The 70,367-nt window shown below is 47.6% G+C and overlaps 5 protein-coding genes across 6 annotated transcripts; 3 read left to right on the top strand and 2 right to left on the bottom strand.

Moving 5' to 3' along the window:
• Nucleotides 1-19,452: 19,452 nt before the first annotated feature.
• Nucleotides 19,453-24,913, bottom strand: LOC136478173 (uncharacterized). The gene is made up of 2 exons (XM_066476520.1): nt 22,466-24,913; nt 19,453-22,237 (listed from the first exon to the last, which is right to left on the bottom strand). The coding sequence occupies exon 1, from the start codon at nt 24,551-24,553 to the stop codon at nt 23,201-23,203; it is 1,353 nt and encodes a 450-aa protein (XP_066332617.1). The 5' UTR covers nt 24,554-24,913; the 3' UTR covers nt 19,453-22,237; nt 22,466-23,200.
• Nucleotides 24,914-37,464: 12,551 nt separating this feature from the next.
• LOC136478172 (probable tyrosine-protein phosphatase DSP2) lies at nt 37,465-41,877 on the top strand. Its single transcript, XM_066476519.1, has 5 exons — nt 37,465-38,083; nt 38,190-38,283; nt 41,070-41,163; nt 41,267-41,310; nt 41,416-41,877. The coding sequence occupies exons 1-5, from the start codon at nt 37,818-37,820 to the stop codon at nt 41,587-41,589; spliced, it is 672 nt and encodes a 223-aa protein (XP_066332616.1). The 5' UTR covers nt 37,465-37,817; the 3' UTR covers nt 41,590-41,877.
• Nucleotides 41,878-51,475: 9,598 nt separating this feature from the next.
• On the top strand, nt 51,476-53,372 carry LOC136478170 (probable transcription factor At4g00390). Its single transcript, XM_066476518.1, has one exon. It carries the CDS (start codon nt 51,980-51,982, stop codon nt 52,964-52,966), a length of 987 nt encoding a protein of 328 aa, XP_066332615.1. The 5' UTR covers nt 51,476-51,979; the 3' UTR covers nt 52,967-53,372.
• Nucleotides 53,373-57,763: 4,391 nt separating this feature from the next.
• LOC136478169 (phosphatidylinositol/phosphatidylcholine transfer protein SFH13-like) lies at nt 57,764-59,840 on the bottom strand. The gene is made up of 7 exons (XM_066476517.1): nt 59,812-59,840; nt 59,638-59,737; nt 59,294-59,386; nt 59,081-59,200; nt 58,703-58,865; nt 58,210-58,568; nt 57,764-57,893 (listed from the first exon to the last, which is right to left on the bottom strand). Exons 2-7 carry the CDS (start codon nt 59,641-59,643, stop codon nt 57,819-57,821), a joined length of 816 nt encoding a protein of 271 aa, XP_066332614.1. The 5' UTR covers nt 59,644-59,737; nt 59,812-59,840; the 3' UTR covers nt 57,764-57,818.
• A 1,821-nt stretch (nt 59,841-61,661) lies between these two features.
• LOC136478168 (E3 ubiquitin-protein ligase COP1-like) lies at nt 61,662-67,746 on the top strand. 2 transcript variants are annotated; one of them, XM_066476515.1, is made up of 13 exons: nt 61,665-62,220; nt 62,941-63,018; nt 63,731-63,886; nt 64,080-64,439; nt 64,645-64,799; nt 64,892-64,957; nt 65,483-65,561; nt 65,645-65,800; nt 65,892-65,990; nt 66,325-66,429; nt 66,521-66,700; nt 67,078-67,188; nt 67,297-67,746. In XM_066476515.1, exons 1-13 carry the CDS (start codon nt 61,855-61,857, stop codon nt 67,465-67,467), a joined length of 2,082 nt encoding a protein of 693 aa, XP_066332612.1. In that variant the 5' UTR covers nt 61,665-61,854; the 3' UTR covers nt 67,468-67,746. The 2 variants fall into 2 exon arrangements, with proteins under 2 accessions (XP_066332613.1, XP_066332612.1); XM_066476516.1 differs by lacking the exon at nt 64,892-64,957 and having other exon boundaries at nt 61,662-62,220.
• Nucleotides 67,747-70,367: the final 2,621 nt, after the last annotated feature.

The following is a 70,367-nucleotide window of genomic DNA, read 5'->3' as shown; positions in this document are numbered from 1 at the left end:
AAGGGATTTCCAGCATTATGTATATTTCCTGCGGCGAGTGTGTCGCTTTCGAACCCTGACGAACTTGCTGATCTCAAATCAGAAATCTGAACTCGTGTCAATAATAGCAGCCAAGCAGAGAAGAGAGACATCAGAGGGGGGCAAAAGAAAGAACGTATGTAACAGGATAGCTAATGTTATTATAAGCACCGAGGTATAGTGGAACCACCTTTTATTAGTCTGCTATAAGTCCTCCCATAAAGCTGGAGGAGACTGAACGAGAGAGCAGAGGCACTTGAAAATTAAATAGTATAGGATAATTTTTTTTTCCCAACCTCTAAGTTGCACGTCAATCTACAAAACTAAGTAAACGGATGCCCTTCAACAGTCGATACCAACAAATTTGGTCCTCTAGCAAGTTTGAAAAGCGATTTTCAATTTTTTTAAAAACAAAAATCTGGCTTGATGTCGAAACGGTAATGCTAAGAAACGGGTGCCCGTTCGTCCGAACGGACCGCTCCGTGTGCCCACGTTTTTTTAATCCACAAGCCATCGGGTTGATTTGTTTTAAGTATCTAGACGGACTGCTCCGCGCGCCGCGTCCCACTCGTGCCGTTGCTCCAGGCTACACCGACTACTCAAAGGGCCTGGTTATATTTTAATCCATGGATGCAACGTAAGACAATATGTGCATGTACACGAATGTACGGAGGCCTCATCAAAAGTTCAAAACGTAAATACATGATATGCATGCATACTAGAAGAGGACATAATCGACATGCATAGAGAGCTATGCTGAAAGATCAGGTAGAGCAAGATATGGCCACCGTCTATACTTGCATGCATGTGCACAAAAGTACTTTTGGTTCAAAAATAATTATAGACCACGAATATACTTGAGCCTGATCATATTATGAGTCAACTTAACATGGTCAACATAAATAGCAACCATTTTCGTATGGGCCCTGATATGTTAGAGCCACATATAAAATATTTGTATGGCCGGCTTAACAATTTATTTTGCCTGATTAACCATAGTCAACATTGCGTCAAAATTTTATCATGCACTGTCTTTAACGGTAATGCTACGAAGCGGACGTCCGTCCCTCCGGACGGACCGCTCCGCACGCCACGTGCCCCGCCCGCTCGCGCCGTTGCCCACTCCAGCCCGCGTGGATTTGTCTTGAGCGTTGCGCGCCTCTCCTGCTGCGGCCGTCTCGCAAGGCCACCTACACCGCACCAGTTCATCGCGCTGCCCTCCCATGTTGCACTAAAAGCATATGTTGTAAACATGTGTCAAGTATTTCAGATGTATCTTGCAAGTGTTCCATATGGATGTTGCAAAAAAAGTAGATATGGATGTTGCATATGTTGCAATGGCTATATACGTATATTGCAAGTGTCTATTTAAAATGTTTCTCAACTTCGGACATATGTTGCAACTGTTTTTATTTGAATGTTGCATATATTGCAGTGGCTATACACATATGTTGCAAGCGTGTGCTCCAAATATTTTATCTGCTTCAGACGTATGTTACAGGAAGTGCTCATGTTGCAATTATTTTCTTGAGTAGGCAAAGCCGGTCCCTGTGTGCGCAATACGGATGTTGTAAAGGTAGATCTGAATATCACATATGTTGCAATGGCTATACATGTATGTTGCATGTATCTATACAGAATGTTTCATCTACTTCGAACATATGTAGCAAGTGCTTTTGTCTGGATGTTGCATATGTTGTAGTAGCTATACGCATACGTTGCAAGCGTATGTTCCAAATGTTTCATCTGTTTCAGACGTATGTTACAAAAAGTGCTTTTATGTTGCAAGTGTTTGGTACATAGATGGTCCTGTGTGTACATGTGTTTCATTTCCATACAAGGCCCATAGTTGGATGTTGCAACGTTAGCTGAGCAACAAAATAAAATGTAATCTACAAACGTCTAACAAGAGAGGTCGATGACGCCATCCCTCGCGGAGGTAGGGAAAGTGGAACATGCGATCATATGAGTGTTCAGGATGAAGAATTAAAAAGATTAATTACAGGCACATAGAAAGGTAATTTTTGAGGATACGAATAATTAACAGGACACGTACGAAAATAAAATTTGTGAATAGATGGAGCGTTCGACGGATCAGATTTGTCCGGTCGTCCGGGCAGTAGTGGTGCCGATCTTGAAATGAGTCATAGTTGATTTATTTTTACTAAAAATATGAGATTATTGCTGTCGGTGCAGAAAATGACCAACAAGTAAATATTTGTAGTTTTGTCGTACGTTGTGATCGAAGGTGGCCTAGCACTCAATGACACAGGGTTTATACTGGTTCAGGCAACGTGCCCTACGTCCAGTTTGAGTCGGTCGGTGACTTTATTTCTGAGCCTAGGTGCTCGAAGTTTGCAGTGGGGTTACAAACGAGAAGGAGAAAGATAGGGGGGGTACAAGAGGTCCGATCAGCTCTAATCGGAAGGGCCGAGAGTGACAGGAGCTCCGCTATGAGCTAAGTGTTCAAGCGTGTGCTTGAGGTCCGAACCTGGCGGTTCTGTGGTTGTGAGCTAGTGAACTTGATCGATTTGATGAATCCGGAGGCACTTGGATCGACCTAGACTAACTTGAATGTTGGGAGAGAGCGCATCCTCTTTTATAGATGAAGGGGATGGCCTCACAAATGAGAGGGAGATAGTACGTATGCTTCTAAGTCTTGTTGCCCATGCCGGCGGGTACAGGATGATGGTAGGCGGCCACAATACTGTTGGATGTCGGATGCACGTGGGAGGTTACATCGTCTTGTTCGGGCATGGCAGACGTCGGTGCCTGCCACACTGTAGATACCTGAGGTAGGCAAGGGGTTTTTACCATGTTCATCTGGTACGGCAAAAGCCGGCGCCCACAACACTGTCGATGCCTAGAGGCATGTGGGGGGCCTTACTGTATGGGAGTTAATGGCGCCCACAATACTGTAGAGGAAAATGTCGGCGCCTACAACACTATTCATGTCAGGGAGGTTGTAGAATACTATTTCTGTAGGTGTACAGGGTACGGTCCCTAGTATCGTGGTTTGACCTGTGCGCTCTGCCTTACTTTCTCCGTTCGTTCCCTGGTCCTTTCCGAGCGGACATCCCCGGTCGGTTGGTCCTAGTCGGTTCTGATAGCGCCAGTCGGAGACGAGGAGTGAGCAGGGTTTTTGCGTACTCCGATCGGAGATGTGGGGTCGAAGTCGGAAGTAGTGTTTTTGGCCAAGCCTTCCGGTCGGAGAGGCCGTCCGGAGGCAGGCTGGACACCGAAGTGAGCCTTTCGGTCGAAGAGGTGGGCCGGAGTAAGAAAACGAACGTCGTTCCTTCTCGGCCAGACCTCCGGTCGGTGATTGGATCGCTCTTCTGGCCTGTTGTTCAGATACTTGGGCCGGCCCATGAGTCGCGCGCTGTCTGCATGGGCCGAGCCTTTGTTTGGGAAGCTGGTCCACGAGGGACCCCGGGTTTATGAACCCGACAGGAGCCCCCAGGCGATTCAGGCAGAATCATCTGAGGGATTTTTGTCTTAACAGTCGGTGCGCGTGAGCGCACCCACGGGTGTAGCCCCCGAGCCCCCGAGCGATTCAGGTAGAATCGTCTGGGTGGTTTTTTGTGCTGTCAGCGGGGGAGGTTTTTGTTTGGTCAGCGGGTGCGCGCGAGTGCACCCACGGGTGTAGCCCCTGAGCCCTGGGGCGATTCGGGCAGAATTGTCTGGGGGTGTTTGTTAGCGGTCATGCATGCGTGTTTTTAGTCGAGACGGAATTGTTAACCAAGATGTCATTGCACAGCAGTGGTGTTTAGTTTTTTAGGGATTAGGTGAGACGAAGCTCGTGGATCCTGGCGTCGATGCGTGTCATGGGATTGGGTGAGGCAGTTTAGTCAAGGGATCGGACGAGACGGAGCTCGCGGGTCCTAGCGTCGGTGCACGCCGTGGGATTGGGCGAGTCGAAGTCGTGGATCCTTGCCTTGGTGCAGCCCGCGCAGCCGAGGTAGGTAGTTAGTTAGTTTAGGGATCGGTCGAGATAGAGCTCGCTGATCCTGGCATCAGTGCACGCCGTGGGATCGGGCGAGTCGGAGTTGTGGATCTCGATGGGGCGAGTTTGGGGTCGCAAACCTAGGCGTTTTTGGAGTGCAGTCGAAGCGTAGCTAGATGGGGTTAGTTCGGGGTCGCAGACCCAGGCGTTTGGTGTGTAGTCAAAGCGTAGCCGGATGGGGCGAGTTTGGGGTCATAGACCCAGGTGTTTGGTGTGTAGTCGAAGCAAAGCCGGATGGGGCGAGTTCGGGGTCGCAGACCTAGGTAGTTTTGGGGTGCAGTCGGAGCGTAGCCGAATGGGGCGAGTTTGGGGTTGCAGACCTAGGCGTTTGGTGTCTTGAGCCCCCGAGCCCCGTTGGGCCTTAGTAGGGGTCAGTTTGAGTTGTGTGCGTTACCCCATCCTCGGTTTCTCACAATCGAAGGGCTGAGTTTTGTCGCTTGTCCCGATCGTTCGGGCTCTAGTGACGCGCTCGGTGAGTTCGCTAACAAGTATGATCGAGTGGAATCCGGGTCCGTCGTTTGTGACGGGGTCGGCATAGCCATCTTGTGACATTCTACTGCTCCTTTACCTACAACCCGTCAGATGCCTGGGTTGTTCTGAAGACCGACCAGGGTGGCCTAATGGCCTCCCCTCGATGGAGATTCTATGGGCTTGGCAGAGGCTTAGGATCGAACAAAAAGGCTGAGATGACCCTATCTACTAGACTGGGCGAGGACCGCACGGGGCTCATCTGTGTTTTTCTCCCCTGACTCTGTTGTTGCTCATGCCGAATGAGGCAACTGCCGCTTTGTGACGCAACACAGAGCGTTGTGATGCATTTCGCTGCACGTGCGATGCTTAGTTTCCGAGCCCCTGGGTGGTTCAGGGCCCAAATCGTCCAGGGGGCACGGGCATATGGAATGAATGCGCGTATGGATGTATGAAATGATTATAAAGAAATAGAAGGGGTCGGTAGTGTTACCTTGGTGACTTGAGTGACGGGGTTTGAGGAGCTCCAGTCAGAAATGTCCGACATGGACCCATGCTCGTCGCTCGTGATGGAGTTGGCATGGCCTACATAGGGCGTCCCTTCGCTCCCTATCTATCTCTCGGTGTGTTTTTCTGAGCCGTTCGATCGACTTAGGAAGCCCGATGGTCTCTTCCGGCGGAGATCCCGTTTTGGGTTTTTCCAAGTCCTGCCTAGGGATGCGGAGAGCTGCCTGCGTGTGGTGACACTTTGGCTTTCACGCCCGATCGAGCGATAGTGGTGGGCCATACCTAGGCCACGTCTTGTCTCACCAGGCAGCGTTCCGTCTGACCAGGCGTCATTCCGTCGGTCAGCGTGCGTCCCATCGGTCAGGGTGTGTCCCATCGTTTCCCATCTGCATTGAATGGGGGAAGGGAGAGAGTTTTTTGCTCTGATCTTTTGCCACTCTTTGGTTGTGGCGTTTCTTCGTTAAATAGGGGGAGGGAGAGGGCTCTCCGTTTTGGTCCTTTGCCTATTCTTCAACTATTGTCTCTCCTCCTTCTTCCTCTTCACCGAGAGTGCCTATATGCCATGGTGGTTCCTAAGTGAGAGAGGGGGTGAGCGAGGGGGAGGACTTATGGATCCTTTCATGAATCCGGAGCATGATGTCGAGCTAGAGGCTGCCTGGGGTGATGCTAGCCGTCTTTGCCTGAGAACGAATGACTTACGTCGATGGGGGTGGTGTGCTAGATTTATCTGCGAGGCCTTCTTCGGGATGGAGCCATGTATGGCCTTTCTCTAGTGGATCTTCATCGAGTGAGCCTTGTCGGAGTGGAAGTTGCTCAGGATAGTGCCAGTGGAGGGTTCCATGCCTACAACTGCTCAGGTTGGCTAGTTCATAAAGTTTGATGAGATCTCTTCTAGCCATGGCGGCCATACCTTGGTAGCAGCGTCCCTGCCCAGGAGCTGCCTCGACTGCATGAGAAGGTCAGGAGCTCCATGTTCCTCTACTGAGCATCTATGGGTGCGACACCCTTGAGGTACTCGTTGCGCTCGCCGAAGTCGAGGGGACAGAACTGGGCGGGTCCCTTGAGGTACCTGTTGCGCTCACCGAAGTCGAGGGATCAGAACCGAGCGGGGCCCCTATAGTGGTGGTTACGTCTGGCGGTGTGTGCCGTAGTCTCTCCTTTGGCGTCAGGCGATGTCGTCGAGGGACCACAATAGTATTTGGATTAGAAGTAGGTAGAAAAAATGTAATAGTTGTGGGTGAGCCCCCATGTGAACAGTTTTGTATCAATGAATGCATCAGTTCTGTTTTTGTGAAAGAACCACACTATCCGTTCCTTGTTTTTTATCCTAGCATAACTTTTGTTTTTATCCTTTTCTTTTTCGCACTTGCCTGTTAGTTCCATAGGCTGCAGCTGTTAAGAGCCTAGGCATGGCCCGCGGGCTCGACTACTTGTAACCGTAGGTCATGGCGAGGTGCCTTTGGTTGGGAGTAAGAACAGAGTCACGTAGGGCAATCAAAGGAATGGAATGTGCTTCCATTCGGGGATAAAGTTGTTTACCATGTGATAGTAAAAAAGAGAGATAATATTTAGTATTGTACCCTCATGGAGCCCCCGAGCGACCCGGGCTAAAAATATTCAGGCTGGGGTGCTTTTACAGGAGCAAGTGTTGACTAAAAAGCGGTAAGACCAAATTTAGGGGAAAACGACATAGCTGTTCAATGTTCCAAGTGTTGGTGAGAACGTTGCCATTGTTGTCCTCTAGTCGGTAGGTGCCCGGTCAGATTACTTCGGTCACCGTATAGGGCCCTTACTATGGTGGAGACAGTTTGTGTTTTTCCTTTGTTGATTGGGTCCTCCGGAGTACGAGATCGCCGACTTCAAGTATCCTCCCCCTGATCTTCCTTTTGTGGTACCTGCGCAGGGTTTGTTGGTAGCGAGCGAAACGGATGACGATCGTCTCGCGGGCCTCTTTGAGCAGGTCGACTGCGTCTTGCTGAGCCTCCGTGGCTCGGTCGTGGTCGAAAGCCTTCACTCTTGGGGCACCGTGGTCGAGGTTGGAGGGTAGCACTACCTCCGCTCCGTAGGCCAGGAAGAAGGGTGTGAACCCTATGGATCGGTTGTGGGTCATTCTCAGGCTCCAGAGGATCGCTAGGACCTCTACAACCCATCGCCCGGCGTACTTATTGAGTCGATCGAAGATGCATGACTAAAGTCCTTAGGGGACCATGCCATTAGCGCGCTCGACCTGACCGTTAGTTCGTGCATGTCCGACCAAGGCCCAGTCGATCCTGATGCCGTATCTATCACTGAAGTCTAGGAACTTCTTTCCAGTGAAGTTAGTCCCGTGGTTAGTGATGATATAGTTAGGAACACTGAACCGGTAGATGATGTCGAGGAAGAATTTGATTGTCTCTTCCAAACGGATGTTGGTGATGGGTTTGGCCTCTATCCACTTGGTGAACTTGTCGACTGCTATGAGTAGGTGAGTGAAGCCGCCTAGGCCCTTTTTGAGGGGTCCCACCATGTCGAGGCCCTAGACCACGAATGGCCAGGTGATGGGGATGGTTTGGACCTCCTATGCTAGCAAATGGGTTTGTCAAGTGTAGAACTGGCATCCTTCACACCTACGAACGACCTCCTCTGCATCTCGTAGCGCGGTGGGCTAGTAAAAACCTTGGCGAAAGGCTTTCCCGACCAGCGACCTTAGGGCCGCTTGGTGTCCGCAAATCTCAGCATGGACCTCGAGGAGGAGTTGCTTCCCCTGGTTGGTGGGGATGCACTTCATGAGCACCCCTGATGGACTCTGTTTGTAGAGCTCGTTACCAAGCACGATGAAGGTCTTGGCACATCAAGCGATCCATCGGGCTTCAGTCCTTTCAGGTGGGAGAACCTCCTCGAGGAGGTACGCGAGTAGCAACGCTCGCTAGTTGATTTGATCGAGTGCCAATATGGCGATGTTGGTGGGTGACGTCGTCATGGAGGTATTGGGATCGGAGATCCTGAGCGCTGGCTTGACGTCAGGGTCGGAGCCTCTGGGCGTTGGCTGGGTGTTGGGGTGTGTCTGGACCGGACCTTCTAGGATGTGGGCGGACGGCTCATGGACGTTGTTGATGAAGACCCCGCTTGGGGATGGATCCCGCCTAGCATCCAATTTTGCAAGAAAGTCGGTGGCATCATTGTCCTTTCGGGGGACATGATGCAGCTCGATCCCCTAGAATTTGTCCTCGAGCTTGCACACCTCTTGGACGCATGCTATCATGAGGGGGCTTTTATAGGAGGACACCTTCATGACATGATCAACGACTAGCTCCGAGTCGCCGCGCACGTAGAGTCGCGTATCACCAAGCTTGATGGAGATGCGTAGTCCATTGATGAGGGCCTTGGACTCTGCGGTGTTGTTTGAGGCTGAAAAGTGGAGGCGGATGGCATAGCGGAGCCTACTCCCATCCAAGGAGATTAGAACCACTCCAGCCCCCGAGGCGGGTGCCATTATAGACCCGTCGAAATACATTGTCCAGTACTCGTGGGTGACGTCCGGGGTCGGTAGCTGCACCTCTGTCCATTCGACAACAAAATCCACGAGAGCCTAAGATTTAATGGTGGTACAGGGGATGTACCTCATGTCGTGGCCCATGAGTTCGAGTGCCCACTTAGAGATCCGTCCCGCAACGTCGCGGTTGCGGATGATGTCCCCAAGCGGGTATGAAGTGACGACCACGACCTCGTGGTCGGTGAAGTATTGTAGGAGCTTTCGGGTCACCATCAGCATGGCGTATAGGAGTTTCTACACCTGGGGATACCGGACCTTGGGGTCGGTGAGTACTTCACCGATGAAGTAAACAGGTCGTTGGATCTTAAGTTCGTGTCCCGGCTCCTCCCTTTCGACGACTAGCGCGATGCTTACCATATGGTTGCTGGCCGCGGTGTAGAGGAGAAGGGGTTCTCCCCATTTGGCAGTGACAAGGATCAGGGCTAACGTCAGAGACATTTTGAGGCTCTCCAGGGCCTGCTGAGCTTCTTCAGTCTAGATGAAAGTGTCTGTCTTTTTGAGGAGCTTGTAAAGTGGCATCCCCCGTTCGCCGAGCCGAGAGATGAATTGACTTAGAGCAGCCAGGTAGCCAGTGAGCCTTTGTATGCCCTTGACGTTGCGTATGGGACCCATGTTAGAGATGTCCGTGATTTTTTCAGGGTTGGCCTCGATGCCACGCTCGGACATAATGTATCCTAGCAGCTTCCCCTTCGGAACCCCAAAATACATTTTTCAGGATTCAGCCTGATGTTGAATCTTTGGAGGTTCATGAATGTTGCGGCCAAGTTTATGATCAGGTCGTAAGCTTGAGTTGTTTTGACCAATATGTTATCAACATAGACAGCGATCGTTGGTCTTGGCCGCTCGGCTTGATCAGGCTGATCAAGCAGGTTGATTTGGTCGGTGAAGCATTGCTGCATGCACCTTTGGTAGGCGGTGCTAGCGTTCTTCAAGCCAAATGGCATGGTTACGTAGCAGTATGAACCATACGGGGTGATGAACAAGGTTGCGAGCTAATTAGACTCTTTCATCGTGATTTGGTGATAGCCCGAGTAGGCATCCAGAAAGGAGAGGATCTCGCAACCCGAGGTGGAGTCAACTATCTAGTCTATGCACGGTAAAGGGAAGTGATCCTTTAGGCACGCTTTGTTGAGGCTAGTATACTCAACGCACATTCTCCATTTCCTAGTCTTCTTTTTAACAAGAACGGGATTGGCAAGCCAGTCAGAGTCGAATACCTCTCTGATAAATCTGGTCGCTAGGAGTTTGGTGATCTCTTCGCCTATGGCCCTGCGCCTTTCATCGTTGAAACGGAGCAGGCGTTGCTTGGCAGGCTTCGAGCCTAGGATAAGGCATAGTGCATGCTTGGTGACCTCCCGTGGTATGCCTGGCATGTCAGAGGGCTGCCATGCGAAGGCATCGCGATTGGTACGCAGGAAGTCGACAAGCTCGCATTCCTATTTGACCGGGAGCTGGGTCCCGATCCACACCATCTTGGTCTGGTCGATTGGGTCGACCCCCACCACCTTGGTTTCCTTGAGCGGATGGAAGGCCATTGAGGAGGTTGGTTTGTTGTAGTCTAGGACTACCAGGATCGATGATTCCTCGAGCCACGGAGCTCGGTCGAGTTGACGACCGTAGTGGCGAGCTCGTAGTGCTCGTGCTCGCACGTGAAGGCGTGCGAGAAGACACTGCTCACGGTGATGATGCCATTCCATCCTAGCATCTTCATCTTAAGGTAGGTGTAGTTGGGGATTGCCATGAATTTGGCGTAGCATGGCTGCCCCAAGATGGCGTGATAGGACCCTAGAAAGTCCACCACTTCAAAGGTGAGGACCTCCGAGCGAAAGTTGGTTTAGTTGCCGAACATGACGGCAGGTAGATCTACCCAAGTGGGTATGCCTGTACTCCCAGGATCACCCCATGGAAGAGAGAGCCCACCAGGCGAAGCTCCGGTCGGGGGATGCACATGGCATCGAGGGTGTTGACATAGAGGATGTTGAGGCCGCTGCCTCCGTCCATTAGCACCCTGGTGAGGCGCTTCTTGCGGACAATAGGATCGACGATGAGCGGGTAGCGTCCTGGTCTTATGACATGGGAGGGGTGGTCTTTCTGATCGAAGGTGATCGGAGATTCCGACTAGCAGAGGAAGGAGGAGACGACTGTCTTGGTGGTGCATGCCTCCCTATAACATACCTTCTGCTGGCACTTGGACCAAATGACATCAGATCCATCGAAGATCATGATGCATTCGTCAGTGTCAGGGAAACCATCTCTGTCCTTGCTTGCCACGCCTCCTTTCTTAGCTGTCGTCTCTTTGTTGTCCCCTTCTTTTGGCCCACTGACCTATCGTAGGAAACATTTGAGGAGCTCGCAATCCTTGTAGAGGTGTTTGACGGGGTAGGTGTGGTTGGTGCATGAGCTATCCATGAGTTTGTTGAAGTGGTCAGGCAGGCCCTATTGGGGCTACTTGCCCATGCGGTTAGTTGCGGCGACCAACGCGATGTTGTCCGGTCGGCGCTGGTCCTTTTTGTTCTTCTTGCCCCTCTGTGTGGAGGGGCCCTCGTCTTGGTCCGAGCGCTTGGCCTTGCCTTTGTCCTAACCCCTGCTGAAGACTGCTCTGATCGCTTCCTCGCTAGAGACAAGGTTAGTGGCGACGTCGAGCAGGTCATGGGTGGTACAGGGCCTCAGGCATCGAAGCTTGTGGATCAGGGACTCGCAGGTCGTCCCAAAGAGGAATGCGCTGATGACGTCCACGTCGATGACATCAGGGAGGGAGTTGCATCGTTGGGAGAACCTACAGATGTAGTCCCACAGGGACTCGCTGGGCTCCTGCTGGCAACTCTTAAGGTCCCAGGAGTTTCTAGGGCGGACATACGTCGCCTGGAAATTCCTGATGAAGACCCTCTTGAGGTCCGCCCAATCGCGGATGCTGTCATGCGGGAGGAATTCAAGCCATGTCCGGACATGTTCCCCCACGCAGATGGGAAGATACTTAATGATGAAAAAGTCATTATCCACCCCTCCGGCTCGGCAGGCGAGCCAGAAATCTTCGAGCCAAATATCGGGGTTTGTCTCCCCGGTATACTTGGTGATGTTGGTGGGCGGTCGAAAGCATTGTGGGAACAGCGCTGTCCGGATACGCCAGTCAAAGGCTCATGGACTAGGGCCCTCAGGGCTGGGACTCCGGTCGTCCGGCCGGCGACTGTGTCTGTGGTGCGTTTCACCGCTCCCCTCGATGGTTCGACCAGGATCCGTGTCACCTGCTCTCACCGCCACCCGGTGGACGTCATCATCATGTTGGGCGTGATGTCAGTTGCTAACGATGCTGCGAGCGTCCTAGTGTGGACCGGGCCGCTCGTGTACCGGCGACCGGCATGAAGCAGGTGCTAGGTCGGACCGAGGCACGGCTGTTGCCTCCCGAGCCGCACCTAGCGGCTGTAGCAGTGAGCGGACGGAGCGATCCGTCTGGTGCGTCCCCGCTCCCCTGGTGCGGAGAGAGGGCGTGTGTTGGAGTCGTGATGCAGAGCTTTCTGCTTGTTGAATGACGGTGGCTTCTACTAGAACCCGAAGGTTCTGGTAGACTGCCCGCTCCTAGGGGTCGACGGGCTCGGGAACACCGCGTAGAACAATTGCTATAACAGCGATGTTCTAGCTAGTCTGAGCAAACTATGAGAGATCGTTCCCCTCGTTCATGATGTCATGTTGGACTTGGTGGGCACGCCCTCGGGCGCCGCCCGCCAGGTCATGCGCATGGGGCGCAACGTGCTGCACCGAGCTTGCCGGCGCAGGCGGCGGCTGGTTATGCCACCGTTGTCGTAGTTCCTCAGCATGCCCTTGCACAAACATGAGGGCCCCCGCATGCGGGTTCGGAGGGGTGTGAGTTTGTGCGGACTCCACAATGACCGGTGGCTGTCCCGTAGCGTTCGCCATAGCGCACTCTCGGGACGGACGGTGGCTAGGTGCCACGTCGCCAATGCTGGAGGCGTCGCTCTCACCCTCATCATCTAGTAGTTTGTGGAAAGTGGTAGGAGCATAGCTCACCATTCCCACAAATTCGGATGTGAGGGGGGATGGCGGCAACGTCCCTCGGAGCCCCCGAGCGCACGCGTCCGCGGGGGACACGAGGCCGTAGGGGAACCGATCGTATGGTGTTCGTGGTGCGGTAAATACGGTCCCTCTAGATAATCAATGGGAGATAGTAAATAGAGAGTAAATAACAGTATGCATATTACTCACAACGGGGTTTGAGCAGAGAGTTTGCTCGAAATGAAGCAGGGATGCCGCGTCGTTGAAGTCGTGCGTCCTGGAGTCGATGGAGGGCGCCCCTCCGATGGGTGTCGAAACGAGTGCCTCCTCGCGGAGGTGTAGTACGCCGAGCTGGTCGGCGATGAAGTCTAGGCTTCTAAGGAGGAAGGCCTGGGATGGCTCGAAGATGGGTGGAACCCACATCCCAACAGGTGGGAGCGTGGGAAACTCCAATGAGCCGAAGCGAATCGTATCACCAGAACCCGCCATGGCGAAGGTGGCGAAAAAGTGGGCCATCCGGTGACCAAAAAGCGTTGAACGTACAGCGTCTTCTCCACGGACGGTGCCAACTGTCGATGCAGAAAGTGACCAACAAGTAAATATTTGTAGTGTTACCATACGTTGTGATCGGAGGTGGCCTAGCACTCAATGACATAAGGTTTATACAGGTTTAGGCAGCGTGCCCTACGTCCAGTTTGAGTCGATCGGTGACTTTATTCCAGAGCCTAGGTGCTCAAAGTTTGAAGTGGGGTTACAATCGAGAAGGAGAAAAATGGGGGTACAAGAGGTCCGGTCGGCTCCGCTTGGAAGGGCCGAGAGCGACAGGAGCTCCAGTATTAGCTAAGTGTTCGAGCATGTGCTTGAGGTCCGAACCTGGCAGTTCTGTGGTTGTGAGCTAGTGAACTTGATCAATCCGATGAATCTGGAGGCACTTGGATCGACCTGGATTAACTTGAATGTTGGGAGAGAGCGCATCCCCTTTTATAGATGAAGGGGATGGCTTCACAAATGAGAGGGAGAGAGTACGTATGCTTCTAAGTCTTGTTGCCCACGCCGGCGAGTATAGGATGATGGTAGACGTCCACAACACTGTTGGATGTCGGATGCACGTGGGAGGTTACGTCGTCTTATTCGGACACGGCAGACGTCGGTGCCTACCACACTGTTGATACCTGAGGTAGGCAAGGGGGTTTTACCATGTTCGTCTGGTATGGCAAAAGTCGGCGCCCACAACACTGTCGATGCCTAGAGGCATGTGGGGGGCCTTACTGTATGGGAGTTAATGGCGCCCACAATACTGTAGAGGAAAATATCGGTGCCTACAATACTGTTCGTGTCAGGGAGGTTGCAGAATACTGTTTCTGCAGGTGTACAGGGTACGGTCCCTAGTATCATGGTTTGACTTGTACTCTCTGCCTTGCTTTCTCCTTTCGTTTTCTGGTCCTTTCCGAGTAGGCGTCCCCGGTCGGTTGGTCCCAGTCGGTTCTGATCGCGCCAGTCGGAGACAAGCAGTGAGCAGGGTTTTTGCGTACTCCGGTCGGAGACGTGGGGTCGGAGTTAGAAGTAGTGTTTTTGGCCAGGCCTTCCGGTCGGAGAGGCCGTCCGGAGTCGGGCTGGAGACCGAGTGAGCCTTTCGGTCGGAGAGGTGGGCCGGAGTCGGAAAACGAGCGTCGCTCCTCCTCGGCCAGACCTTCGGTCGGTGATTGGATCGTTCTTCTGGCCTATTGTTCAGATACTTGGGCCGGCCCATGAGTCGCGCGCTGTCTGCTTGGGCCGAGCCTTTGTTTGGGAAGTCCGACGATTCCAATCCAAATGAATGAAAAATATGAAACTAATAAAAGTTTTCTTGTTTAAAAATGTTATATACTCTATTTAGAGTTATTTAAATTTTCTCTATTTTAATAAATAATGAACAAGACTATGAGTAATAAGTTTTTTTTAGAAAAATGGCATTAGTTTATATTTTCTAATTAATTTTTTTGGATATTAATCTGGATTTTCATTTTGAAACAAGTAAGACGACCAAAATTTATCTGCTTTCGACAATTGTTGGGCATGTATTACCAGATTTTATAATTTAAGGTTGAAATACAAACCACCATGCAAGTTAAAGGTTGAAAAGTATACTATACCTAAAAATAAAAGTAATATAATACTAGTAGTATATGTTTTTTTGAGAGAGGAAATGTCTAAAAAAAACTTGGTACCTAAGAAATAATATTTACAAACGCCATTGAACATCTCTAACAACCAAACATGCCTACCAACAACTTCATATATATATATGGAAGATCTAGTTAGGCGATGTGTGTCGATGTTGGCCCTTCTTTCTTCATGCATAAATTCAACCTTCTCACTAAGTGGAATAGTATTTGTAGGGGCGGTTCTATGGATTTATAGGGGTGGTTCGCCGGTTTGCCCAGTCGTCACTACCCAAGCGTCTCTACAAATCATGCATTTGTAGGAGCGGTTCCCAGACCGTTTCTACAAATCGATTTGTATAGGCGGTTGGTGTTATCAGCCGCCCCTACAAATCGATTTGTAGGGGCGGCTATATATTGAGCCGCCTCTACAAATCAATTTCCAGAAATCACGAAAAAGGGGAAAAATAGCAATTTTTTTTAATCCGAGGAGGTCTCCACCCGGTAGCCACACACCCACGCTATGGTTGCAGCGTTTTTTCATGAATTTTGCACACTTTACGTCGAACGGGATTCGAACCCGCAACCTCTCTCTCGCGCACAAACTTCTCTACCACTGCACCTCACGATCATTTGTGTCTACAATCCATTTTGGTTTCCCACATATTATACAAAACTGAGCATAAATTAATTATTTGATGCCCTAAACTAATTCGAATGAAAAAGTTGCTAACTACGATATTTTATAACTTTTCGAGATCTACAACTTTTATTTTGGTAGTTTCTTCATCCGAGATCACTTATAAAATTTGAATTTCAAATTTGAGAAATTCGAACGTAGTTTTCCATGACAAGATGGTTTCAAATGAGAAAGTTATCAACTATAAAGTTTCATAGCTTTTCAAGATCTACAACTTTTATTTTTACAGTTTGTTCATCCGACGTCGTTTAAAAAAATTAAAATTTCAAATTTTTAGAAATTCAAACGTAGTTTTCCTTGATAAGGTGATTTCAAATCAAAAAGTTGTCAACTATAAAGTTTCATAACTTTTCGAGATCTACAACTTTTATTTTGGTTGTTTCTCCATCCGAGGTCGTTTATAAAATTTGAATTTTAGTGCTTAATTTTTAATACTCGGTGTCTATTTGTAGGGGTTGTTCAATATTGAGCCGCCCCTACAAATCTGATTTGTTGGGACGGCTGGATATAGAGCCGCCCCTACAAATCGGGCCATTTGTAGGGGCGGCTGATAACACCGACCGCCCCTATAAATCTATTTGTAAGGGCGGCTCATTTAGCAACCATTTGTAGGGATGACTCAATATAGAGCCGTCTCTACAAAGAAAGGAAGACGTTGCCACAAATCGTTTTTTAGTAGTGTCTGGAACTCGGTATACCGTGCTTTGATCTCTTGAACTATATGGTCGTGAGCAGTGGCGGAGGCCGAAGTTTTTCGGAGCCCGAGCGATCTTCATTGTGTAAAAATATTTACCTAGCAAATTATAATATTTTTCTTTGATACGTAGGAATTTTTCTTTTGAAGTTTACTGAGATCCATCGCTTGCCCCCCGGATACTGCTTGTAACATTGGCGCAATCACTTGCAATCCTGATCTGACGAAACATCAGATCACTTGTTAATGACAGTCCTTCTGTGCATGCAAGTGCCACCATTATCTCTGGATATGTAAGCCTTGTTTAGTTCTAAAAAGGTTTTCTCAAAAAGTGTTATAGTAGCCATCACATTAAATCTTGCGATATGTGTATGGAGCATTAAATGTAGACGAAAAAAACTAATTGTACAGTTTGATTGGAAATCGCGAGACGAACGTTTTGAGCTTAATTAGTCCATGATCGAATACTAATTGTCAAATAAAAACGAAAGTGCTACAGTAGCCAAATTCTTAAATTTCACCTAGCCTAAGATTGTAACTCCGTCCAAGAGTATAGCTGAAACACCAAGAAAATTGCCTGTCCCATCTCGAGAAACGGCTGCAATTGATCATGCTTGAGTTCTTGGATGTTGCTGCAGCTAGGTTCGTCGAATCTGCGGCCCATTCGGTCTCGGTGTTTATGCACAGTAGGGCCGGCTAGCACGAGAGCTCTGAAAACGAGGCCATTGCCCCAACCCCCAACCCAATCGCCCCTGCCGTTTTCCTGCACATGCGGAGGGAATGGCTCGCGCGATCATATGAATCCATGACGGGGGCACAGGAATTATCTGTGTACGGAGCGTGCACCCGTGTGGCTGACACCTGCCATGGCATCATCAGTCTCTTTCCGTCGTCATGAAACCCCTGTGACACCTGTGGGTAGGTGACTTGTGAAGCCGCGCCATAATGCTCGAGGAAATGGCCTGGAAAAGGACGGTTCGCGGGTTCATTCAGAGGCCTGCCAATCATTGGCTTGTAGTGCAGATTTGTTGCCATGGAAATTGGAGCATACTTACTGTACTCAGCTTGCATGTTCCATCCTGCATGGCAACAGTTTGCCTCTAAGCTACACCACTGCACCAGGATTGCAGTGTGGAACAAGGGGTTCGATCGGAAGGCACAAGGGGTCTAGTAGCTTAGTAGTAGTTCCCTCATCCGTTCGCCGTCCATGACCGTGGCTTTTAGAATAAGGTGATTGTAGTGACTTTTAGAGAAGATGGCAGAAGCATCGCGTGGCTGAGCTCTGCCCTCTGCTGCAGTTCTGGACAGCTGCAATGGGTGCTTGATTGGTTTGAGGACAATGCTCCGGTGCACAGTGTGTGGAAGAAGTGTGGAGTGGGCAGTACTAGCTAGTACTAGTAGCATGGATCGGAGAGGTAGTAGCTGGCCCCGGTGACTATTGAGTTAAGCTGCTGGGGTCATCTTATGTGGAGCCAGTTATTTCGAGCAAATAATTGTTTCCATAGCATGCATTTTCAGATGAAGGAAAAAGATCTCAGTGCACTGACTTATTACTGGACCATGCCTGTAAAGGTAAATATGCTACAAGGCACAGTCATGACACGCATGGTGCTCACACATACAGCATGCACAACTTGTTCTTACTCGCAGGAAAGCTAGCTCGTCTACTTTCATCTGCCACGTCTCGCTTATTCCCCCCAAGCACTACTCTTCTCTAGTCAGTCTCAAGTCTCAGCCCTTGTTTAGTTCCAGGAATTTGGATTTTGGGGCTACTGTAGCACGTTCGTTTTTATTTGGCAAATAGTGTTCAAACATGGACTAATTAGGCTTAAAACGTTCGTCTCGCAATTTCCCACCAAACTGTGTAATTAGTTTTTCTTTTCGTCTACATTTAATGCTCCATACACGGGCCGCAAACATTCGATGTGACAGATAGTGTAGCAACTTTTTGGAAGTTGGGTGGAACTAAACAAGTGCTCAGTGTAGCCACCACTCACACCGTACCGGATGCATACATCATGCATGAGCCAATGAGTGTGCACCTGATATATGAATACAATATGATATTGGCAGCCCAGCAACAGCAGTGCGCAGCACAGGGCCAGGGTCCCCTCCACCCCTCTGGATCAAGGAGGAAGGGCCGTATTATTGGTACTTGTCGTGAGCTGAGCTAGCACCGACTATTGGCAACAAGCTCCAGAAGCCGCGGATGGGATGGACGATGATTGGTCCCCGGGCCGGTCGAGACTGGACAGATCAACGTTGTTGGCTGTTGGGACGTACGTACGTACGTACGTGACGCTCGCGCAGGTCGATCCAGACGGTCCATCGGTCGATCGCGCCGCGTGGTGTGGTGCTGTACAGCGGTGCAGGACCGAGTCATCGACGGCGGAAGTGAGAGTGAAGTTGAGTGACGGACGCCGCGCGCGCGCGACGGCGACCTGACGAGACGCGAAGCGATAAGGGTGCGGGACGCGCGGTGCCGTCGGGTCTCGTCGCCGCCGGAAAATGTTGACGAACTGGAGCGGGAAGCCCCCGGACAGCGATGGAACTCATGGATGGACCCGCCTCCCGCGACCTCGACCTCGATCCGCGACGGGACAGCGCCGTGCTGGTGCCGTGCATCGCGCACGTCCTTTGCTGTGTTGGATCGATGGAACTCGGAGGCGGCGCAGCGCCTCTTGGGCCCTGTCAAGGCCGCGAGGCGTGCAGGCCGCTCCGCCTGCTTCGACAACCTCGCGTTCGCGTCTGTAGGTTGGCCTGGCAGCGTGCTCGGCCAGATTCGTTCGACCGTTCCGCCCGCACCGCGAGTCTCTTTCCTTCGGGCCAAGCCCTCCTCCATGCTGCGCCTCCCGCGTGGGCTGTAATGGAAAGCCCTGACGTTGGGCTGCGCTCTTGCGTTCGCAGTGGCCCGCGGTGGAGCGAGCCGCGCCTGCGGTTTCTTTCGTGCTACCAGCACCAAACTACCACGATTTTTAATGGGCCGCGCCGATGACGGGCTAGACTATCCACCGCAGAATTGTCTCCGGCTCTCCGCACGCCGCGCTCCCGTCAGTCAGGCACTCAGGCCGGCACGGAACCGGTGGTCTTTCCGCGCGTGTTCGGTCCAGAAACGGGGATGTTGACCAGCGAATCAGCGATCCCTGTCACCCTGTGTGCCGTGTGCCCGTGTGCGTGCAGCCGTGCAGTGCAGGACTCTGTACTTTGTAGCTGCAGGGCCGGGCAGGCTCCTCCTTTTCCATCTCGCCCGGGGCACACAGACACAAGCAGCCAAGTCTCCCGTCCCTGCGGGACAGGGACACAGACAGTCCGTAAACCAATCATGCACCGCGCTCTCGCCAGCTCGAGATTCTTCAGGTCCGACGTCTGCCGTCTGGCCAATCATGATTCCATAAGTCACGCGTGTGTCTGTTACGAACCGAGGTAACGATACAGGGGAAGGTAGAGTCGAGGATCGGATTATAGGCAGGGAAAGCAGAGCACAGGGTTGGGATCAGATGAGTGCTTGCAGGAGAAGGCAAGAGTTGTTACAATAATTGTCATGGATGCCTCTCTCTCATATATGTAGATTACTCGGAGCCCGTGAGTCACGCCGCGATGTTGAGCCGGTTGATCACGCCGCGACCCAGTCCTTGCCCGACACGCGCTTGCTCTGCGTTCTCGCCCTGGTGGACCTCCTTGTTGGCTGCGGCCCAAGCCCAGGCATAACTCGTTCGTCTTCAGTTGTCGGACGCTGAACAGTAGGCGCCGTTACATCCCCTCCGCCTTGCGCGCCAGGCCGGCTCCAGACGGTGGCGCGAGGGAATTGCTGCTTCAGAAACTCCAAATCTTTCCAAGTAGACAGGGACGAAGACAGATTAGACCATTTGATCAACCCTTGAGTGAGAGATCGCGTACCCTTGAAGATTGTTCGTGTCTGCAGAATCTTTTCCGGCACGCTCCAGAGTACAGCCTCAGACGGGGGATAAGCTGTAACAGAGTGGTGAGCACCCACCGATTTCTTCAACTGAGAAACATGAAAAACAGGACGCACAGACGAAGAAGCCGGGAGTTCCAACCGTTAAGCGACTGTTCCCACACGAGCCAGAACACAATAGGGTCCAAAGAATTTGAATGACAGCTTCTGATTAGTGCGCTGTGCCAAGGATGACTGAATGTATGGCTGGATTTTGACAAAAACCAAATCACCAACTTGAAACTGGCGTTCAGAACTGTGTTCATCTGCTTACCGCTTTATGCGCTGCGTAGCGCGATTGAGATGTTGACGGATGACTTCTGTCATAAGAGCTGTCAGATAACTAGGATGCCAAGTCAGTGATTGGAGTATCAGGATCAATTGTGATGCCAAACTGCTGAGGAGAATAGCCATAAAGGACCTCAAAGGGCGAACGCCCCAGCGCTGAATGCCAATTGGTATTATACCAAAGCTCTGCTTGATCCAGGTACTGACGCCACTACCGGGGACAGGCATGAGCAAAGCAGCGAAGGAATGTCTCGACGCACTGATTAACTTGCTCTGTTTGGCCATCAGATTGCGGATGATATGCCATACTCATCCTGAGCTCAACACCAGCTATCTTGAAAAGCTCCCGCCAAAAGTGGCTAGTGAAGATCTTATCCCGGTCCGAGACAATAGCTTGTGGCAGGCCATAAAGTTTATAGACATGAGACATGAATACCTGGGCAACCGATGCAGCACTGAAGGGGTGTTTGAGGGGTAGGAAGTGGGAATACTTAGAAAAGAGGTCGACCACCACCAAGATGCAATTGAACCCACTGGAAGTCGGCAATCCTTCGATGAAATCCATAGAGACCACTGCCCAAGCACGGTCAGGTACCGGCAACGGCTGAAGGAGGCCAGGCAACTTGGATCGATCGGGCTTCGCTTGCTGACAGACAACACAGGCAGAAACAAATGATTGTACTACTATTTTCATTCCATGCCAGGCGAATATCTGCTTCAGACGTCGGTAGGTGACTGCAATCCCAGAATGACCACCGATGGTAGAGGCATGGACTGTAGTGATGAGTTTGTTTTGCAATGCAGGATCCTGCCCCACCCAGACATGGTGCTTGTAACGCAGCAGATCGTCACGCAGAGTATAGTGAGGGACTGCCGAAGGCTGAGAAGAGAGCTTTGTGATCAATTCCTGTGAGTGTACATCCTGAGCATAGGAAGCAATGACTTCATCTAACCATTGCGGCTGACAGACAGACACAACTGTGACTTGTGCATTCAGGCAGCGAGACAAAGCATCGGCGGCACCATTATCTGATCCCTTACGATATACTATTTTGTACTAGAGGCCAACCAGTTTGGCAAACACCTTCTGCTGCCACGAGGTGTGAAAGTCGTTGCTCAGTGAGTTGCACCAAACTGCGGTGATCCGTGATGATTTGGAATTCAGCATGTTGCAGATAGTTACGCCATTGTTCGAGAGCCAACATAATTGCCATATATTCTTTTTCGTAAGTAGATAACCCCATTGAGCGCAGACCCAGAGCCTTGCTGAGAAATGCCAAAGGATGGCCGTCTTGCATCAACACAGCTCCAATGCCTGTACCACTAGCATCTGTCTCCACTGAAAACGGTTTGCTGAAATCAGGAAGAGCGAGAACTGGGGCCGTAGTGAGTGCCTGCTTCAAAGCCTGAAACGCCTGCTCCTGAACATCTGTCCAGACATATATAGCCCCCTTGCGAAGCAACTCAGTCAATGGCCTAGATATGATGCCAAAGTTCTTGACAAAACGCCTGTAATACCAGGCCAACCCAAGAAAGCTCTGAAGCTCTGTAGCTGATTGTGGAGACGGCCACTGTACAACAGCCTGTATTTTCACCGGATCCGTGGCAACGCCTGCTTCAGAGATCACATGCCCGAGATAACGGAGCTGTCGCTGCGAAAGACACATTTAGACATTTTAACTTGCCAACTATCCTTTTGCAACAGCTGTAGCACAAGACGAATATGCTCCAAATGCTCTTCATATGTTCGACTGAAAATGAGTATGTCGTCGAAAAAGACCAAGACACACTTGTGCAGTAGGGGCCGAAGGGTTGTATTCATGGCTCTGAGAAATGTTGCTGGTGCACCAGTAAGCCCAAACGCCATTACTCTGAATTCATACTGGCCTGAATGGGTTTGAAAGGCGGTCTTGAACTCCTCGCCTGATTGCAGACGAATTTGGTGATAACCGGCAGTAAGATCAAGACATGAGAACCAGGAGGCATTAGTTAGTTCATCTAACAGTTCTTCAATAACAGGAACTAGGTATTTGACCTTGGCAGTAATAGCATTAAGGTGCCGAAAGTCCACATAGAAACAAAAGGTGTCATCCTTCTTCTTGACAAGCAAAACTGACGAAGAAAATGGACTTGAACTGTGTTGGATGATACCTGATTGCAACATTTCTGCAATTTGCCGCTCTATCTCGTCTTTGATTGCTGGAGGATAACGATAAGGCCGAACTGAGAATGGACCAGCTCCAGGCAGTAAAGGAATTGCATGATCACAATCTCTGGCTGGGGGATACCCAGTGGGTGAGCAAACACCGACTAAAATTCTGTTAACAGAGCAGAAACCTCAGGCGGCAATGGACCCTGACGGTCTACAGTGTCATCCGGCAAAATGGCTGATACTTGCACAACAGAGCCTGCCGGCAGGGCTGTCAACGATCCTTGTAACAAATGCTGACCCTAACCCTGTGATATGAGTAGCCACTTATGTTGCCAATCTATCTGCATAGGACTATAAGAAGCAAACCAATCCATGCCCACAATCAATTCATATGATGACAGCGGTAGCACCTTAGCCACTAAAACAAATTCACAGTCCTGAACTGACCAAGTGAGCTTCTAGAACTCTTTGGAACAAAGTAATTGGGAACCGTCTGCTACTGTGACCTTGAGAGTAGCAGCCAGTGATTCACTGATAAAGGTGTGACTACTGCCTGAATCAATCAGAATCCGAGTAGGATGACCCTGAATCACCCCCCATGAACTGAATAGAGTTAACTGACAATGGCCCCCCAGATGCTGCCATAGAAATAGCCAGGCACAATTGAGCGTCATCGGTGCTTTCTTCATGACAGGCATCATCACAGTTCTCCTGACAATCTTCAGCAAAGCAAACTACCCACAGTTCCTGCAAAGCGTGCAGCTGTATAGCTTCAGGACATCGATGTCACGTGACCATTTCTCACCACACCAGACGCAGAGCCCACGCGCGCGCCGGTAGTCACGCAGGGTGGAGAGCTTGTCGTCCACGCCGCGCCCACGCCGTTCAGGCCCCGGGTTCGGGTTCATAGGCCTGTCTGGCCGCTCCTGCCGCGGTTGAAGGTGCGGCAGCGGCATCGGTCCACGCACCGGAGCCTTGGCGAAGGTGAATGGCTCAGGTCGTCGTAGTTCCTTCTTACGAGTCAGATCCACCAATTCCTCCTGCAACGGAGCAAGTACACAGGCAGTATCCAGATTGTTGGGATGCTGCATATGCATAGCAGCACGAATGCCGGCACGCAGGCCATCAACAAAACGCATGGCATAGTAAATTGGATCAGTGTTACGCCCATAAGCTACTAGCTGATCTACCAATCCTATGAACTTGTCAATATACTCCTGAACAGACCTTGATTGGTGGATATGAAACAAATGGCGAATAAGAAGCTCGTGCTGATCCTTGCCAAAGCGGTTCATAACTAGCTGGCAAAATTGCTCCCAACTACCCGCGCTGACCTGATCCTCAACGGACTGCAGCCAGCAAGCGACGGCCCCTGACAGATGCATGGTGGATACCTTGATCCAACGACGGTGGGGCACAAAATACATCTCAAAGTAATCTAAGCATCGCTCGAGCCACAGCTTAGGATTAGAACCATCAAATGGAGGGAAATTGATTTTAGGCAGATGATGATTTCCCCCACCCTCATCCTCATAGCAGTGGTGATCATGGGAACCTTCCACCCCACCCGAACCACCCTGAGTGCCCGCCAGAATAGCAGAACTGGAGAACGATCGATGCAATTTAGGCTTGGGGTCGGGATTGGGCGGGATGAACGTACCCTTGACCGGGGATCGAGTTGCGAACTTTAATCCCTGGTGGCTTGATTCCTCGTGGTGCCCTAACGGGCTGAATTTGGTCCAGCCGGCGGGAACCAACGCCGTGGACACCTTGGGCGGCGGAAGGACGCCGGTCGGCATGGCCGGGGCGGCGTCGAGGACGGATCGGCTCACGGACTTGCGCAGCGCGGTCATCTCCTCGCGCAGCGCTTCGACCTTCTCGTCCGTCTTCCGTATCGCGCCCACCTTGGAGCGCAGCTCCTCCACGGTCGCGTCCATCTTCGGCTTCCATGTGTCGAACACCTTGGCGGCGTCCTCCAGAGAACCAACGCGCGCGCCAATGGAGGTCTCCACCGCGACGATGCGGTTGGTGAGATTCATCTGAACGGACTTGAGCTCGTCGAGGATGAGCTTGGTGTTGGGATCCATGGCGCCTAGCTGGTTGCGGAAGCGGGTGAAGTGTTCGTGATCGATTTGGTGAGGCTCCAGGGTGGAATCGGACTCCGACGATCGTTCCTTCACCGATCAGATCAACCTCGCCGCGGACCTACGGGTTCACAAGCTCGTTGCCGAGGCGGCGAGCGGCGATCAACTAGCCTCGGGGATTACGATCCCAGATCAAAGTGAAGGAACAGCGAGATGGGCCAAGGAATCGCGAGCTCCGAATACCAATTTGTTAGGAACCGAGGTAACGATACAGAGTTTGGGGAAGGTAGAGTTGGGGATCGGAATATAGGCAGGAAAAGCAGAGCATAAGGTTGGGATCAGATGAGTGCTTGCAGGAGAAGGCAAGAGTTGTTACAATAATTGTCATGGATGCCTCTCTCACACCTATTACATATACTCCCTCCGTATAGCTTTTAGATGTCGTCCTGCGCAAATCCGTTAGTTGGGCAAAGGAAGTCGTCGCTGGCTTGCATACGTTGTTTTGGACTGCAATGCCCCTGCTGCTTCGTACGCCACACCGGCCGTTCAAGTGCTCATTTAATCACCGCGCGCATTTAATCACCGTTCAAATACTAGCAGCGCCATGCAAAATTGGGAACGCAGCAAAAAAAAAGCGCTCGTGAGAACTCAAACCTGAGACCTCCAGTCTCGGCTGCCTCGGGAGACGCTGCAACAACCAATCGAGGCAAATTCTTTCCGTGTCCACGATACACCCGCAACCCTATTTAATAAGGGCAAACAGGGAAAACTTCACCCTAATTAATCACTCTTTGGTATGCACAATCATGTACTAAATGACATCTAAAAGCTATACGGAGGGAGTATGTAGACTACTCGGAGCCCGTGGGTCACGCCACGATGTTGAGCCGGTTGGTCACGCCACAACCTAGTCCTTGCCCGGCACGCGCTTGCTCTGCATTCTCGGCCTGGTGGCCTTGTTGGCTGCGGCCCAGGCCCAGGCATAACTCCTTCGTCTTCAGTTGTCGGACGCTGAACAGTAGGTGCTGTAACAGTGTCCATGATCGACGACCCGATTCTGCGGTAGAAAATGCAAGGCCCCTTGCACTGTCGCCTTCGACGACCTGCCTTAAGGTTCTTGCACGGTTTTTTACATGAAGGATTGGATCGATGGTGCGATGAAAAGTTGAAAACACATGGATGATGTTGGTATGAAACTTTACCACGGTCCCGTTACAAGCTGAAACGTCCACAAACTAAGCGCGCCTTTGTTGCGTTGCTAGTATACCTCAAAGGACAAAGGCCATAGGGAAAGCAACCATACAGCCTCCGTTAGCACGGCAGCCGGTGTACTGCTTCGCCATTCAAACGAAAGTTGGTGTGGCAGCAACGAATAGACGGAAAGGGCAGAAAATCTTGGCGGAGAGAATCAGAGAAGAGGTTGGTTTCGTGCGTGCACCGTGGAATGAAAAGCTCAAAAGCGGTGGCCATATCATTGGAGGAAGTAGGATAAGGTTGTTGCCAAAGCAGAGACGGATAACATAAGATACGGTCACTGTCCAGTGATGTACGGAGCATCGGCGCCCATACAAACACCTCTGGCTCTTTTTATAATTTCTTCTTCAGATCAAGAGCTTGCCACCTAAAGAATGGGGCTGCATGGACTGAGGAATCCTGGCTGCCCGGCTGGGGTTTCAGAAATTCAGAGTTGGGGGAGAGCTATGGTCAGATGATTGGAGCTCGCGTCTCGCGTTTGCTGTGGCTCCCGATGGAGTGCAGTAACTCAGATCGACAGCTACCTGCACGCTCTATCTGATCATCTGTGAGGCAGCAGCAATGATCTCTTCTTGACTTCTTCTCATGGACCATCCGTCTCTGCGTCGTGGTAGGGTGCTGGCCACTTGAGCGCGAGCGTGCCGTTTCTTTCGACACCAAACGCGCCCGATTTGCCCCGTCCTGGTCCTGGCGTCCTGCCGGCTGCATGCCGCAGCCACTCTGCCACTGTATTCCAATAGCATCTTGACTGCGACAGCGGTGGTGCAACGTCTCCGTCCCATCCGCTCGGCGCTCGCATTGGGCACTGTTTCGTTGCCCCCCATTCGCCATTTGGCATGCTCAACGCCAGTGAAATGCTTCGTCAGGCATCAGCGATTGGTAGCAAGTTACTAGCAACTGCTTTTAGGTAAAGACTAAACTGCTAAAGAGTGATCGACAGCGCAATAGAAATGCATCGACTCCGCCTTTGGATCTTTTCCTTTCAGTTTGGTTTGGTACCTACTTCCTCTTCTTATTAATCAGCCATTAGCATTGCGCAATTGTGCTGTTAACAGGTCCATTTTCATTTCATTGGCACTGTGTGCCATCGCATGGGTCCTGTTCGAAACAAAAGCCCAAACCATAAATATAGGCCTGGGACTGGGAGTACAATGGTTAAGCCGAAAAAGAACCACAAAATTTAAGACAGCACTTCAATGGTTTCAGGGAGACGTGGAAATGAGAACCTGAGCACAAAAGGCATGCGGGCGCAGAACATGGAGGGTTAACCGCAAGCGAGTAAAAAACTCGATCAGAAATGGCCTCCCGTGGATAATGTTTAGGCCGTACAATGTTCGTTTCACTGAAATTTGGCTTATGCTGATGCCTATGCTGATTTATTGTGAGAGAAAAATACCGTTCGTTTGCTGAAAAGTCTGCAGAAGTAGTTCACGTGAACATGGCACAGAGATCTCAACTTTCTATCTCATATGTTGTCTGACAAAATTGGTAACTGCTATCTCATGCACCTATAATTTCATTTTCCATCGCACGATACTAGCAACTCCAAAAGACTCTTTATATCCTTCATATTTCATCGCACAAATAGAGATTTTGATGAAAAAAAATACTCTCCAACAACTTCATTAAATTAATCTTCAAATATAGACACCACTATTCTGGATTTCTGGCTAGTCAAAGGTATAACGCGAGAATGACTCTCTAGAGTTCGTATATACTTAAATTTTTAACATTACAATCGTTCTATTACGGGTCACTCTACTAGTTCATCGCAAATGTGCAGCATCACGAGTCATGGCTCCAGAGTCCAGAGTTTATAGGCAATAGGACTCTTGTATAAGAGAAGCGAAACCAGATATTCTGTGCCATAAAAGATTTGATTTTAGATCACTGCAGAAAACCAATCAATACCTTGCAGCTTACGGCGTCGATGAGGACCAACAGCTTCTGCAACTAGGACTCTGCAGCCTTTCTAGAGCTAATGGATATACAATATATTGGATTGCATTACCAAATCTGAATGTGTGCACCTGCAGCTTTAGACCTGCATTCTTAGGTTACCTTTTTTTTTTTGACAGAACCACCGTTTTAGGTAGGTGGGACGCACTGTTCAACGATAACCACACATGCAAAGCAAAGCTAGGGGAGCAAATGGGATCCTGGAGAAGAGGAATCCCTTTATCTGGCCAAGTCCCCTGACGCAGCCGTGCTCGCCGTGGCCGTTCCGAATGAGATCCTCTGTAGTTGGCCACATGACCTCTCTACGGTTGCTGAACATCTGGGCGTTCATTCATATCTAACCTGGGCTTCGGGCCAAACAACAGAGCCGCGTCCACTAAAAAAAACTGTACAAAAGAGCAGCTGTATTTTGGTTCTGGCGCGATTACTCGATACTTTGGCACCGGGACTACGTTTTGGCGCGAGAAAGGAAAGGTCGGACGCCGGGATCGGACTGCTGCTGTTGTGGTGCTCTCATCAGTAAGGAGGTGGACTTCTACACTCACGTCATCCCTTGCTGTGACGTGTTGTTCTAATTTGATTTTTTTTTTGTCCTCCCTCACTGGATTTTGCTGAAATTGATAGATTGAAGGAGATCTGATATGGAAGCTTGAAGGGAACATCAACTTGCTTGAATGAAAACAAAAATTGTATATTTAACATGGAAGAAAATAGGTGTGTAACGCCATGATTGTTCTTTTGTAGTCAAACTAATTTAGGGATAGATTATAGTTGTTCAGTTCGCCACCTAATATCATGTCATCTTTATTTGTTTTATTGTAGGGAGGGCTTGCTTCCTAATCTTTTACCTCAAGTTGGCATGGAGTTCAGTACTATAGATGTCGACAGAATATCGTCGGCAGTCCACCGAGGGGCACCCCGCGATGGTAGATTGATCGGTAGAGGAGCGTGTAATCAAGAACAAGAAGGCAACAGAGACACACGAGTTATACAGGTTCAGGCCGTCGGTACGACGTAATACCTTACTCCTGTGGTCTGTTGGTTTGCATTAGCTATCGTATGATTTGCCGTGAATTCATAGGGGGTCCCTGCCCGCCTTATATAGTCTAGGGGGCAAGGTTACAAGTCGGTTAGATCTGAGAGATAACCGGAAATTAATAACATATTACAAGAAACATGGGATCGTACATATCCTATCAGATCTCGTAACATCTTCAGGATATCCTCTTTGTGCCTTGCGGGGGTCGCCGAGCAGAATCGTGCCCCGCAAGTCTCCTTCTTGCAGGCTGGACCGCCCCTGGAGGCATAGCCCTTGTGACCTACCGTGGGTATCCGGGGTCGTACCCCCCACAATAGATGAGGCTGGATGTTTTGGATTAGCTATGGGGTCACAAAGGCTTTGAGGTGAGGAAAATGTACACAAACAAAAGAAAGTTAGATGGGAAGGTTAGTTCCTGTAGATTTGTTTGTGCAAATGAGGGTCAGAGAAAGCCAGATAAAAGAGATTATCTAACAAAGTGTCCAAGAGCTAAAACTAGGACCAACTGTCAAGTTCGTATGGGACTTATAATGGACAAGAATAAGGGAAATTATAAAGTGACCGATCTATTTTTGGAACACAATCATACCCTTCAGCTGTCACAAACCTCACACTTGATGGTGTCCCAAAGAAAAATTTCAGAGTTACAAGGTTTTGAAATTGAGACGACTGACGATGCTGGAATTGGGCCCAAAGCTGCTCATGAGTTGGCTTGCATCCAAGTTGGTGGTTCAGTTAATCTCAGTTATACACTTCAGGACCACAAGAACTATTTATGGGGCAAGCAGCAACGGGAGATGGTATATGGTCAAGTAGGAAGTATGCTTATGTATTTTCCGAAAAAATGTCGAGAACCCATCATTTCAAAAATGGGTTGAATGTTATATGAAGGATGTGTTCACCTTAGGGATAAGAAGTACACAACTCAGTGAGAGTCTGAATAGTGACCTGAAGCGACATTTCAAATCTAATTTTGATATAATCCGATTTCTTAAGCATTTTGAAAGGGTCATGGAATATAAAAGAAAGAAAGAACTGCAATATAAATTTGAATCAAGGAAAAAATTACCTAGAATCAAAATGAGGACACCTATGTGAATTCAAGCAAGCAAGTTGTATACACCACCTATTTTTGAAGCTTTTCAAGGTGAGTATGAGAGGTCAATGGTAGCTTGCACCACAACATTAGAATGCGCAAATGAATATCTTGTAATAATTGGGAGTCTTGATGAAAATTTTACCTTGGAGAAGGTGTACAAAGTTATTGGTGATCCTTTAAAGCAAACCAGTACATGTAGTGAAACGACCTGATTTTCACGAAGGGAAATCCACAGAGTCGAAATGTAATAAGACCGTTGTAGATCATATTACCCAAATTCCAGTCGAATATCGCATCCATACAACGTAATTTCAGAGTACAAATAGTGCGGAATTACATAAATTATTACATCGCCGCATTGGCGAAATCAAAAGTAGCATTCATTCAGAACAGCTTGAAGATAAGATCACCAAACTCGAGCGTAGGAACGAACCCCTCAACCATCAAACTCCTCTGAGCTATACTCCTCAGCAGAACCTATGTGCCAAAATTTATCAGTATGATTTGTACTGGCCACTCCCACTCTATGAGCATTGCTTTGTGGAAATTGGATGCAAGTTGGATATAATCAAAAGGAACCTATAAGGCTGGGGTTTCCTATGTTTTAGCATATCAAGTGTATAATAATAGTTGGTCAAGTTTTAATACTATTCCCATACACATTCCATCCCATTCCCGTCCAGAGCCAGATTTCGATCCTGGGATTGATATACCACCATCTCCACACCATCACCATACCATCGCTCAGTCGACATGCCAACTCCCTCTCGGCACTATCTCAAGGCCCGTAGCCCCTGGCTACGACCGACACTCTCTCACGGGGGAAGAAGAGAAGGACTCATCTCACTATCTAGTTTAAGCGAAACCCAGGAAAGGTCCATAGCCGACAAGTCGGCACATGTATCGATCGATCAACCATACATTCTACAGAGGTTTTACATAACCACAAGATCTGTCTTCTTCGCTGACCGTCGTCAGCTGGGCTGATTCTGGCCACTTGCTAGCCTAGGATAATGCTACTCTACCATTCAGCCCTGGTACACCCCAAGTTTAGTCTAGGGTGGCTGAAACTATGAGTCATGAGCCGAGTCTACAAGGTCTCTATGAAGTCTTGGAAGGGTGTGGGGGAATCCTCCGCGCCCCGTACCTCCTTCACTGTCCGCTATCAACCTAGCAGTAGTGGCAATATCCTACCAAGTAGTCCGGCCGTCCCGCACCATATAGGGCGAGTGGTACGTAAAGCTTCCTGGTGAATCTGAGTACTAGTAAGTCCTTAGGGATGATCAAGCCAGAATGTCTTCATCAGGGTTTCCATTTACCGTGCCACCATAGCACCTCCACCCTGGGCTCCTCCTATCATAGGTTCACACCTAGGGCCACCTCATATACCATTTACCCACCACAGGTATCCCTTTCTAGGGGTGCCTAGGTAGCACCCCATGGCAAGACTTGCCCCAGGCTCATCGTATACTTCAACTTAGTCGACACAACCCTCACCCTCCACACACCCAAGTCACACACGCAACACTTTCCCCATAGTCCAGATAACACTAGTTTCCACCATGCATTAATGTAGTATAAGCGTAGTAGAAGTATAAGCAATGAAATATAGCAGTAAGCGTGTGTCTAGCCTAATAGCAGGGTATGCAGGGGTAAGGTTGTGTCAAGGTAAAGGCCATCAAGTGAGCATACTACCATGCAAGTCCTATCATAGTATGATTATAACAGTAAAGTAAAGCAATAGCAGTCCTATATTAGCCATGCGTTATAGGTGCTACGAGATTGGGTGGGATGTGGCACCTTCAGTGTAGTTGTCTCCGTACTCCTCACGATACTCACGATCCTCGTCCGTCTGGTTCTCCTCCGAGTCTACATACGTTCGAATTATAGTCGCGTTAGCGACATCTATAGAATAGCACAAAGAAGCAATGAAAATTCGAAAGAGCCAAATGCACTCAAACATGGGTTCATTGCGTAAAGCTCGATTTTAGATGAATTTTGGTCCTAGTTTCGTATTTTTCTGAGGTCGTATGAATTAGTTATGAATTTCCGAAGTTTTAATCATTTCTGAAAATAGGAAAAGACTAAATTAATCCTGGGCTGACACGTGTCACACTGTGACTGGTCCACGTGGCATGCTAACGCCAGTGTGACGTCAGCATGACGTCATCATCTTGGCTCTGAGCTGACAAGTGGGGGGTCCTGCTGACGTCATCTTGACGTCAGCATGACGTCATCAACGTCATCAGTTCCGACAGGTGGGGCCAGGGCTCTTAGGTCGCTGACATGTGGGTCCGGTCAAAGTCAACATCAAGTCAACAGGCGAGTCAATGGTCAATGGGTCATAGTCACTGACATGTGGGGCCAGAGCTGCTAACGTCAGCAGCTGACGTCACCGTGATGTCATCATGACGTCACCTCGGCTATGTTGTTACTGACAGGTGGGACCCGCGTGACGTTGTCATGACGTCAGCATGACGTCACTTACTGACAAGTGGGTCCAGAGTCTTTGTGTCGCTGACATGTGGGCCTAGTTAATTGGTCAACGTTGATCGGTCAACGGTCAACACAGGTCGGGTCCAAACTGGGCCGGTTGGGCCTGGATACGGGCTGGGCTTTGGCCCACCATGTGGCATGCTGTGGCGTTGCCACGTCGTAGCCAAGGGCCTCCACTGGGCTTCATCCATAGATCGACCCACACCGCGTGGCTCACGGTGGACTTGTGTTCACGGTCCATGGACCGTAGGCTGGGTCTTCGGTGGACCGAGTCTATCCTTCTTCCCTTTGGCCTGGTCCATGTGCACCGGGTGCAGGTGTGTGCGGCCGGTGAGGGGAATCTTCTGCTTCCTTCCCTGGTGTGCTCCCACCGGTGGTGTGCTCACCGGCGAGCTCCCACAGCGGCGCTGGCGTCCAATTGAGGTGGGGAAAAGCATCGCCAGGCCTCAGCGAGTACGGTGGTGGGGTCAAGGTGGTGGCCAGGACTTCCTAGGGCTTTGGCCATGGTGGTCGGCGGCTTGGCATGGCGGTGCTCGCCGGCAGGGCATCTAGGGGCAGTTTCGGGGGTCCTGGTGCCCCGTTTTTCTTCCAGACGGTTAGCGAGAAGCAGGATATAGCGTCGACGACGACCATAGGGCATGGCGGAGTCCGCACGTGGTGGTGGTGCATGGCGGAGCTCTGGCCGAGGTCCAGTGCTCGTGGCCAAGGCGCTGCGGCCGGCTAACGGTGGCTTGGTCTATGTGGCTATCCTCCAGGCGTCATGGCGGTGCTCTACGACTGCGTCCTAGTCTAGCGAGGCGGCCGGGTGTGCATGCGGTGGCCGCGCCATGACAGCGACGTCGTGAGCGCGGCGAGCGCGTGCACTGCTATGGCGTCCATGGGCTAGGAGGAGGTCTCAGCATAGGAACTCACCGAGTGGTGCTGGCGGCGTTCGGTGGTGATGCGGTGGCGAGGCGCGTCGTCGGGGTAGGCGCTTAGGGCGGCGCTCTGGGCTCCAGTGATCGACGTCTCCGAGCTCCCTGCTCGCCTCCCTCTTCCGAACTTCCTCCTCGGCCCTCTTCTCTCGGAGTGGTACGGGCAGTTGGGCCACCGAGCGGCGGCGGTGGGCTGAGGAATCCCTAGGGCGCTCTGGGCGTCGCTTTATAGCCCCAGGGTCCGAGCTTCACCCATGGCGGACGGGGCGGACGGCTGGCGATGCGCCGATTGCATCGGACGGTATCGCGGGCGCGGGTGGTTGGCGCAAGGGTTGCGTGGGCGCGGCACCAAGGGGACAGGGCCCGGTGATTCGCGTGACCCCGGGCCCGCGCCTATCGCTTTGGTCGGGACTCGGTCGGAGGAGGTGCCGGCATGGGGAGGAAGAAGACACTGTGCCGGGAGTGGCTGACGCGTGGGGTCCGGGTGGCAGCGGCAGCAAGGGGGGGGGGGGGCAGACGGGCGCACGGGCGTGAGCGGCGTGCTGGGCCGGTCGTTCGGTCGTGCGAGTTGGGCCGGCCTACGCGCGCAGCAGGGCTGGCTTGCGGGCCGAGCAGGCCGAGCCGGCTGCGAGGCCTTCTTTTCTCTTCTTTTTCTGTTTTATTTTTCTTCTTATTTGTTTGAATTCAAATTTAATTTAGAATTTGAATTCAAATCTAGTGTACCTTATTCATTGGAGTTTTAGATATGAGGCCCACAACACTCTTTTATATATATTAGGAACTTTATTTAGCTATTTTGTATAACAAAAATAGGTGTAGTTTTGTTATACAAAAATAGAAATAGTTTTCTCTTTAAGCATTTATTCTTTGGTTTGATTAATAATTACTTTATGGTTTATTTCTTTAAAGGAGTTGTTAAGCATTATATAAAGCAAATGGAAATCCAAATCACCATTTGAATTAACAATGTATGCTATATTTTATTTGTCAGTATTTAAATAAACATAATTAACAAATGACATGCCATGCTCATGAAATTGTTTAGTTGGGTTACAACTAGTGCAACACCTAGGGTTGGCTCCTACAGATGTCACTCAACATTGCATGGGGTAACAGCAAAAATTTTGTAGTTGTGATTTTTAGTGTGTGGATTTTTGGGTTGTTATATGTAGTTGTGGGCAATTTAATAGAATCGGAATACTATGTGGCCATGCTCTAAAAGTTCTTGATTTGATGAATATCAAAACACTTCTCACACAATATGCACTGAAGAGATGGACATGGGAAGCACGCAGTGGAACAATACAGGACAACCAAGGCCAAGACACAATAGAAAATCCAAAATTAGATGATATGCTTCGCTACAAAGATATGACTCGCAAATTTCTCCATTTAGCACATCGAGCTGCCAGCCATCCAAAGTGTACCTTATTAGTAAACAATGCACTTGACATTCTTGGCAAGCAAGTTGAAGAAGAAATCAATGGTGTTGCAAGTCCTATGGATCCTGTCATCACTCCCACCAATGTTACTATACCCATTGAATTGTTGAGTTCAGCAAGCCTAAAGAAAAAGGAGGTGGAAACAAAAAGCTCGAAGCGTAAAAGAACTTGGCTTGACAAGAAGCGGAAGTTTACAAAAAAGGAAGGCAACACAAAAGAAAAAAGTTCAAAGGCGTGTGACAAGAAAAAAGAAAAAAGTTCTAAAGTCCGTGATAAAAAAAAAAGAAAAATGTTCAAAGGTATGCGGCAACACAAAACATATCAGATTCTCTCTAGTTGTATCCACTGCAAAAAAAAATATCAATTGTATTTAACTATTTGATTCTCTTTTATCCAAAGGAGCCAAAAACTATACAAGTGACGGTCGATGATGGCGCAGCAGTACAAATGTCATCTTTGTCTGAGGAAGGGATTTCTGAACAATATATGGCCATTAATTCCTTCTCTCAACTATTGACGGTAATATTTTAAAGTACTAAACCTTTTCTCTGAACCATACATGGCTATGATGTTGAATGATTGTTCTTTTATTTTATAGGGATCAATGACAGATGGTGTTATTGGTGAATTCTAGTAGTACAGATCATCCATGGAATATATGGCTCACCAACAGCAATGCCATCATGTTCATATAGTTTCTGGTTTCGTAGTTCAAGTGTAATGTTCAGCAGTTTGCTAGCAGAGCAGCTTTTGTGACAATGTTGTTTCAGGCTGGATGATAAAAACATATAATCAGCAACAACTTTTGTGCATTGCATTGACAAATGCATTCCAGAACATTTATGAATAAACCAATGTTATCTTACAATGAGTGTCAATTCCTATTGAGTGACAATTTACATTTTGCTAACATTTACAGCATGGTAGCACCTGGAAGATTTACAGAACAGAACACCTTGAAGCACATTTTACACTAATAAGCATCTTCCTGAGTCCTGACCACCACGCGCACACATTTTACTGAACAGAACGCCGTGGCGAGGGCAGCACCGCCGGTCCAGTGCCGCGTCGATCTGGTGAATAAGGTTGGGAGCACCGCGCCACTCCGGTGACGCACCTGGTGAGGATGGAGCCGCTGCGCCGATCTGGAGACTGCAACGGCGTCAGAGGAACGACGTCCGGCACCAACGGCGCACGCGCCGCACCTGGCGAAGATGGCAGCGCCCGCTCCGGTGTGGCGCCAGAAGAGGATGGGAGCACTGGGGCGCTTCGCTGACATGCCCGACGACAGAGGAGCCGCGCCGCCTTCCGGGAAGGAGCGATGACGGCGGAATCGGAGGCTAGAGTCGCGAGGAGATAAGAATGGTGCGGGATGGGCCGTATGGGCCGGTTGGAGGCCTATTTGATTAGTTTTGTGGAGCTCGCGCTTGGATGTAGGATCAACGACTTGGATCAGCAACTGCAGAGACAAGTTGTATTTGTCAATTGCAGACGATCTCATTCCGACCGGTCCGGCCCTGTCTGCTTCCTCTGTAGTCTGCACTAGCATTGCTTGCTCCGTTCTAAAATAAATGATGTTTTTTATTTTTATAAACTTTTTATGTGACTGTTTATCGTATTTGTTTTTTTACAAATAATAAAATAAATAAGTCACTATTAAAATATCTCTAATGATGGAACAAGTGATAACAAAATAAATAATATTTATATAAAAAATTGAATAAAACCAATGGCCGTACAAGAAGTCTAGAAGTAAAAAATTGTACTTATTTTGGGACTGAGGAGTTTCGTCGAACGCGATTGGGACGCCATGGCATGCGCCCTGTTCGTTTGTCTTATAATCCGTACTTTTCAGTTTGTTTTTTCAGTCAGAACAGTGCTTTCCTCTCACAATAAATTAGCCGGAATAATATTTCGGTTTGTTTTTTTGAGCGAAGCCAACGGGGGCAATGCCTCGTGACTCGGTCTGCACACGTCCATTGCCCGTCGGTTCCTTGCCTGATTGGGATCGCGATTTGCCTATATCTTTTTCGTCGAAATTCTTCAGATATTGCAAGTGGGTTATACAAAAAAAACCGGCCATGCCTTACCACTGGACTTTATATTACAGGTTGGTTAGAAGGTGAACTTTGGTCCCTATAAAAAATGTTGGCCATCCTGCAGCATTCCGCTGCCGTTCGGTTCAGCGCTCAACCCTGCTGTAGTCCGGCCTCTGTACAAGAGTTTTATACCCAACCAATTCGTATTACAGAGGCAAAACAGTTTGCCAGAATAACATCGAATTAGACAGAGAAAATATTAGCATCGAGGAAAACCTGTTATATTTGGTTACGAGTGACCACAAGTAGACAATCTTGATCCGACTTGATCCGGGCGTTAGAGTTTCTAGATTCAGAGACAGCAACAAGTGCAGGAAACTGTCGTCAACCGCTTACCTGTACTGGCTGGTTGCGACCGTTGGACCTGCTGCGAAGTGCCAACCAAGCACACGCCCATACCGTGCACGCCAAGAACACGGAGACCATAAGGTTGACCTCACCAAACTAGCCACGGTAGTCATAGTCAAGGCTCAAGACGACGAAGGCCTGATGGGCAGCCAAAACCTCCGGTTTGAGCTATCATGCCTGAGTGTATCCCGGGACACAGGGTTGAACTCTGGACAAAGGTGAAACGCCCCCACTGGCAAAAGATGCTGGAAATTTCCATAAAAAATGCTGGACATTAAATAGTTTTTGCATTCGGAGGTAGGCCGTCTCCGGCGATTCCCGGAACCCACCAATAATTTGTGAACACACGATGACCTATAGGTTACCAAGTGTTACGACACCGCAAGAAACAGTGGATTCCCGCGTCGCTTTCTCCCATTTCCACCACCCCGTCCCACCGTCCAACACACAACGAGGACGACGACGACGACGCACGCAGCCTCACAAGCTGATTCATCGACATGTTTACCTCCTGCTCGCCCTATAAATAACCAAAGCCTCCATGTCCCGTCCACACACGCCGTTCCCAACCGAGAACACACACAGCAACAGCAACCACCAGCCGTTCAGTGCGTGCGATGAAGCTGGATGTTCCGGCGAGGCAGAGCAGCGCCCAGGATGCAGAGCAGAACGGCAAGGCAGTGGCCGTGGGCGTCCTCGGCATTGGGCCGTGGAGCCACCCGAAGCTCCCTCTCCCCGGCCGCGACGCGCGGGCCGACGCCGACGCCAACGCCCTGGTGCCGCCGCTCAACTTCGCCATGGTCGACGACGGCATCTTCCGCTCGGGCCTCCCGGACGCCGCCAACTTCCGCTTCCTGCTCTCCCTCAACCTGCGCTCCATCGTGTAAGAAAGAGCTCGCTCGACCCCTTCCGCTTCCGCTCTGGCCTCTGGCGAGTGTCTGGCGACCTTGACCCGCGACAGCGTCGTCGTTGATTGCGTGATCGATCAGGTACCTGTGCCCGGAGCCGTACCCGGAGGAGAACGCGCGGTTCCTGCAGCAGAACGAGATCCAGCTTCACCAGTTCGGCATCGAAGGGAGCAAGGTACCATCCACACAGAGGCCGTCTCAATCGTGCATCTGCTGAAATCTTCGATTTGTGCACCGCGTCCGCGGATGGCAAAACGATCTTTGCCTCTAGTTATTTTTCTGGTTCTGGTCGGTTTTGGTGCGCTCTGCATGTGGCACCGTCCCTTTCAGAGTCTCAGCAACACAACATTTGGTAGAAGTATCGTGCTAGCGTAACTGTGGGCGAACAGTGTCCCTTTCAGTCTCGGCACTGTTCTGATGAGTGGTGATAAACTATAGGCCCATCTCTTCAACCCTGCAAATATTGGTTGCCTAACAAAACTAGTAAGTATATTTCCTTCATGAATCGTGCATTTCCCTGCACGCCTACTACATCACATCAGTGCTCTCCTCACAAGTGGCAACTGGCTCTTGCATGAATACAAGTAGCACTCCATTGCAAGACCGAGATGTTTGTTTGGTTTTGCAGCTGTGGGATCCCATGGTGGAAAAAACAACTTTCGCCATTGCCATGAGCAAGAGCAAAACTATTCATTTCCTTATCCTGCATCCTGGGGTTGTGGTTTTCTTTTTAAGCGTGCCGCTGTTTAGGGACTTTGCTTGTCACCGAAACAGATGGCAGTTTCAGCATCACTGGTTTCAGATTTAAGAGATTCTCCTATGCATTATGTCCATTTTGTGGAAATGATTTTTATAGTGATTTTAGTTGGTAAAGATTAAGTGTTCAAGTGGAGTAATAAACACAAGATCTCAAACAAAAAAAACATATGGAGTCTGCGTATTGGCCAGGGATGCCTGTAAGGCTGTAAGCCTGTAACACATACAAAGATACCTTTACCTGTCACGTGCTGTTTGACCAATGCTGACATGCTGTTTACGTATAGTAAATTTTGTTGTGATGACGGGGATTCCAGTAAGCACGAAGATAGACCAGATGTTCTCATCTTGTAACTGTAGCCCTGCATTCTGTGTGCAATCCCCACTCCCACATAGTTCTAGGCTTTCGATGAAACATGTGTGTGCCATATGTTGGAATTGATTCCTGAACAGACAGTACCTAGCTGCACCAGAACCTGTTGACGCTTATAAAAAGCTGCACAAAAATCTTCATCTCAAGAGAACTTGAACCTGAGTGGTTGGGTGCATGATCACCGTGGGCGGATCTACATGGTATGCCTGGTATGCCATGGCATACCCTGCAGCCCAGCGTACTACTCTATCTGTATAAAACTGGAAAAATCACGATGTTTCGCGTGCCTCCCAAATCTCAAGTGCCGCGCCGCTTCGCCAGCAGCTTGCCTCGCGAGTTGGGATCCCAAGCGGCAGGCACCGCGCTGTTTCGCTTCCCTGATGCAGAGGCGACGCCGCTCGTCCATTCACACGTAGTACACGCAGACTTGACAAAGCCTTGATCAGCTGGTGGCGACGGAGATCTCTTTTCTGAACTATAAACACCGCAAACAAAATGACGATCTCGTCTAACTTTGTTCTGTAGCTTATATGGTACGGAGTATTATATTTCTAGAAGCTTATTATATGATACGGAGTATTATATTTTCTAGAAGCCTTGTTATTTCCTCGGCATCAGGTAGCAAGCTAGGGAGCCTTTGTGAGCAGCATTCAAGGTGACAGAAATATATCCTTCCTTTATTCCTATATTGCAGCTAGGGAGCCTTGTTGCCGAGGAATAAATTATCCTTCCTTTATTCCTTTATTGCAGACTGTTGATTGTTGATTGAATGGTTGCTACTCATGTCACTAAGAAATAAAGATTCGATTCATATCTGCAATAAAGGAGGGATGATTTATACAAATTGTTAAACGTAAGAATTATTATGCAAGTTTTCACTTGAATACCGACTTGCGAGACAAATTTTATGTTTTTTTTACCAAAATTCTAAATGGATTTTACCGTATTATACATAATTTTTTTGACGTGGCATACCCTATAACAAAATCCTAGATCCACCACTTGATCACAGCTCCCACCTAACCACTTGATCTAGCTTCACTTCCTTTCATCAGATTCAGAGGGCACCAGAATCTGCTGTAGCTGAAATGTTTTTGACAGAACCATCTTTCAGTTGACTTAGATAGTTACATTACATCAATCTGTCCAGATTTTCAGAGTTCTAGTGCCAGTGTGCTCGGGTAGTATTGTTGTATAATCGTGGCAAGGTTAACTCAAATCATAACATGTTGCACATTGAATTCTTGTTCATGAAGCTAGGAGCCTAGGACTAGCTAGTGGTATGGTCAAGCTTGGACAGCCGTGGCGAATTAAGCGTTCACTGGCAGTTGTTTCAGTCTGTAATTAACAATGCTTATTTGTTAACCGATTTTGGCATTCATGGAAAGGCATCATTCAGTGGTCACACATTAAGGTGGTTGACATTGCAAGACCCAGTGTGAAGAAAAACTTATCTCTTGTAAAGTTGCTTCTTTTCTACAAGTACAATGGCACTAGGCATGTCGTGTGAAACCAAACCAGTGGTGTCTCCCACTGATAATTCTGTCAGCATTACTCAACTAGAAAAATCCAGATGGTTGCTATAATATCATCCCTCTTTTAAGTCGTTGACCATCCAACTGATAATGTAGTCTTGTTCAGTCGTGTGACGAAATCTTGCAACTGAACTTTCATGCAAGGTACATCTGTCTGCGTATGTTTCTGAAAATAGTTGCTGGGTTTAACCGGTTTATTTCCTCCTGTTTTTTTTTTTCTAAAGAGCTTTTTATTTCCCATATTATGATTGCATGAACAATGTCTGGAGCTTACTAATCCTTCCCTATTATCCACAGAGTGGTCCGACAGTGCCGGATACCATGTTGGCGCAGGAACCATTCGTCTACATCCCTGAAGAAACGATCAGAGAGGCGCTCAAAGTTATTCTTGGTACCGACAATCACTGATATACTTACAATTCTTCTTTATGCCACAGAATTGCAACTTTCATCACCTGACATCTCTAACTCTTCTCCTGTTTCAATCTATTCAGACGTAAGAAACCAGCCGGTGCTCATCCACTGCAAGAGAGGAAAGGTAAGCCTCTTGCATTCGAGTTGGTTCAGTTCAGCATTTTGCTTCCACGATACTACGATAGCATTTGATTTCCCTGACGTTGACGCGACGAGTGTTTTCTTTCAGCACCGGACTGGCTGCGTCGTCGGATGCCTGAGGAAGCTGCAGAAGTGGTGTCTGTCTTCGGTGTTCGACGAGTACCTGCACTTCGCGGCGGCGAAGGCAAGGAGCACTGACAAGAGGTTCATGGAGCTGTTCGACGCGTCGAGCTTGATGCACCTGACGGCCTCACAGTATTGAGAACTGACCAAAGTGAGTGGTTTCCAAGCGGTCCCGATCCTGCAACCATGCTGCATCAAGCAAGCTATTTTCCCATGTTGTTCCCGAAGCAACTCGGCAGAGAATAATGGTAGAACCATGAGTGTCTCCGGTGAGAATTGATAGGCAATGGCCTTAGGTTTTGTGTTTGTGAGTGCTGTGGTTGCTTCGTGTTCGACTGGTTTCAGATTCTGAACTGGTGATGTCTGTAATGAGCACTGGGAGTGGGAGTAGCACGACCTGCATTCACTTGAAACGCTGATCACTGAACATGTTTGAACTCAGAACTGAATATGCTCCGACGCCCTGAATCGAATGGCTAACAGGGTTGCAGACACTGTCCGCGTTTTCATAGGAAACTAGAAACCCTACTTAGAACGTTGCCTGCTCATGGTACAGTACATATGCTATAATCCAGTGGATGGACTCATTTCATTGCGCTACTGTATACTACTATAACATGAGGTAATGAAGCATTAACTACCTGCTAATTCATTAGTAAATAAGCCCAGAAGGCCTAGATACAGAGCTGAGTCTGTAGCTTTTTTAAAAAAAAAATCACAATAACACACATATGGACTGATAAAATAAAAACGAGCACACAAATAAATAAAAATAGATAGGTATAAAAAAATCTTTGCATCTTAAGGACTAATTTATTATCACGGACAATGCTTCAAATTGTTCGAAAATGGCAAGGGCATAAAAATAGTGTTTATGTCTAAGGCTACAAGAAAGAAACTTCTAAAGAAGACAAATAATTCAACGAAGAAGTGCCTGCATTCATTCTCATATGGATAAGACACATTGGGAATATGCTTTGAGTGGCAGTGATACATATTCCTTGAAGAAATTTCTCAACGCTTACTGAAATAACTCTATTTGGCAATAGGTCCTTCACTGTAAGTATAAAACCATACATCCTGCAGAACAACACCACATCAGGTAATTAGGTTACAGACAAAACCAGTTAATTGGAAATGTAAATAGCTGTTTATGATTTGAAGTTTGAAAGACCGAAGAAAGTTGCTAGTGGTATAATACCAGACTGAACTCCTTTACACATGCAAATATCTAAAACTGAATTTGTAAGCAAAATTAAATCTTACTCATCTAAGATAATTGTGGTAGATGCAGAGAAGGCTTAGAAAATGAGCCTAGCATGTTAGTACTTTTCAACTATCTTGTGGAGTCCACCAAGTTTCTTCAGAATCACCCTATTCAATAACAACACATAGCATGACCAGATAAACAGCTGAAAAATAAAGTGAAGTACTGTTTTGCATAAGAATACTGCACAACTCTCAGTATGGTTGTTTTATCATTGCCCAACACATCACTTTTACTTGCTCTTGATCTTTTTAGAAGAAATACTTTTGATACTTATGAATGTGTGGTTTTGAATTGCCACTCTCTACTATTGTGGAGTACTTACGAATTCTATACAAATTGTTACATATCAAAGGCACGACTCATAGTATTTTCCAGCTCAACTATGTATCTCTGCACACACACACAACTGTGATCCTCCAGTTGATCATAATAGTAACCTGACCATGTATTTACATTGAGGTTCAAAAGATGAGCTTTAAATGTTAATCCAAGTCAGAAATGAATAATAAGTGGAATCAGGTAGGACCATAGATGCATTTGTTCAAGGGAGAACTCCTGTCATTTTTCTTCAAAAAAAAAACAAAACAGATGCAGCTATTGGAGGTTACAATTATTTGTTAAATAAACATTATTCTGGCTGTTTGTAAGAAAGGCCCAGTTACTTTGGATTTTGGTGTTTGATGACCAACACAACCAAATTGGACTAAAAAATTTGTAAGTGATTGTTTTGTAGTCCAATAGGGTGCAAGACGTGACTAGGACGAAGACGACATGATGATCCGATGATCAACACCTTAAGCAAGACCCAAGAAGCACAAGAGAAGACCCAAGATATCAAGCATAGTCAAGCACGAAGATAGGAACCAAGCCGGACATAAGATCGTAAATAAACGAGCTCACAGAAGTGACCAAACGCTGAACAGTAAAGCGACTAGATGCTCCGATCAAAAGGCTCGACAATAGTAGGCGTCAGCAGCAGCGACCGGACGCTGAACAGTAAAGTGACCGAACGCACCGACGGTACTGTTCATCAACACCGGCAACACATTTAGTACTAACCGGACGCTGGCGGCAAATCGACCGGACGCAGGACTTCAGCGTCTGATTGACTCCAGAGAGGTTCCAGAGCGACGAAATTGCGACCGGACGCGTCCGGTGGCATGTGACCGGACGCTGGCAGCGTCCGATCAGTTGATCGCGGCTCTAACGGTCGGAACGACCGGACGCATCCGATCAGGACGACAGGTGCGTCCAGTCAGTAGCAGAAAAGCAGGATTTCGTCCCCAACGGCTACTTTCTCAGTGGGGCTTATAAATATACCCCCAAACCGGCCAAATGAAGTGAGTGAAGCTGAGAAAACATATCAAGGGTGTTCCTACACTATTTTAGTGATCTTCACTTGCATAGTGCTTAGTGTTTCATTAGGTGATTAGCGTAGGTGCTTTACGAAGTGCTTAGGTTGATTAGACCACCGCCTATGCGCTTACTATAGGTTTAGACCTAGTGTTTAGTGAGGTTTGCATACATCTTACTACTCAATGCTTGCGCGCACCATTGTTGTACATCGAATGGGCTTTTAGTCTTACGAGATCACACCAACCGTGTTTGTGGTGTGGCCGCCACTATGTACTGGAGGGAACAAGGCCCACGGCGTTTCGGTCGAAAGCTTGATAGTGAAGACGACGGGGAGCGATCCAGGAGAGGCTTGCCGGAAGGCACACGGAGACCTGCTTGCTCGTGGGGAAGACCCGGGGCTATCCACGGAGTTACCCGTCCGGGAGCTTGGCCCTTGCGAGGGATTCCTTACGAGGGGCTCCAACGAGGACTAGGGGAAAGCTTGAGCGCTTCTCGATACCTCGATAAAAATACTGGAGTCATCGACGGGAGTTTGTATATCTCTACCTTGCTCTTTAGCTTCCGTATTTATATTGTTTACATTACTCCTTTGACAGTAGAGATAGCAACACACTAGCAAAATCGTAGTTGCACATTTAGATAGTTTATCTTTTACATAGGTTTTGCTAAGGGTAGAAAAAGATGTCATAGTTTAGAAGTAGAATTTTAAGTTGCTTAATCCATCCCCCTCTTAGGTGTCACGGTCCCCTACAAGTGGTATCAGAGCCAGTTGGCTCAATTTGGATCTTTGGCTTAACCGTTGTTGAGCCGACGCTATTAAGAGTTGTTAGGATGGATACCTCTAGGCCTCCGCACTTTAACGACACTGGCTTCCTTTATTATAAAGCTAGAATGACTTGCCACCTTGAGTCGGTTGATTTGGGTGTTTGGAGAGTCACTCGTGACGGGATGAAACCCATTAAGAATCCCGATAAACCCACGAAGAGTGATGAAAAGGAAATTCATTTCAATGCTAAAGTTAAAATTTGCTTGTTTGAATCATTTAGCATGGATGTGTTTAACCAAGTGTTCACTTTAAATATGGCACATGAAATTTGGATAAAACTTCAAGAGCTCCATGACGGCACATCTAATATCCGTGAGCAAAAACATTGTCTAACTAAACAAAATTATGATTCCTTTACAATGAATGATGATGAGCTTGTTCGTGATATGTATTCTCATTTTAATCTAATTATCAATGAGCTCCATTCAATATGATTAACAAAGCTAGATGATGCGGACATCATAAGGAAGATCATCTCTGTGCTACCACAAAAGAAATATGCAAGCATCATCACGATCCTTCACAACATAGAGAACTTGAGCACCATGACCCTGATCATAGTCATTGGCAAGATAGTGGTATTTGAAATGTCACGCAAGATGGGTCAAGAAGCCTCTTCATCAAGCAAAGGCAAAGCTCTCGCATGTAGCAAGAAAAAGAAGATGAAGGGCAAGCAAGTTAAGACAAGCTCAAGCTCATGCTCAAGCTTCTTAAGTGAAGAAGAAGATGAGGATGATGATGATGATGATTCAAGTGATGATGATCAATCTTTCTCCTCCACTCCGACCTTGATAAAGAATCAATCAAACTTATCAACAAGGTGGAGAAGATAATCCAAATGCTCAATGTCAAGGATGTGCTCATCCAAATTCAAGATATCATCTTCACCAATCAAAGAAATAAGCAAAGAAAGAGAGTATGCTATGGATACGACGAGTTGAGGCACTTTGTAGAAGTTTATCCAAACAAGCCCACACCCAAAACAAAGAAGAAGGCGTGCAAGAACCAAGCCCTCACATCAATAAGGTCATGTGATGATTCTTCAAGTGAAGAACACCATCACAAGAGACGAGGCCGTAAGCACTCTTCATCAAGCTCTTCTCGTGTGTGCCTTATGGCACGAGATAACGAAAGCTCATCCTCTAGTGAGAGTGATAGTGATGATAAAATGTCTTCTTAAGATGAAATTGTGCAACAAAATCTTAATTATACTAAAGTTTGCACTAGCCAACAAAAGAAGTTCAAAAAATTAAAAAAAAAACTAGATAGTTCAAAAGAAGTATATAAAATCTTGCTTGAACAATATGAGACATTTGCTAATCTCAATATTGAAAAAAAGACGTACCCAGTGCAGAGAGCAACTATCTACTAAAATTGAGCAACTTGAGGTTAGTGCAACAATAAATGCATGCACAATCAACGATGAGCAACTTGTAAGGAAAAATAAAAAAATAAAAGAAAAGTTAGCTAGCTCACAAGATGCTTATAAAAGTTTGCTTGCTAAAATAAAAACCATGTGCAAATATTGTGATGAGCTAACTAATAAAGTTGCTAATTTTGAAGCCGTCGGTTCCACCCTCGCAAGGTATCTAAAAAGAAAAGTTCTATCTTTAACATGCCTAAAAAGGATGCCTCTACTTCTTGCAATGATTTGTGTCTAGACTCATCCTTGTGCAACCAAGTTTGTATTGAGAAAGTTGTTATAGATACATGCACATAGGACGTTGCAATGGAGAATGAGCAACTCAAGCAAGAAGTGACTCGCCTCACTAAGGACTTAACTCAAGTGAAAGGCAAGACAAAGCAAGCCCAACTACATCAAGATAACACTGTCAAAGGAGTAAAGAAGCTTGATGAAAAACAAATCATTGTTTGCTACGTGTGCCACAAGGAAGGCCATAAGTCATATGAGTGCAAGGTGAAGAATGAGGGGGGAACAAAGAAGAAAGAGAAAAAGCAAACAAGCAAGCTCTTCAACAACTGCACCAACAAGGTGGACAAGAAGACCTCCACACCATACTTGTTAAAGAAAAAAAATAATAAGGTGGTGGCCATCAAGGTGAATAAGCAAGTCAACAATGGGGTCAAACGCTTTTGTGTGCCAAAGAAAATTATTTCAAACATGAAGAGACTAAGAAAGTTTGGATCCCGAGAGGGAAGTGAGAAGTCCAATGGACTTCGAGGAATTTAGAGACTTAGCAAAGTATGGGTGTATTTCATGGGGTGCATTATGATGGACAAGGTAATTGCCAAGTAGGTTAGTGAATACTATGGACCAAAATTCCCCTTCCAATGTTAGGTAACTATATTTAATTTCCTACGAGTAGTATTTTTAAGTATTTAATTACTTTTCATACCTAGGTTTGCATTTGCATGTTTAATCTTTTGTCATACATACACTAGGTAAATCATATGGTAGGCTTGCTCGGTTTCATTTTTAACACTTGGAGCAAACCTACATATGTTAAATTGTTTAGGAGCATGGCACATAGCTTGTTTTACAATTGTTCATCTAATATGTGTCAAAGTCTAAATTGTAGATAATTTCTCCTGAATATTACCTTCGAAAATGATTCTCACATTCATGTGATATCATCTTTCAAGTGGTATTTTTTATTCTAAAATAAATATGCATGTCTCCTACAAGTATCCATACTTGTGTGCATAAATTTAGGAGGAGGTTACTCTACAAGTTGGATGTTTTGAGACTAACATATTTTCAAGCTTATCATGTGTGTAGTAGTCTCATTGCAAGGAAAATAGAGTCCCCGAAGTTAAGCATCATACTTTAAATATCCACCACCTATTGCAAGTGATAGAAATCAAATTAGTTTTCATATGTGGTATTTCTAAACCGATATCATCATATTGATTTCACTTTGGTATTTGTATGCTTTCTCCATATATTCTATAGATTAAACTCCCTTGAGCATTAATTTGTCAATTATGCAAGTGCTTTGTCTTTCACCATATGTATGCATATATTTAGGGAGAGTTTAGTTTATGTAATGTGACAGTCAAACTTTGTGACCTATTCCAGTCCACATACAAAAGGATCACAAAGTTTGACCCTCCTTTGTGCTATTAATGTCTTCATTTTCGGTGTTTGATTCCAAAATGGGAGAATTTAGAGGACCAAGAGCAAGCATTAATTTACAGGATCAAAAGCAAGATCATAAAAAATTACAAGTGATAATGGTCTACATGTGGTAATGATCCGTGAAAGGGAGGATAATAGATTATAGATTAGTCTATATAATGGGGCGAAATTTGTAGGACCAAAAAGTAAGGCTTCAATCCATAATGCCACATGGGGACATTTGTAAGGGCAAGATAAGTTTCCAAATATGTTTACATGTGGTACCTTTTAGTTTTACAATTGGTATCTTTAATTTGTATCTTTTAGTCTTACAAGTGGTATCTTTTTAGCATCATATAACATTGCCCTTTGCATTGCATCCTAGCAAGTAGATAGTTTTTAAATTCCAAAATTTTATTATTTGCTTGCTTTGGTCGTGTTGTCATCAATCACTAAAAAGGGAGAGATTGTAAGAAAAATGGACCCTAGGCCCAGGACTTTGGATTTTGGTATTTGATGACCAACGCAGTCAAATTTGACTAATGAATTTGCAAGTGATTGTTTTGTAGTCCAATACGGTGCAAGACGTGACTTGGACGAAGGCGACGTGATGATCCGATGATCAACAGCTTAAGCAATACCCCAGAAGCACAAGAGAAGACCCAAGATATCAAGCATAGTCAAACACGAAGATAGGAACTAAGCCGGACGTAAGATCGCGAAGAGACGAGCTCACAGAAGTGACCGGACGCAGTGACCGGACGCTGAACAGTAAAGCGACCGGACGCTCCGATCAAGAGGCTCGGCTACAGCAGGCGTCAGCAGCAGTGACCGGACGCACCGATGGTACTATTCATCAACACTGGCAACACATTTAGTACTGACCGGACGCTGGCGGCAAATCGATCGGACGCAAGACTTCAGCGTCCGATCGACTCTAGAGGGGTTCCAGAGCGGCGAAATTGCAACCGGACGCGTCCGGTGGCATGTGACCGGACGCTGGCAGCGTCCGATCAGTTGATCGCTGCTCTAACGGTCGGGACGATCGGACGCGTCCGATCAGAACGACAGGTGCATCCGGTCAGTAGCAGAAAAGCGGAATTTCGTCCCCAACGGCTACTTTCTCAGTGGGGCTTATAAATAGACCCCTCAATCGGCTAAATAAAGTGAGTGAAGCTGAGAAAACATATCAAGGGTGTTCTTACACCATTTTAGTGATCTCTACTTGCATAGTGCTTAGTGTTTCATTAGGTGATTAGCGTAGGTGCTTTGCGAAATGCTTAGATTGATTAGACCACCGCCTATGCGCTTGCTCTAGGTTTAGACCTAGTGTTTAGTGAGATTTACATGCCTCTTACTACTCGGTGCTTGTGCGCACCATTGTTGTATATCTGAGGGGCTTGTAGTCTTGCGAGATCACACCAACCGTGTTTGTGGTGTGGCCGCCACCTGTACCGGAGGGAATAAGGCCCACGACGTTTCGGCCCGAAGCTTGATAGTGAAGACGGTGGAGAGCGGTCCAGGAGAGGCTTACCGGAAGGCACACCGGAGACCCACTTGCTCGTGGGGAAGGCCCGGGGCTATCCACGGAGTTACCCGTCCGGGAGCTTGGCCCTTGCAAGGGATTGCTTGCGAGGGGCTCCAACGAGGACTAGGGGGAAGCTTGTGCGCTTCTCGATATCTCGGTAAAAATACCGGAGTCATCGACGGAAGTTTGCATGTCTCTACCTTGCTCTTTAGTTTCCGCATTTACATTGTTTACATTACTCCTTTAGCGATAGAGATAGCAACACACTAGTAAAACCGTAGTTGCACATTTAGATAGTTTATCTTTTGCATATGTTTTGTTAAGGGTAGAAAAAAAAAGGCCATAGTTTAGAAGTAGAATTTTAAGTTGCCTAATTCATCCCCCCTCTTAGGCGTCACGGTCTCCTACACTGTTGATACTTCAGGTTAATAATTTTTAGGTAGAGAAGGATGCTTGTTGCTTTGAAAAGTTTGTTTGATGGTTGTTAGGAACATATGAAGCTATTTCAGAGTTCCGAAACAGCCTGTTTATCAGGCTGTCGATCTATTACAACACAGTGGATACAGAGGAAACAATGAGTCATCATGATTTTTTCCGATTCAAGTTTTATCAGTCTGTTACGTAGTTTGGAAAACAACAAACTTTTGTCAGACTTTGTATATAGTTACATACAGAAAATAGGGAAAATATATCTTCAGCATTCAGAAGAAAAAAACTGGTCTCCAGTAGTGACACCCATAAAACTAATCAAAATATAATTTAGTATCATGTAAGCATTGTGAGTTGAGTGCCAATGAAGTTTCCACAGATAGAGCATCACTAATGTAGACGAACAAAATTGGATTCACCGTTTTAAAGCCTCGGATGAATTATTTATATATAAACATGACATACACAATTAAATGATCCTGGAGGATGCCAATACAAGGATATATAAAGAGATAAGTTTCAAGTCATTCGGAGTTTTTTCTATAGATTTTGCAAGATCTTGAATGCACAAGCCACAAGGACAGGATGAGAAACACTAGAGGCGTGATTTAATCCACCATTGAAAAGCAAACGAGCTAATCATGGCGTTTGATCAATCCTCCGTAGTTCGCTGCAACTAATGAATTTGCAAAGTGCGTAATAGGCTTGGATTCCTCAGCCTCTGCCCTCTTTTACTGTTAAGCTCAAATTTTAGGAATCGAATCGAGTACACGTTTGGAAGGGCCAAATCGACATTAACTCACTGTTCATTTAGATGTGCTAACCATAGATTTTTTTTTTGAGCCAGCCATAGAGTTGTCAACAAGACACACTAACTCGCAGAAAATTTAGTGATTGCAAATAGGTACACTAAATTAGCACCAACATTCTAATGACCCAATTTAACTGTAGGTACAGGTCGTAGTAATTTGCTAACTTTGTTATAGCAAAACTGGTGTCCTAAGGATCTAGTGCATGGAAAGAGCTAAAAAGCTTCAAATGACAGAGATGATACCGTTTGAAACTTATAGTCAGTATAATTGCAAACGATCATGTAAACAAAACATTTAAGGTTGACTCGTGTCACATCCACTGAGGCACAGAATTGGATAGGATGAGAAACACCAGAGGCGTGATTTAATGCGCTACAGAAAAGCAAACGCTATTCTTGCCCATTGATCAATCCTGCATGTTTCGCTGCAACTAATGAATTCGGAAAGTGCATAATAGGCTTGGATTCCTCAGACTCTGCCCCCTTTTCCTGTTTAGCTCAAATTTTAGGAATCAAATCGAGTACACGTTTTGAACGGTTAAATGGATATTAACTTACTGTTTTAGTGTGTACTTCATTTTAGGTCTGCTAACCATAGAGTTGTCAACATTGGCCCTACTATACCTATCAAGCAATCGGAACACTGAATCTGATATGAGAAACAGATGGGTTTTGCAAATTGCAATGCAAGCATAGTACAGATAGAGGCACGAACGCTCACCGCAGCTACCTTGGTCCTTAACCTTGGTAACGGCCCCGCTCTTCCTCCAGTCCACCGCATCGGCCATCGGGCACCGCGCCCAGACCGCCGCCTAGGCCCCGGTACACGGGCACAGCACGGCTACGGGGCGCCGCCCTCGCCGCGAGGCGGCCAACAAGGCGAGCGGCGCGGAACTCCTCGTGCGTCAGGTCCAAGAAGGCGTTGAGGAGATGGAGGATGGCCGGATTTCCCCATTTCAGCGCTCAACGGACACCCAGCCGGCGAGTTTTGGCGGCGGCAGTCTCTACTGTGGCGGCGTCAGGTGGGGGAGACCGGTCAGCGACCCCATGGGAAATGGACGGCAGATTCTCACTCCAGTGCCAAATCCAACGGATGAGCGTCCCGATCGGGCCCTATAAACAAGGACACAAAACCACGACGCCGGAAAGCCCCGAGCCCGGCGCCGCCTCCACCGCTTGTCCTAAACCTCTAAGGGGCCTCAACCTCTAACCCTAGGAGCGCCGGCGGCGATGGCCCCCAAGCGCTCGGCTCAACCTCCGCCGCCTCCGCCTCCGCCCCCGGCTGCCTCCTCCGAGGAGACCGTCGCCTCTGGTTCGGGCTCCGAGGAGGAGGAGGAGGAGGAGGAGATCGCCCACTCACCCCCTCCGGCCGCTCCCAAGCGCATTGCTCCACCGCCGCAGAAGGACCAGGAATCCGAAGCGTCCGATGAGGATGAAGATGGCGAGGAGGAGGAGGAGGACGACGAAGAAGAAGAGGACGAGAAGGCCAACCACGTGATCCCTTCTTCCGCCACCAAGAACCCGCCTCCGCCGCCGCCGACTCGCGAGGAATCCGAGACTTCCGACGAAGAAGAGGAGGAGGAGGAGGCGGACGACGAGATGCCGCAGACGAAGCCCGCTCCAAATCAAGAGATGGGGGCTAAGGGCGCAAAGCGGCCGAGCGCGCCGTTCCAGCGCACCTGGTCGACTGACGACGAGTTCCGCATCCTGGAGGCCCTCGCCGCGCACCGCCTGGAGCACGGCACGCTGCCTCAAACAGACGTGCTGGCCAACGCCCTCGCTGGCAAGCTCGACAACAGTGGCTGCAGCCTCTCCGAGCTCCAGAGGAAGGTGAAGAGCTTGCGGAGCCGGTACACCAAAGCGGTCAAGAAGGGTGCGCCGCTGAGCAAGGATCACGACCGCCGTCTCTTCGACCTCTTCAAGAACGTCTGGCCTTCCGTTACCAAGGCGCCTACCAAGGCAGCCGCTAACAGTGGTGCTGGGAGGGAGCCTGACGAGATGTGTGAGCTGTACCCATACCTTGCGGAGGAGGTGAAGGCGCTTCAGAAGGCACACCCGGGTTTGTTCAAGCGGGAGTTCGCGATGATCGACGATAGCAAGGCCCGTGCACTGGACGAGAAGATCAAGAAGCAGAGGCATGTACAGATGAAGCTGCATCTGCGCCGCCACGACCTGACCAAGGAAGTGACCAAGACGCTCATGGACCTGGCTGAGTGATGGGGTGGACTGAGCTGAGCAGTATCTAGGCATTCTATTTTATGGCATTCAAATGCATTGATGCTCGATTACCAGCAAATTTTGTATCCTCTACTGAAGTACGGTAGCTGAATCTCGACTTTGTTATCTAGCTGGTGTCGAGTTTTTCGTTGTTCATGGTGATCGAGACTTGTTGCAGTGTCAGTGTTAAGTCAGGAAGTGCCTGGATGATGTTCAGTTATTCTGTTTTGTTGTTGGTTCTGAACTTGGCAGGGTAACTTTTGTAGTCTAAATTTGTTAGTCTGAGCTCTAGTAGTAATATGGAAATACTATGTTATTCGGAAAAGCAAATCCACAACCAAGTGTTTCGTCTTGTGCCAGCACTCAATTTTCAATCCATTTGATCGGTTATGTGATATGTGCTGAGTTTGGTGCATGTAGGCTGAAACATCTTGTTGCACTGGGCCACAGGCTCTATTGTGCACGCTTTGGTGTGCATTTTCAGGGAGCAGCTCAGGTGTTATCAAGAGGGGGAATCTGACTGTCTCAGTGGACGAGTGGTTTCTGGATCCCTCTCTTATCTCTTCCCTCTGTTCCTCTTCTGCTCTTCCATTTCTTCAGCTTGCTCATATCAATCTTTGTACTATCTATTGTGTTCCCCTGCTCCTGGAGATTCGATTCAGTTCTCTGGGCATGTTAGTGGGACTGACGATTTATAGAGATCAGTAACTGGATCCAAATGTTTCATTTGTAGTGTGTTCTCCAGATTGTGTTGCCCCTCTTGCTTGGAGGGGGCACCAAAGTTGGTTGGGCTGCTGAGCCCTGAGTCCTGACAGTCATAATGGGAAGAAGAGGAGTGGGGCGAGTCCATGGCACCCAGCCTGCACCCAGACCCCCGATGGCATATGACTGAATTTCTCAGCAAGAGGGCTTCATTGCTACTTCATATCCGGGTGAGGAGCTCTATATGTTCTTTTCCTGTGTGGTTACTTTGAGAAGTTGTTGATCTGTTAGTCCTAGTGGTAGTGGAATCGTTCACTTAAGCTGTCGAGAAATTATGGACCCTTGTACCATCAGGCATGTTGATTAGCTATAAAGATGTAAATGCTTGCAAAATGGTAGTTACCACAGGTTTGACAAAGTCACTGGCACCCTCTAATGAACTAGTGACTGCAGGATTTTTTTTTGGGTTTAAATGAATCTGGAGGAGCCGTGGCTCCTACAGTAAATTGAAAAATAAAGACGCCCCAGGGCAGCAAAGTTCTTGGTGATTCAAGAAACAAAAAAAGAGACGAAAAAAATAAACTTAAGAGTAAAGGTTACAACAAACTCTGGATCCATAAGTTAAAAATTTGGGATGATCTTGAATTGGCTCTTATTGATAACAATGAGATCTCCTTTGCAAAAGAAAAAAAAAGCCCTTGTGTTATGGAGGTTTGGCTGAATCCCTTTGAAGATTAGATCATTTCTAGCAGTCCGAATAGTCCAGCACATGAGGATTATTATGTTCATGAAGAAGCTTTGGTGTAGTTGAGCCTTCAAATTCAACAACTTCAGGGAAACTACCCTCGCTTGGGATGTGCAGATTCATGAAGCTCCAACAAGAGGTGGCAAAGGGACATCCAAGAAATAGGTGCTCAGCAGTTTCCTCTACTGTTTGCTGGCAAAGAACACAATCAAAAGAGTCAAGAACCATGTCTCTTCTTAGAATATTTCTTGTGCGGAGCCTATCTTTGATAAGCAACCAGGAAAAGACTTTGTGCCTAGGTTGGCAGAAGGACTTCCAAGTCCACTTGAAGGCATCGTGAACTTGGTGGCTCCCAATTAGCTTCTTGTAAATATTGGCGGAGGACAAAATATCTGAGCTCCCAATAGTGCTCCAAACATCATTTGTATCGGTGAAGTTTGTCCCTTCAAAAATTAACTGCAGGACTGCATTTGGGCAAAAGCTATTTCTGACAGTGGCAGCTGGAAAAAATGAGATAATTGTAGTTGAGTTGAAGCTTTGTTAACCAAGATAGCTTTATTCTTGGCGAAGGAGTAGAGTTCGGAGAGCTTATTCAAGAGAATTTCATCACACCAGCAATCTGACCATAGAAGACAGGAGTGTCCATTTCTGATTTTCACCTTAAGAGAGTTCCTTATAGGAGGGCAGAATTTTCAAATTTTCACGCGACCAAAATGATCCCTTCATCGTGTGGTTTGGCAGCTTTCCATTGGGATTTAGTTTTTCCCAAACCAAGGTAACCCACGGGATGACACTCGGTTACCCTTCATCCCACAAAGGGTACCGCTGCCTTGACCTATCCACCCGTCGCGTCATCATCTCTCGCCATGTTGTCTTTGACGAGTCCGTTTTTCCTTTCTCCTCCCACCCTACTCACCCGTCACAGCTTGACTTCCTCTTGTCGAGCCTCTCTACTGCTCCTACTCTTGCCTCGGTCGCTCCGTCCTTAGACGTTGCGCAACCACGGCCATCACCCGCTGTTTTGCAGGAACTTCCCGACGATGACCCCGCCATTCTGGTACGCGGTCCAGTAGTGTACCGCGCTCCGTCTGCGGGCAGGACGCCGCCCTCTTCCTCCACTGCAGGACCAGCCCGCTTGGACGTCGTCCCTGCTCCTGCAGTTGGGGGTTCCACCGGCCGCCCGACGCCTACCAGACCGCTGGTGCCACCCCTGCCTCATCACTACACCAGGCGGCCACCGGCGGCTGCGGCATCTGCTTCGGCGCCTCCTACAGCGCTGCCCATGGTCTTGGCACCAGCAGCCCCGACGCCCACACCTCTGCCGCCGCCACCTGCGCCTGCGGCACCTCAGGCGCCCGTAGTCCTGGCATCATCGCCACCTCCTGCTCCTACACGGCCTGTCACTCGGACTGTGACTGGGGCCATTCCGCGGGTGTCCTACCAGGGCTTGACGGCTTCGCCATCATCGCCCTCTCCGCTTCCGGCAAACTATCGCAGTGCTCTAGCTAACACCAACTGGCGTGCTGCAATGGTCGACGAGTTCCAGGCTCTGATGGACAACGACACTTGGCGCCTCGTCCCACGGCCGCCCGGTGCCAATGTCGTGTCGGGCAAGTGGATCTTCCGACATAAATTCCATGCTGATGGGTCACTCGCCTGGCACAAGGCGCGCTGGGTGGTCCGAGGCTTCTCCTAGCGCCACGGCATCGACTACGACGAAACCTTCAGTCCGATTGTCTGGTTGTCAAACCAGCGACAATACGGACCGTCCTCAGCATCGCCGCTTCTCGCGCCTGGCCGATCCACCAGCTGGACGTGAAGAACGCGTTTCTCCACGGCCATCTCGCTGAGACTGTCTACTGCCAGCAGCCTCCCGGCTTCGTCGACCCCGCCGCACCAGATCACGTCTGTCTCCTCCAGAAGTCCTTGTATGGACTAAAGCAGGCACCAAGGGCGTGGTACCAGCGGTTCGCCTTCTACATTCGATAGCTCGGCTTCGTCGCCTCCGTCTCCGACACGTCCCTCTTTGTCTACAAAGAGGGGCCGAGCATCACCTATCTGCTGCTATATGTCGATGACATCGTCCTCACCGCGTCGTCCACGACTCTTCTCCAGCACATCATGGGCCGCCTTCACTCCGAGTTTGCCATGACAGATTTTGGAGCCCTGCATCACTTCCTCGGCATCTCAGTGACGCGTTCTTCCCAGGACCTGTTCCTGTCTTAGCGACAGTATGCCCTGGATCTTCTTCAGCGTGCTGGCATGGCTGAGTGTCACTACAGCGACTCCCGTTGACACTCATGCCAAGCTCTCGGCACAGTACGGCGCCAAGCTCCAGGACGGCTCTGAGTACCGAAGCCTTGCTGGGGCCCTTCAGTACCTCACCCTAACTAGACCAGATTTGGCATATGCGGTTCAGCAGGTGTGCCTCTTCATGCATGATCCGCGCGAGCCCCATATGGCCCTAATCAAGCGCATCATGCGCTATGTGAAGGGCACACTCTCCTCCGGACTTCACATCGGCACAGACTCTGTTCAGTCTCTGACTGCCTACTCCGACGCCGACTGGGCTGGCTGCCCGGACTCTCGACGCTCCACCTCCAACTTTTGCGTCTACCTCGGCGACAACCTAGTGTCTTGGTCCTCCAAGCGTCAGACCACGGTGTCTCGATCCAGTGCTGAGGCGGAGTATCGTGCTGTAGCTCATGTTGTGGCCGAATGTTGCTGGTTGCGCCAACTTCTCCAGGAGCTTCATGTCCCGCTCGCTTCGGGCACTGTTGTCTACTGTGATAATGTGAGTGCAGTATACATGACAGCCAATCTGGTACATCATCGGCGCACGAAGCACATCGAGATTGACATCCACTTCGTCCTTGAGAAGGTGGCCTTGGGTGAGATCCGGGTCCTCCATGTGCCGTCCTCTCACCAGTTCGCGGACATCATGACGAAGGGCCTTCCAACTCCACTGTTCACTGAGTTTCGGTCCAGTCTTTGCGTCCGTGATCCTCCCGCTACGACTGCGGGCGGGTATTAGGAAGTATATATGTATTAGGAAGTTTGTTCATTCCTTTCATGTAAACTGATTGTATTCCATATATATAAGCCTGGTTGGCTATATAATAGAGGTCACCCCCTCATTAGGGGTGAGGTGTTTTCCCATATCCTTTCTACAAAAATAAGTTAACCGGTTAAATCAAGAACAAATATCAAACAGATATCTGATGGCCAGAAAATGGCTTTATTAATTAAATCAAGAACAGATTATTAACAGTATCTGATGAATAATAACTACTCGGTATGCACATTATGCCATAGCAAAAACCTACCACATAATACATTACACACTCTGGCAGTCTGGACAATAGCAGAACTTTATGAAATATACACAGTGGACACTCGAGATCATCAGAAGATGTGTTTTAATACATTACACACTCTGACCTGTGGGTTCCCACAAAGTTGTCCTAAAGATATATCCACCTGGGAACAGTTAAGGGATTACCCAACAAAATCAAAAGCTTACATCAGATGGTCACTGTAGTTGTTTTTGAACAATGAGCGGCAATGTTTTGGCCTTTAATGTGAAATTTTAGCATCACAAACTTGCCAATTTTAAATAAATTAGTAAAAACAACTTCCGTATATAAGTTCAACTCGCATAGCCTGAGAGTGAACAAAGATTTTGTTTAGTAAAAAGAAGTGATATAAAAGGTACCATGGCGCTCGAGCCATAAAGGCGAAAGCCCAAAGCAATTATATGCAGCATGAGATCCATAAAACATTGTTTGGCAGGTACCTTCTTTGTCTTCTCCAGATCAAACTCAATGGACTTTATCCTGTCAAAAGAATCTTGTATGGCCCGATCCTTGTCCTGTGGAAGCTCTGGAGGCTTTCTGCTCAGCTGATTAAACATTGACTCAAGTCGATCAAGACGCTTCAGGCAAGGATTTACACGATCTTCCTTAATTGTCTGAAGATCTGCCAGATTACTGGGTGCAGTTGCAGTACGTGAATGAACGTTTTCCAAGTGTTGTCGTCGACGAATGAAGAACCGCAAAAATGATAGTACTTTAAGAAATACAGCAACGACTCTTCTTGATATATATTTCAAGAACCCATCATCATTGCCTAAACCATCATTTGGGGCACGCCGACCTGCTGATTTGAACCCATATTTAAGAAAGAGACAAGCTGGATATCAAGGTGAGACAACTGATTTGAAGAAATTATGGTGTATAACAAATTCTTTATAAAGCTTAACCAAATAATGTAGAAGTTTAAATGGATACCAGGCGCAGGTAAACCCCCATTTATCAGGGAACCTTGTTCTGTATTGAACTGCCTAATTTCATTTCCAGTAGAGTTGTATCTCCTGTTGGATCCTACAGCTTTATCCGCCATATGAGACATGCCAATCAAACCACTGTACGTTGCAGATCCTGATTCCCTCGCCTACAGGGTAACAACTTAGAGATGAATAAACTACAAAGTTATAAAACATGCCAACATGGTGGCATGCGGCTAAAAGGAACAGAACACCTAGTTTCTAATGAAAGCCTAAATATGCAAGTTAGAATCTTCATAGTTCCAAGATAGACACACTGACACACGAGAAAAATAATGAGATTTCTCCAAAAAAAACAAAACAGAACTTAGTAAGACTTTACTTCCTCTCGAACTGGGGCCAAACTAGGATATTCAACATCTTCAGGAGCCACAGGGGATCCAAGATCATCAACATCTGAACCTGATTCAGCATTTGATGTGTCACTAATTCGTTCTGGTAACTGAAAGAAGAAAGAGCAGCACATCCAATGTCAAAATTGGAGAACAGATTGGCTTATTCAGCACATGAGACACATCAAAATCAGTAAACTTACCTTGAGAGCACGCAATCTCACGGAGCCTGTAACTGTTTCTTCTATATCAGATACTTGCCCAACTTCCTTCAACGACTCCATGCTATGTACAAGCTACAATAGAAAAATAAGGTCATCACCAGCAGCAACAGCAATGACAACCAACAGATAAGTTAAATATACCGATGTAGCATAAAAAATAGTAGACTACAGTACAGTAAGGGCCTGTTTGGAACGCAGGAATTTCACAGGAATCACACAGGAATTTCACAGGAATTAGTTCAATTTCACAGAAAAAACGCAGGAATAGGAAAAAATTCCCGCATTCCAAACAGGCCCTAAGAAGGCATCAGTTATAAATTTACCTTCATGATTGAAGGATCGCTCCAGGGGCCTTTGTTAGACCTCAGGCACCCTCCGTGGTTAGAACACGAGCATGAACCACCAAAGTACTCCGGCAATTGGCTGAAGATACATTTTGCTTAAGATTTGCACATAGGTTCACCAATAAAATAATCTTTGGAGAAAGAACCACCAACCTTGCATCAATAGCTTCAAGAAGTCTGCTTTGATAGAGAAAATCTGAATTTTGCTCTTACGGGGAGTGGGCTTTGCCCAAATGCCATCAATTTTGTGGGCTTCGTTGAAATGCCCTTATGAAACGAGTCCAACACGCAATAATATCATTTTGAGTTTTAAGTCTACTTTAAAAAAAAATTCAGCCAAAATTTTAGCCTTCAGTGACCATTTTGCCCCTGAGCTCGTTGACCCCTACCCTCTCATCTCTCCCCCTCTCGTTCTCTCGCTCCCGTCGCCTCCCCTTCCTCTCTCCCTCTCCTTCTCTCTCCCGAGGTGGCGCAGCGCGGGCGGCCCCCCTCCCCTCTCCCTCTCCCTCCATCTCGATCTACCATCGGGCTGTGGCGCAGCCGGCGCAGGGCAGGGCAGAGGCATGGCCTTGCAGGCCAGTCGTCCTCATCTTTCCCCCTCTCCCTCTCTCCTGCTGTGGCCGCTCATGGTGCTCGTGCCCGGTGCCGGTGGGTCTCGGCGGTGCCGCGGTTGGCACAAAGCAGTCTCAGGTGCTTCCATTTCCTCTCGTATTTTGGGATTTTGCTTTTGCCTCTCTGATTTGTTCCTTCGATAACTTCAATTCATGTTCTAGGGTTTGGCCTAGAATGCCTGTTGTTCCAATGTTTGCCTTCTCTGCACCAATTGGCAATGACACTACCAATTCGTGTTCTAGGGATTGTGTATGTGATTTTATTTTTTCAGTTTTTTTTCTCAGTTTTTCCTCCCCCGTTCTTGCTTCGATTCTTCATTTTGAGACCGATTTAGTTTATTCTTTTTTGCTCAGATTCGTGCTATGACATGAGTTGATGCTACCCCTTAAGTGAATTTGATTGAATCGAGTCGAGCACGAAGAAATTGAACGAATTTCGTTTTTGGGGAGTTTTTTGTGTTATTGACCGTGATCTAATTTTTTCGGAGTTTGGGTTGAAATTTGGCGATGATCTCTTAGAGTATGCTCACCAACTCCCTTGTGATGGCCTGTGAAAAGTTTGGTCACGATTTGTTTTGATTTGGTCTAGTTTTTTCGTCAATTTTGTGGCCATCGGTTTCTTGTTCTAGATTTTCTGGAGTTTGGGTTAATCCCAAGAGATGATTTGTTGGGGATGAGTTCGTAGGTAGTTGAATTTCTCGCAAAATTTGGGAGTGAATCATGGAGTTTTGAGTCAGATTTCGTCGAATTTGTTGTCGCCCTTTTTCTGTTCTTAACGCATCGGTCTCCTGTTCTTCTGCTTGCACACAGGGTCGGACAACAGGGCCAACGCAGTGCACCGCTCGTCCTTGGCTAGCAGCCCCGATCACTCACGTGCAGCAGGCAGGCAGCACCTGTTGTTCTTCGTTTCTTCCTGCTTGTTCGTCGTGGGAGGCCGAGCAACAGGAGCCGCGTGCTCCCAGCGCCAGAGCAGCGCTCGGTCCAGGTGGGCACTCGCCCAAGCGCCCAGGTCCAGCGACTGGTCGCTCGCCCATGTGCTCTACCCAGCGGTGAGCAGCTCCACCGCTCAAGCCCCTCTCTGTCTCCCACCGTCTCTCTTTGTGTCCGGTGGCGAGCAGCACCACCGCCCGCACTTCTTTCTCTGCTCAATTCTGTTCGATTGCATCTGCTCGCTTTCCCCAGTCACGGACAGGGGTAAAACGGTCACGCCTGGTCAAAAAAAATAGGTTAGAAATTTACAAAGTTAAAAAAACACGAAATAACAAAATAACATGAAACCCATCTTTTATAAAGATATTCTGGCGAAGCCCTCCCCTCCCACCACAAACTTATCGAAGCCCACTCCCCGGCAAAATTCCCATTTTCTCCGGCAGCCGGTCCAGTCGACTTCCCCGACGTGGTCTCCTCCCACCCATACACCCTTCCCTTCCCACACCCACAGAACCCAATTCCCTCGCGCTCCCCCTTCCCCACTGTCCCTCCCGCATCGGGCATCACACATCCCGCCGCCACCACGCGCCCCACACTCGTATGCAATTATTCGCACCCGGACGCCACCGCCTCCACCTCCACCGCCGCCTGCGCCATGGCCGACTCCTCGGTGGCCGGCGCGCTCGTGCCGTCCGTGCCCAAGCCGGAGCCCGCGCCGTCCGGTGACACCTCCGCGGCGGCCGCGGCGACCACGGCGGCGCTGGCGCTGCCGGAGGAGGCGGGGACGCGCGCGGCGTCGGCGTCGCCGCAGGGGCCGGCGGCGGAGGAGGAGGGCCCCGCCGATAGGGACCTCCTCTGCCCGATCTGCATGGCCCTCATCAAGGACGCCTTCCTCACCGCCTGCGGCCACAGCTTCTGCTACATGTGCATCGTCACGCACCTCAGCAACAAGAGCGACTGCCCCTGCTGCGGGCACTACCTTACCAAGGCCCAGCTCTACCCCAACTTTCTCCTTGACAAGGTTGGCTGCCTGTTGTACTTGCCTCAGCTACTCTTCTAGAGTTCATGTCATGTGCTACAAACTGTAAACTGGCATTTGCTGAATGTCATTTATGTGTCGCCCTGTGTGATCGTGGTGTGGCAAAAATAGTAGTTGTTGCATGCAATTCCGAATTCTAGAGTTTCGAAACCCAGTGTGGTTGTGGTGTGGCAAAAACAGTAGGTGTTGCATGCAGTTCCCGATTCTAGGTTTTCGAAATGAAATTCCATTCGATGGGACGACACTTGCACTGCCACATTACTCTGATCTGGATTTGGTTTGTATGGGATGGCGCTGCCATTAGGCTTGTCAATTTCTCGGTTTACCCCTTATTTACACTTTAGTATTAGAAGTTTGGGGTAACTTCTGTAGTACATGTTCCTCAGTGTCCTTGTTGACCAGTTGATTTCATCATACATTTCAGTATGTTGTTACTTGTTGGTGACAGACCTTTCAGAATTACTTTCACAACTTCTGGTGCTCCATGTCTGTTAGGCAGTATGTAATTACTATGCCGTCCACTGCTATGTGTTCATGAAGCTATGTTAGTGTGGTATGCACTTATGCCAGTGACTTTTAGCATACTATACTCATGCCCTTACTGGAACAAACATTTCTGTTCTTGTCTATTGTTTATTTAGAACCAATTGCAGATATGATTTGCTAAACTTCTTACATTGCATCCATGTCCTGTCTATATAGGTTCTGAAGAAAATAGCTGCCCGACAAATCGCAAAAACAGCATCACCGATCAATCAATTTCGATGCGCATTGCAACAGGTCAGTGATTCCATGTGTTACTTTGCTAGTTGCTACTATTTTCAATGATAAGCAAACTTCACTCCTGCATTCACCACTTAACAAGCACATTTTAAGTCTCTGCACCAATTTTTCCCTTGCATCCACTTTTGTGTAGTGACTAAATTCATATCTAAGTGGACATTTCCGTTCTGTAAAGAGTATAGAACTTAAGTACTTACCTCATAAGTGTTTTTATGAATCAAAACTTCAGTATTATGGAAACACCTTGGGAGTTTATTACTTTATTAACATCATTTTCATGCAACTAATCTAAATATTCGTAAAGGTGTTGGTCAAAAGTCAAATTGTTTCACTGCAAGTTTCCCACGGTAATACTTTTCTGAGGCTAAATGAAGTGGAAGTTTTTAGACTACTTATTTGGGAATAATGGCTCTGTTCCCCTTATGATTGCAGCTGCTGTCTATGTTCTGTCCTCTTATGATTGACTGTTCACATGATAAACCATGCATTATATGGTTGGCTCAGACGCCATCTTTGCATATGTGAATCTAGTAGTAATATAATCGCAAGTTCATAACGTGTAAATCTTGGTGTTTCAGTTAGGTGCTCTTGATATATGTGTTTACTTGCTGCCTGTTAGTTGTATGACTTCATATTTCCTGTCATAGCTGTTGTAATTTGTGACCCCATTAACAAGCTACTGATGATTTATCATTTATTCTTGAGATAGGGAAATGAAATGGGGGTTAAAGAGTTAGATAGCCTTATGACTTTGATTGCTGAGAAGAAGCGGCAAATGGAACAACAAGAATCGGAGACGAATATGCAAATATTGTTAGTCTTCTTGCACTGCCTTAGAAAGCAAAAGCTGGAAGAATTGAATGAGGTTTGTCCTACGTATTTTTATGGTTCTGAATTTCTGATTCCTTCACACAATGCTAACATTTTAATGTCAAACGACCTTCATCAATCTTGCTAATCAAATGAAATAAAAGTTTTACTTATTGCATTTTTGTCGCTCTCTTTTTTTCTTATTCTGAAGTCTATTGTTGTTAATCATATTCACATCTTCTCAATAGATTCAAACTGATCTACAGTACATCAAAGAGGATATAAGTGCTGTGGAGAGACATAGGAAAGAATTATATCGCACAAAAGAAAGGTACTCCATGAAGCTGCGCGTGCTTTTAGATGAGCCTACTGCACAAAAAATGTGGCCCTCTCCTATAGACAAAGCTGGCTGTCGCTTTCCTCCCAACTCTCGGACACCACTTAGCGCATCATGTCCAGGAAGTTTACAGAATAAGAAGCTTGATTTGAAAGCTCAAGTAAGCCATCAAGGATTTCAAAGGAGAGATGCTCTAGCTTCTTCTGACCCTCCTAACCCCCCTATACAATCAGGTAATGTCATTGCTAGGAAGAGGCGAGTTCAAGCACAGGTGAGTTTCTCACTCCATGCATTACTACATTCCTTAAGGCGCAGTGTCCCCCCACATTACACCCAAAAAGTAGGCCTCTTATGTGTTGCATACATGTTTTGAACAGTATACAGTACACACATGGCCATTTACTTTAGTGTTAGATAAAACGGCACTAATCTTATGTCATTTATTTTTTTATCTAATTCTATGAGGAACATTGCAGTTCAATGAGCTTCAAGAATACTACCTGCAAAGACGGCGCACCGGAGCACAGGCCCGCAGGCAAGAAGAAAGAGATATCGTTGCAATGAATAGAGAAGGCTATCATGCAGGTCTTCAGGATTTCCAGTCTGTGCTAACAACGTTCACTCGATACAGGTGTGGTTATCTCCTGTGATGAGACAATATGCTTTGTTGTCTTTGTTCCATTCTCACTGGGCTCATTTTGTTTGTTGTCATGTTTACTTCAGTCGTCTACGTGTCATTGCGGAACTAAGACATGGAGACTTGTTTCACTCTGCCAATATTGTATCCAGGTGTGTAGTTTGTAGTCCAATGTAAACACAGTTTCTTATCTGTGCTTTAAAATATAACTAGCATCAGAACCAGTGCAGTTGCATGGATAGATAAATTTGAGTTTTGGTCATCAGAGTTTAAATATCTATGCCTACACTATAAAATATAAATCATTAATGAACCTTTTTATGGTCCTCCAAGAGTTATCACCGATTATGATTTTGGAGGTACCAAAATCAAGGGCCATAAAAGTTTATTATTCTCTCACCTTATAATCTGGGCCTACCTACCAAATAAGAAGTTAAGTCTTTTCATCATTACTCTGGTTAATGTGGGAAAATCAGCTCCATTAAAGCAAACATGTAAGCGGCTTTTAGGTTTGAACATCTAATTTTATTATACAATACATGTGAAAGTAGGGTTTCATCAAAGTGGAGCACATTGGTGCACAATTATTTCCAGTTCTATGTGCTTGCCAATCAACTACTTCTCCTTTATTTTACAGCAAATAGGGATGGACATTTGATATTTTTGTTATATTGCAGTATTGAATTTGATCGTGATGATGAACTATTTGCTACTGCTGGAGTCTCGAAACGTATTAAAGTCTTTGAATTTTCTACTGTAAGTTTGCTTTGTCAGGGCATGTCCATTCCATAGTTCATTGTAATTGAGATTACTTAAGGTTGATTTGCATCATTACTTAGGTTGTTAATGAACCATCAGATGTGCATTGCCCGGTTGTTGAAATGGCTACCAGATCTAAACTTAGCTGCCTAAGCTGGAACAAGTACTCAAAAAATGTTATTGCAAGCAGTGACTATGAGGGTATAGTAACTGTGTGGGATGTCCAGACCCGTCAGGTATCCACTCTCTATTCTACAGTAAATTCTGCACCGACTGTATTATAATTCAAACTGAGGTATATGATCTCTGTGTATTGTGCCATGCTAGAGTGTGATGGAATATGAAGAGCATGAGAAGAGGGCATGGAGTGTTGATTTTTCTCGTACAGACCCTTCAATGCTAGTATCTGGGAGTGACGATTGCAAGGTATTTGGAAATTAATATGGATCAATTCCGTTCGCCCTTTACCAAACTAAGAAAGAAAAGCTTGGTGATTTTTTCTCAAATGTCAAGTACCAAAATCACTTGTTACATTACGACCTGGGTGGTGGATCTTTCACTTTTATCAGACAACTCACTGCAGAAATGATAGTAGTTTCAGATGGTCACAGTGAATATTCCACATTGTCCCCTCTTAGTGCAAATGTGTTATTCAGTCTCATCGATGCATAGGTGGAACCCACTAAAATAGTGGCTTCAAGTTTTTGTTCTATTACAATGTTTGTGCGATACTAATGGAAGCTAGTGCTGTGTATGCCAGGTGAAAGTGTGGTGCACAAAACAAGAAGCAAGCGTGATCAATATTGATATGAAAGCAAATATTTGCTCGGTTAAATATAATCCTGGATCAAACTTCTACGTTGCCGTATGTTGCTTCATTTCTTAGCTTATATTGACTTTGCTTTTTCCAATCAAAATGTTATTTTGTTTACTTATCAGATACTACAATATTTCAGGTTGGATCTGCTGATCACCATATTCATTACTTTGACTTACGTAATCCAAGTGCGCCTGTCCATATTTTCGGTGGGCACAAGAAAGCAGTATCGTATGTGAAATTCTTATCTAACAATGAGCTTGCATCTGCATCAACAGATAGCACATTGCGCTTATGGGATGTCAAGGATAATTGTCCGGTATGCTCTTTCTGAGATAATATTTTTTATTTGACATTCTTGTCTCTTGAGCTTCTGTAGCATAGGAAAGTGTGGAGCTATTTTCGTTTAGGAAGTACTCCAAACTATGCAGATAAAAGTGCTTTTATTTCTGTTGTGTTCCTGTTTTTTCTCCAGAATAAGTTGTCCACTGCAGTACATAGGACAATTTTGACGAATATGAACTTCAGCACTTCACATAGAATTCTCTTTCATACTGCACCATTTTTTTATAGTGCAACTGGCAGTGAATTATCTGATTTGGTTCAACATTACATGCCCAATTTGAAATAGTGCAGCAATGAACATAAAATTTGGATGACCGTTTTGTTATAAGTTATAACATTGTCTTTTTTCAGGTACGGACGTTCAGAGGGCACAAAAATGAAAAGAACTTCGTTGGGTTGTCTGTGAACAATGAGTATATTGCTTGTGGAAGTGAAACAAATGAGGTTTTTGTTTATCACAAGGTAATCGCAAGCTTCTGGCCTGGTCTTGTTCCCATGCAGCATGCATTGTTATGATGTGTGATTCACCTTAATCAATCAGATGGGTTCCTAACTCCACACTGATTGCAGGCTATCTCAAAACCAGCAGCAAGCCATAGATTTGTATCCTCTGACCTGGATGATGCTGATGATGATCCTGGTTCTTACTTCATTAGTGCTGTCTGCTGGAAGAGTGATTGCCCTACCATGTTAACTGCTAACAGTCAGGGAACCATAAAAGTTCTTGTACTTGCTCCTTGATGTTATGGAGGGAGTTCAAGAGACTTACAGCCAGCTTGTATATCTTACTGTCCAGTTGTTTCCTTTCGTGCCATTATATTCCCCAAAAGTGGGAATGGAGGCATTATTGATCTCCGGTTAGGGCATGAAGTTTTGCAGATGGTCAGCTGACGTAGGGTTTTGAGGTATCAGAATGTGCATAATCATGTTTATGTTGTATAGGTGTAAAGCAGCCAAGTTATTGATTACAAGTGTAACACGAGAAATAGACATGAATAAAAACTCCAGCTCGTTTGTACAGAGGTTGTGTTTGAACTTTGATTACAAGTGTAACACGAGAAATGGCCATAGCTTCTGCGTTGCGTTGTGAATCTAAACAAACCAAAGACAACACAAGACACATCTCCTGCTAAGATCAGATTGGAATGTTTGACAGACTGAGAAAGCCGATTTTGGCCGGGTTCAGTCTACCTTAGTGTAGGTTGCCCAGTCGCGTTTTGTTTTCAGCCTTAGGTTGGGTTGGGTTACATTGCATCTCCCAAAAAATTCAGCCTTTGCGTGCCTATAGCCATATACTAGTGGCACGCAATACTTTTCTATGCTCTTTGGCAGTAATAGGACGCCTGTTTTGATTCCTGTAGCTGTAAGATTCAGGCATTCAGCCAGTCACCCTATTCTCCTGTTTCCTTCCAGTCCCAATCAAGCTGCATGAAAGTATCAATGATTCAAGTGACCGGAGATTCCACTTGAAAATCTAAACCAGCATACTAAAGGCGTGCTTTATCACTTTATGTTCTTTCATGGGTGCAAACAGAGCACCTATTAGTTGTTCCAAAAGGACGGGCGAGTCTGATACGGCATTTTCTTTTGGAAGTAGTACGTTGATACGGCGCTTTCGTTGTAGTGTAGTTTCATCTTGATTCGTCTGGATGTGATTGTTTTTGTCGTTTTTTTTGTTTGTTTCTTTTGGGTACTGAAAAGCGAGAATATTCTAAGGTTCTGTTGCCATACTCCGAGAAAGAACAAGATGAGCCGTCGATTGTTGCCGTGCACTGATTCCTTTCTCGTGCGATGAATCAGTCTGGTTACATGCATACGGTGTGCAGCTGTGATCGCGATAGATATACGTCTTGCAGAGCTGCATGTTCGTATGTCACAGCGTTTTTTTAACCACTGGTTCGCTTTCCCGAAGCCAACTGGTAAGTCTGATGGGGATCTTTGGCTTATTCTGAGATTCAAGTGGAATCACTTGCATCTGCACAGAGCTGTGTATGTGATGTATCCAGACTTTTCCAGAGTCCAAAACAAACGATATCCTCCGAGAGTGCTAGCTGTAACATGTAACAATACTGATGAGTATAGACTGATGAGTATAGAGTGGAAAAACTGTGGAGATGGACAGCTTAGCTGATTACAATGGCACAGTAGATCGAAGATGCAGGACTGCCGACTGCAGGACACAAAGCTGAACCGACTTAATCGCATGGACTGAACATTGTTTGGGATGTGAACATTTCACTCGCTACAAACTGTATCACAGCGTGGCTTTTTGCCAGCTTAGAAAAGGACATTTGAGGCCTTCATTTTCTACGGAGGAGCAGGGAGAATCGACAGATATCAGGACGATGGTATGAGTGGCTAGTATCGAAAGTAGTCCTTCCACAGAAATGTGCATCTAGGAGTGGAGGACCAGGACTCAGAGAGGCAGTCCGAGCCGGCCAAGTCTGGCTGGGGGAAGGGAAAATTCCACTTTCCTTTACGTCAAGTCTTGCTGCTCAATTTCATCGTATTGATTCCCATTGGAGAAAAAAAATGAAAAATGTAGCCTATTTGCACCGCAAATTTTCACGTTTGCACTACTAAGAGTCATCAGATACGCATAAATCGTGAAGCATGCAAGTGGCTGCTCGAGCCTTGTAGAGCCTAAACTCCAAAGCCTGGCCCGTGCCCAAACTGTGAGCAAGCGAAGCCTGACGCCTCGGCGTTCACAGGGCGAGAGCCCATGGCACCACGTTTCAGAGTTCTGGCGGCGCCAGGCACCAGGCAGGGACCGAGGTGGTGGGTTGGCGCAAAACACCAAAGCCATAAAAGAGACAGGGCGATCGATCGATCTCTCTCAAGATGGCACCGCAGGAGGACGCAGCGGTTCCAGTCGCCAACTGGGGGAGGCTGAGCCGCTGAGCTCTCAAGAGGCAGAAAGCTCACAGCACACACAGACACAGGCGCCGGCCACTGCCACTGCCAGGCAACTGTGAACACGCGCGATAGCCGCTACGGCGCTACGTGCTCCTGCACCTGCCTCTGCCTCTGCCTGCGCGGCTCCGGCCTCTGTCCCGCGTGGCCGCGTTGCGTTGGCCCTTGGAGACGGCGGGAGGCAACCCCTGTGGCGTGGCTGTGGGGAGCCGGGCGGGCCTTATCCTGAGAAGCTGCGTACTGCACCTACTGCTCTAGTCGTCCTCGGACGTCGCATCGCCCGGTCTCCGGCAGCTGTTGCCAAACCAGGAAGTGAAGCATCAGATGAAAGCATCCATCCTCCTGGCGTCTCACCGGCTCACCGGTTACTTGTCCATTGGAAAACGCCATGCGCCACGCTCCTTGTTAATTGGACTCGTACAGCGATTACCGCAGCTGAGCTGCTGCCTGCCGGCTGCCGCCTCTGTGTGCCTAGGCCAATCATTTTCCTCCCTTTCGAGGTGGGCGGAGAAGCAGTAGTATAGTATCTTATGGTTGGTGATGAGCTACTCTTGCATCACGAATGGTTTAAGTGTTTAACATAGTCTTGCTGCTGGGTTTATTAATGTAACCAAAGATCTGCTTATGTATTTTTGTACTAACTAGTGAGGGGATTGTGGATTGCTCATTGAGATTTTATTCTTTTTTTTTGTCTGAATTGAGAGCTGGGAATGGAGGGACTCTTGTGT

This window comes from Miscanthus floridulus, chromosome 8, assembly GCF_019320115.1.
Source record: "Miscanthus floridulus cultivar M001 chromosome 8, ASM1932011v1, whole genome shotgun sequence".
In the NCBI taxonomy this organism is placed as follows: domain Eukaryota; kingdom Viridiplantae; phylum Streptophyta; class Magnoliopsida; order Poales; family Poaceae; genus Miscanthus; species Miscanthus floridulus.
This window is presented reverse-complemented; position numbering and strand designations above follow the sequence as displayed.

Coding starts and splice junctions, on each gene's coding strand:
- LOC136478170 (XM_066476518.1), top strand. CDS start 51,980: ATGGCCCCCAAGCGCTCGGCTCAACCTCCGCCGCCTCCGCCTCCGCCC.
- LOC136478169 (XM_066476517.1), bottom strand. Junction 59,201..59,293: donor TGAGATTGCGTGCTCTCAAG/GTAAGTTTACTG, acceptor TTCTTCTTTCAG/TTACCAGAACGAATTAGTGA. Junction 58,866..59,080: donor TGGCCCCAGTTCGAGAGGAA/GTAAAGTCTTAC, acceptor GTTACCCTGTAG/GCGAGGGAATCAGGATCTGC.
- LOC136478173 (XM_066476520.1), bottom strand. CDS start 24,553: ATGGATCCCAACACCAAGCTCATCCTCGACGAGCTCAAGTCCGTTCAG.
- LOC136478168 (XM_066476515.1), top strand. CDS start 61,855: ATGGCCGACTCCTCGGTGGCCGGCGCGCTCGTGCCGTCCGTGCCCAAG. Junction 64,440..64,644: donor AGAGGCGAGTTCAAGCACAG/GTGAGTTTCTCA, acceptor GGAACATTGCAG/TTCAATGAGCTTCAAGAATA. Junction 66,430..66,520: donor GATCAAACTTCTACGTTGCC/GTATGTTGCTTC, acceptor ACAATATTTCAG/GTTGGATCTGCTGATCACCA.
- LOC136478172 (XM_066476519.1), top strand. CDS start 37,818: ATGAAGCTGGATGTTCCGGCGAGGCAGAGCAGCGCCCAGGATGCAGAG. Junction 38,084..38,189: donor CTCAACCTGCGCTCCATCGT/GTAAGAAAGAGC, acceptor GTGATCGATCAG/GTACCTGTGCCCGGAGCCGT. Junction 41,311..41,415: donor TCCACTGCAAGAGAGGAAAG/GTAAGCCTCTTG, acceptor GTTTTCTTTCAG/CACCGGACTGGCTGCGTCGT.